Source organism: Podarcis erhardii, assembly GCF_964252035.2.
Source record: "Podarcis erhardii genome assembly, chromosome: 13".
In the NCBI taxonomy this organism is placed as follows: Eukaryota; Metazoa; Chordata; class Lepidosauria; order Squamata; family Lacertidae; genus Podarcis; species Podarcis erhardii.
The window spans coordinates 48,191,907-48,263,995 of record NC_138502.1 but is presented as its reverse complement, the minus strand read 5'-3'; the positions used below and the strand labels follow the sequence as shown (position 1 = coordinate 48,263,995).

The window sequence follows — 72,089 nt, the reverse complement described above, 5'->3', positions numbered from 1 at the left end:
ACTTGGGCTGATTGGATCTGTAGCAGAGCATCTACCAGTTTTCAGGGGTGTGGGGAGAGGGCAAAACTCTGAAGCAAAGTGGGTGAGGGCAGCCCAATTTCAGGGCATGGGAATACTAGTTAGCTTTATAAGACTGTGAGGTGATTCGAGGGCTTGTTCTTCATTATTCCTTTTCCTTTTTAAAAAACTTATTTAAAGCTAAAAGCTTTTAAGTGGGGTTTGGAATAATGTCCCTGGAAATGTATATTTCGGGAGCCACATTTCCCGACCACTCAGTGAAGCTTTTACCTTTGTAATCTTTTTTTCCAAAAGAAGCAGCAGCAGAAGAAATAATGGAGAAAAAGCCTCCAGGCCCCCTCATAAATGTAAGTTTAATAAGCAATCTCCCACACCCAGAAGTCAAATGACTCCCTCTACCCTCCGCTCTGAATGTCTCCAAATGGTCCCTCTTGCTTTGAAAACAAAGATCTGGTGAAGATGGCTGGGGGTCATCAAGACCTCTACGCAGCTCCCCTTGAAAAGTATGAACTAGCCCACAGGTATGAAATTCACGGCATGTAATGCCTTAAGAGAGAATATAATGAAAATGATAGACAGGTGGTACATGACACCAGTCAAGCTTGCAAAAATCTATCATCTGCCCGATAATAAATGTTGGAAATGTAAAGAGACCGAAGGTACATTCTTTCACCTTTGGTGGACGTGCCCAAGGATTAAGACCTTCTGGGAGATGATCTATAATGAAATGAAAAAGGTATTTAAATATACCTTTCTGAAGAAACCAGAGGCCTTTCTCCTGGGCATGGTCGGCCAATTGGTGCTAAAGAAGGACAGAACTTTTTTTATGTATGCAACAACAGCAGCAAGAATACTTATTGCAATGTATTGGAAGACACAAGATCTACCCATCCGGGAAGAATGGCAGATGAAGGTGATGGACTATATAGAACTGGCGGAAATGACTGGCAGAATCCGAGACCAGGGAGAAGAGTCGGTGGAGGAAGATTGGAGGAAATTTAAAGACAGAAACATTGTCTACAGAAACATTGTAAAATTAATATTTGTTAGAAGGATGTTGGAATAATATTATATGATTTTAGCAGGAATGATATAAAGGATTTGGGAATAACTGACTGTTAATTGGTGAAAGGTGGAAAAGTAAAATTACATTATATTAAGACAATTTACAGGACAAAAATTTAAAAGAGGGAAAGGATTTGCTGAAATAGACAATCGACCTAGAATACAAAAAAAGGGAGGTGTGAGGAGGTCAAGGAAACAAGCTAATGAAAGAATAGAAAGGAGATCTGATGCTTTTTCTTTTTTTCTTTTTTCTAATTTTCTTTTTGTTTAATGGGTTTTATTTTTCTGTTTTTTTATATTGTGGTGTGTTGCTTGGTTTTTGTTTAACGTGGTATGTTCATTTTTTCTTTTTGTAATTGTTGAAACTTTAATAAATATCATTTTTTTAAAAAAGAAAAGTATGAACTAGGCTTTGAAAATATTGTCTCTTAAACAAAATTGCATCTTCTTTGGGCCAAACTGAATATGATGCTTATTAATTTAGAAGCTTGCTCTGTTTACACATAAACTGGCTGTGGAGGCCTGCTTTTACATCTCAAAGAGTGAAGTAATGGAAATTGGAGAAGGTAGAGAGATTCTTCTCTCCTCACCCATCTACCCCTTTTGAAGGTAAAGCTACACACTCATGATGTCTTTGTAAATAGGGTGGGCACACGATCATTTTTTTTAAGTGTACCCAGCAGACCCTCCAACTTTCCCTTTTTTCCAGGAACATCCCTGATTTAGAGAAGCCATCCCTGTTTCTGATTTGATCCTGGAATGTCCCACTTTTCCTTAGGATGTTCCTACTTTCATTGCAGAAATGTTGGATGGTATGGAGTTATCCGACCCCCCCAACCTATAGGGAAGGGTTTTTAAAAATGTTTTATTATCTTTTTATATATGTTGGAAGCTGCCCAGAGCGCTGGGGCAACCCAACTAGATGTGTGGGGTATAAATAGTAAAATTATCATTATGGAATGGGACGGCCCTATTTTCATCGGAGAAATGTTGGAGGGTATAGTACCCAGTGCTAGAGAAAGAAGTGCCAGAGCTCAACGTGAATGCCTCCCTTTTTTCCCCTTATAATTGCAATGAAGCCCAGCTGAGAGGTGCTGTAACTGAGTTCCAGCAAGTTCCCAGGTAACTGGGAAATACAGAAATGCATCCAGACATAGAAGAGAAGAGGAAAAAGGGATCTGGAACAGGTAGCAGATTCAGCTGAAAAGGCAGCCCAGTGCCCCTCGCCCCAAATAAGAAGTCAAATTTAAATCCTGTCTCTGCAAAAGACTAAATTCCTAATTCAGCAGCTCTGCATTCACTGACTTCGAACATTTGGCATGGGAGAAGTTGACGCCGGCTGCTTGGTTAAGATGAAATTAGTCAGTGGGGTCACATGAGATTATGAAATCAGCTCTGGTTGTTGTTGGTTTTTTGCTGTGCCAATGTAATAATCATCTGGATGGAAATTCTTCCACAAATCACTCTGGCCTATGATTCACAAACAGAGGTCACCCTGTCTCAGGGCTGTGCCATTTTAAAATCCAGGTGTGTTGGAAAGGAAGTTAGACTACAACCCTCCTCCCCAATATAGTGGTACCTCAGGTTACAGACACTTCAGGTTACAGATGCTTCAGGTTACAGACTCCGCTAACCCAGAAATAGTACCTCAGGTTAAGAACGTTGCTTCAGGATGAGAACAGAAATCACGCAGCAGCGGCACGGTGGCAGTGGGAGGCCCCATTACCTAAAGTGGTGCTTCAGGTTAAGAACAGTTTCAGGTTAAGAACAGACCTCCAGAACGAATTAAGTTCTTAACCTGAGGTACCACTGTATGTATTTTTCTGTGTACAGAATTTTTTAAAATATGAACCTCCTTTATAATGAACCAAGCTGTTGGTCCATGCAGCCATTGTTATTTGCCCGGCCTTGCTGTGGCTCTCCCCTGCACCTGCAGCCCAAGATCATTTGCAGCCTTTCCCAACCTGGTACCTTCCAGATGCTGTTGGAGTCCAACCCCTGTCGGCCCCAGCCAGCATGCTCAATGGTCGGGGATGATGAGAATTGTGGTACAAAACATGTAGAGGGCACATTTTCGTTTTTCCAAAAGGTTAGCTTGAATAGAGAATGCTAAAGATTTCTCCTGGGACCTCCTGCAAGCAGGCATGTGCTCTTCCTCTACCTCTGACTTATTGTTGTTGTTGTTTAGTCATTTAGTTGTGTCCGACTCTTCTTGACCCCATGGACCAGAGCACACCAGGCACTCCTGTCTTCCACTGCCTCCCACAGTTTGGTTAAACTCATGTTAGTAGCTTCGAGAACATTGTCCAACCATCTCGTCCTCTGTCATCCCCTTCTCCTTGTGCCCTCAATCATTCCCAACATCAGGGTCTTTTCCAGGGAGTCTCCTCTGCTCATGATGTGACCAAAGTATTTGGAGCCTCAGCTTCAGGATCTGTCCTTCCAGTGAGCACTCAGGGCTGAGTTTCATAAGTATGAATAGGTTTGATCTTCTTGCAGTCCATGGGACTCTCAAGAGTCTCCTCCAGCACCATAATTCAAAAGCATCAATTCTTTGGTGATCAGCCTTCTTTATGGTCCAGCTCTCACGTCCATACATCACTACTGGGAAAACCATGGCTTTAACTATATGGACCTTTGTCGGTAAGGTGATGTCTCTGCTTTTTAAGATGCTGTCTAGATTTGTCATTGCTTTTCTCCCAAGAAGCAGGCGTCTTTTATTTTTGTGACTGCTGCCACCATCTTCAGTGACCAGGGAACCCAATAAATTAAAATCTCTTACTGCCTCCATTTCTTTCCCTTCTATTTGCCAGAAGGTGATAGGACCAGTGGCCATGATCTTAGTTTTTTTGATGTTGAGCTTCAGACCGTATTTTGCGCTCTCCTCTTTCACCCTCATTAAAAGGTTCTTTAATTCCTCCTCACTTTCTGCCATCAAGGTTGTGTCATCTGCATATCTGAGGTTGTTGATGTTTCTTCTGGCAATCTTGATTCCAGCTTGGGATTCATCCAGTCCAGCCTTTCGCATGATGAATTCTGACTTATAGGTCCCACTAAAAGGTAGATAGTTCAGACTTGTCTATTACCAGTAAGAGCTATTGCTAGTTTCAGGTAAATATGCAAACAAACGTACTATACCTACAATTGATGAGACTTTCCCTCAAAACTTGGTCTGTTTAGTCCAGTATTATCTGCTCTGTCTGACACCATATCTTCACCTCTGTAAGCAGGGACAGCCCTATGATGAGGCAGAGTGAGGCAGCTGCCTCAGGCGGCAGATGCTGAGATGCAGGAAGTGGACAGAACTATGAGTGCCATGTGGCCTGCCCTGTACCCACTGCACTATCCTGTTGCCCTCAAGTGCAGTGGAAGAACCTGCCCTTTCCTCAGTACTGGAGCAAGGTTCAACACCAATCCAATTGGCTTCTGCATGAGCCTTGGGGGGAGTAAGCCATCTTGCCCTTTGCCTCAGGCAGCAGAATGTCTGGAGACAGCTCTGCCTGTAAGAAAAATTCTTTCCCAGTTTTGCAATATATGTGACCAATCCTGCCTCATATGGTTGTAGTAGGCCTTTAAATGTTGCAGTGCAATGAATCCATGGAAAATTGTCTGCTAGTGGCAAGGTAGTAACGCTTAAAAGGTCTCATGAAAATGTATTTTTAAAGCTGTATTAGTTGATAGAAATAGCTTGTGTACTTTCCCCACTTATGGCCCTTTGTGCAAAAATTCTACTTCAGGGTCAGTGCTGGGTTTGAGTTGGCCGTGAACAAATGCCCTTTGATACTCCAATGGAAACTGAAATGGCAGCTAGACTCAACTGCCTAGGACTGTTACGAGCACCAGATTTTCTATAAAAGGGGCAGCAATGGCAGACATGTGTGGTGGATGGGTTGTTGAGTGCCCTGTTCAAGCTAACTGTATTTTACAGAATGATTTTTTTGTTTGTTTGTTAGTGCTGTATACCATCCAGACCTGTTAATATTGTTTATCATCCAGACTCTCTGAATATCCAGCACAACATGGATTTGGGCTCATTATAGACTAACCACCAAAATTAGTTTTGATTTTCACTTTAGCAGCACAACAAAAGTCCTGTGGTCAAATCCCAGACAGGAAGCTGGGACATCTAAGCCCGTCTAGCAATGTAAGAAATCCCGCCATGTCCCACAAACAAAGAACAAGGATTATCTGAAGAAGGAAGGCAAGTAGCTCTGGAGATTGACTGCTGATGCTGATTAGTTTTGATAAATAGATGCAGTTCTGTGTCCTTTTCTGGGAAAAGTCAGTAAACTGAAGTGCTGATGTTGGATAATTCTCTCGGTGCAATTAACTATCTGTTGCGGTGCTGACATAGGGCTGGATTATCCATCAATCACCCACAAAAACAAGTGTACTGCTGAAGAAAATCCTTGCCTTTTTTCTTTCAGACTAGAGCTGAAATGACTCCAAATCTACCAGAGGCTGATTTATTTTGTCTATATTAATCAAGTTTTCAAATTATTCAATCCAGTCCCAATTAACTGAGAAAAATTCTTACCAAGGCTGCACACTAAACAGCTTACTCTTTCGCATGCTTACTCATAAGTAAGTCCTGCTGTTCTCAACGGAGCTCGCTCATTAGTACATATTCTTTGAACTGCAGCCTCACATGGAAATCCTATATTCTAGTTAATGCAAGGGGTAAAATATGCCACGGCCGTATTGTCAAAGATAACACATTCTTTCAAGAAAGAATGCTTGAAATTCATTTTCTCTTTATTTCCCTGGCCACTTAAACAAAAGCAACAACAACAACCACACCTCATGATCTACTTTGCAAGTCTATAGTCCTTTGGAAGAAGGGGAAATACTTTGTTTTAAATAGTTACAGTGGTAGCTCGGGTTAAGAACTTAATTCGTTCTGGAGGTCCGTTCTTAACCTGAAACTGTTCTTAACCTGAGGTACCACTTTAGCTAATGGAGCCTCCCGCTGCGCGATTTCTGTTCTCATCCTGAAGCAACGTTCTTAACCGGAGATACTATTTCTGGGTTAGCAGAGTCTGTAACCTGAAGCGTCTGTAACCTGAAGCATCTGTAACCCGAGGTACCACTGTAGTGGGGTTGCTTATTTATTTATTATTTATTTTGTCTAGTGTTGCGACTGAATTTTCTCCTGCATTTTTATAAGCATTCTCCATCGATTAAAAAAAAAGGTATTGCATTAAAAAAGTTATCAAAATGGCAAGAAAATGTCTCATGGGTGGGGTGCAAGGCTTTGGCTACACTTGTCTTGCTTTTGAGGTGGTGAAGGGATGCTTGTGAATGGTCTTCCGTTCTACAAATCTCACCAGTCAGTAGTCTTCACTCTGCAGGCTTCTCAGCTGCTGGCACATCAACTGAAACCCAGGGGGAAATATCAGGAGGAAACTCCTCCCATGGGGCTCTTTCAAGATCAGGAAGTGCAAGCAGCCAATGAGCTTGTGGAGTGTTGTGGGGCAGGGAGAGGCATTCCAACTTCAAGCCACATTGCAATTATAAGGTAAGCTCAAAATCCCACCCTGCAGAAATTCTGTAGTAGCAAGACACAGTGGCGTAGCGTGGGTTGTCAGCACCCGGGGCAAGGCAAGTAATTTGCGCCCCCTAACCCGTGGATTTGCGCCCCCTACCCCTACCCCTAACCCTACCCCCAGATGTTGCGCCCGGTGCGGCCGGGCCCCCCTGCACCCCCCACGCTACACCACTGGCAAGACAATGAGGAAGAAAAACAGAAACCTTTCACTGGGAAAGAAAATTTTGGAAAAACTGAAGGACAGATGCTGGCAATTGCCCATTTTTGATACAATCCTACTGGACAGACCACAATATTACCGTATATATTGTGGCAAGGGTGGAGAAAGGCTTTGCAGAGGGTGAAATCACTTTCAGAAGTTGACTGGTGCTTCCTTCCACTGCAAGAATAAGAGAACAGATCACATATAAATGATTTACATATCAGCTGTTACAAAGCACAGAGTGAAATTAAATAGCTACGGGTGGCTAACATCAAGAGATTTCTTTCTAAACAAGTGCAGACCTTGCAAATAGAGACTTTAGCATCCTACTTCCATATTTTTTAAAAAAAGAAGACGTAATTATTTCACAGCAGATTTCTTCTTACCAATTGGAGAGTGCCCAATTCAGCATTCTCCATATGCACACTTCTGTCGACATTTTACATTATCTAATGGACATTTAACTTTATCTAAAAGTGCCACATCATTGCGTTGGTGTGGTGTTGTGAATTGTTCAATTGCTGAAGTTTGCACTTCTCTGTAGGGAGGAAAGATGTCTGCATTGAGAAACTTATTTTTAATTAGCAAACAAGGTGTGTGTGTGTGGAGGTGTGGGGGAAGAGAACATTTTCCCTTCTCCTGGTGCCCCCAAACAGACTGAATTGGTTGGATGCAGTTATGTGTTGTCTTCTGCCTACTGTTTGTCCTAACAGCCAACATTACAAGCGTAATTTACCTGAATGGGGGCAACGCCGCCGGCATCAACCATGTTTCTGTGCTGGTAGCCATTCTGACAAAGAAGCCAGGCTCCAGCCAGAGCAGTGGTTCTCAAAGGGTGTGGCGCACCGCGTTGGTGTGGCAGGAGAGGATGGCAAGTGTGGCAGGAAGATTCAAGGACAATAAAAGAAACATTTTAACATTTCCGTGTAGTACAGTGGTACCTCTGGTTGCGAACGGGATCCGTTCCGGAGGCCCGTTCGCAACATGAAAAGAGCGCAACCCGCAGTGGTGCATCTGCACATTTGCGGGTTGCGCTTCACTGCTTCTGCGCATGCATGTGATGTTATTTTGCGCTTCTGCACATGCACGAGCGGTGAAACCCGGAAGTAGCCCTTTCCGGGACGTAACCTGAAAGAACGTAACATGAAGCGGACGTAACATGAGGTATGACTGTATAGTATAACATCAAAATCCTTTTTCTTTTGATATTCAACCAGAAACAGTATCTGCACCTCTCTTCAAGAGCATTGGCTCTTATTTTACAGTTCTGCAGAACATATTGCTGTGAAGAGGGATTTTCAGCTGTGACAAATAATAATAATAATAATAATTTATTATTTGTACCCCGCCCATCTGGCTGGGTTTCCCCAGCCACTCTGGGCGGCTTCCATAAAAACCAGAAATACACTAAAATATCACAGATTAAAAACTTCCCTGAACAGGGCTGCCTTAAGATGTCTTCTGAATGTCAGGTAGTTATTTATCGCTTTGACATCTGATGGGAGGGCGTTCCACAAGGCGGGTGCCACTACCGAGAAGGCCCTCTGCCTGGTTCCCTGTAGCTTTGCTTCTCGTAATGAGGGAACCGCCAGAAGGCCCTCGGCGCTGGACCTCAGCGTCCGGGCAGAACGATGGGGGTGGAGACGCTCCTTCAGGTATACTGGGCCGAGGCCGTTTAGGGCTTTAAAGGTCAACACCAGCACTTTGAATTGTGCTCGGAAATGTACTGGGAGCCAATGTAGGTCTTTCAAGACCGGTGTTATGTGGTCTCGGCGGCTGCCCCCAGTCACCAGTCTAGCTGCCGCATTCTGGATTAGTTGTAGTTTCCGAGTCACCTTCAAAGGTAGCCCCACGTAGAGTGCATTGCAGTAGTCCAAGCGGGAGATAACTAGAGCATGCACCACTCTGGCGAGACAGTCCGCGGGCAGGTAGGGTCTCAGCCTGCGTACCAGGTGGAGTTGGTAGACAGCTGCCCTGGATACAGAATTGACCTGCGCCTCCATGGACAGCTGTGAGTCCAAAATGACTCCCAGGCTGCGCACCTGGTCCTTCAGGGGCACAGTTACCCCATTCAGGACCAGGGAGTCCTCCACACCAGCCCGCCCCCTGTCCCCCAAAAACAGTACTTCTGTCTTGTCAGGATTCAACCTCAATCCATTAGCCGCCATCCATCCTCCAACCGCCTCCAGGCACTCACACAGGACCTTCACCGCCTTCACTGGTTCTGATTTGAAAGAGAGGTAGAGCTGGGTATCATCTGCATATTGATGGACACCCAGTCCAAACCCCCTGATGATCTCTCCCAGCGGCTTCATATAGATGTTAAAAAGCATGGGGGAGAGGACGGAACCCTGAGGCACCCCACAAGTGAGGGCCCAGGGGTCTGAACACTCATCCCCCACCACCACTTTCTGAACACGGCCCAGGAGGAAGGAGCGAAACCACTGTATAACAGTGCCCCCAGCTCCCAGCCCCTCTAGACGGTCCAGAAGGATGTTATGGTCGATTGTATCAAAGGCCGCTGAGAGATCCAGCAGAACTAGGAAACAGCTCTCACCTTTGTCCCTAGCTCGCCGGAGATCATCAACCAGCGCGACCAAGGCAGTTTCAGTCCCATGATGAGGCCTGAATCCCGATTGGAAGGGATCCAAATGGTCCGCATCCTCCAGGCGTGCCTGGAGTTGTTCAGCAACCACGCGCTCAATCACCTTGCCCAAGAATGGAAGATTTGAGACTGGGCGATAGTTGGCCATACTGGCCGGGTCTAAAGATGGTTTTTTAAGAAGCGGTTTGATGACCGCCTCTTTCAGCGGATCTGGGAATGCTCCCTCACAGAGGGAAGCATTCACCACCCCGCAGAGCCCATCGCCCAGCCCTTCCCGGCTTGCTTTTATTAGCCAGGATGGGCAAGGATCCAGGAGACAGGTGGTTGGTTTCACGCGTCCAAGCAGCCTGTCCACATCCTCGGGGGTAATGGATTGAAATCGATTCCATGCAACTTGACCAGACAGAGCTCTAGCACTCTCCCGCCCCAGCCCTGCTCCCACGGTGGTGTCTAGCTCCTTCCGAATATGAGTGATTTTATCTGCAAAAAACTTTGCAAAATCGTTGCAGGAGATCTTGGGGTCTTTACAAAGCCCCGGTGGTAAAGGTGGTTCCGTTAAATTACAAACCACCTGAAAAAGTCTCCTGCTACTATTTTCTGCAGATGCAATAGAGGCGGTGAAGAAAGTCTTCTTCGCCGTCGCTATCGCCACTTGGTAGGCTCGACGTTGAGCTCTAACCTGTGTCCGGTCAGATTCGGAGTGAGTTTTTTGCCACCGACGCTCTAGCCGTCTCAGCGATTGTTTCATCGCCCTCAGCTCCGAAGAAAACCACGGAGCTGTCCGGGCTCCATGCAATCGGAGAGGGCGCTTCGGAGCCAGACAGTCGATAGCCCTGGTTAACTCCGCATTCCAGCGGGCCACCAGGGAATCAGCTGAAAGGCCATCAACATGGGATAAGGCATCCCCTACCACTCTCTGGAAACCATTTGGATCCATTAAGTGGCGAGGGCGGACCATCCGAATTGGTCCCACCTCCCTGCAGAGGGGAAGGGTCGCGGAGAAGTCCAGTTGCACCAGGAAGTGATCTGACCATGGCACTTCTTTTGTTTCACTTTTACTTAGTGTCAGATCACCCACGTCACTAGAGGTGAACACCAGGTCTAAGGCATGTCCATGACTATGAGTTGGGCCAAACTTATTCAGGGACAGCCCCATGGAGGCCATGCTTTCCACGAAGTCCCGAGCAGCCCCTTGTAAGGTCGTGTCGGCATGGATGTTAAAATCCCCTAGGACAACCAAACTAGGTGTCTCCAGGAGAAAATCCGCCACGACCTGAAGCAGCTCAGACAGGGAATCCTTGGTGCAGCGGGGAGGTCGGTACACCAAAAGGAATCCTGTACTGCCCCTATTGCCCAACTTCCAGAACATGCACTCAGAAAACTGGATCTTCCCAGTAGGACGCCTGGTGCAAGCTAGTGACTTCCTAAAAATCACTGCAACCCCCCCTCCCCGCCCACATGACCTGGGTTGCTGTGCGTAAGAGAAACCTGGTGGGCAAGCAGCGGCAAGGACAGGCCCATCTGCTTCCTCCAACCAGGTCTCTGTCACACATGCCAGGTCAAGTCCTCCATCCACAATCAGGTCGTGGATGGCAGTGGTTTTATTTCTCATTGACCTGGCATTACACAGCAACACCTTCAGGTCATGTAGGTTTCCCCTGTTGATTCCAGTATCCATCCGGTCAAGGCCAGACCCGGAGGCAGGGATAGTCTTCAAACAACGACTAAACCTGCCTCCTCGGTAATGACATGGTCTGGTCTTAGCGTAACTCCGCCTCCTGCCCATGATCACCGAGATCGGATGTCCCAGTGCTTCCCCCCCTGTGGAACTTGTCCAAGCCATCGTGATGACTGGGGCCCCACTCCCAGGCAGCCCTGATCTAGCCCCTTCAAAACAAAACATAAACTATACAGAACCAATAAAACAACAACAACAACAAAAAGGAACAGAACAATTATAATAAAATTAATCCCCAACCAAATATCCATCCCACCCACCCCCAGCAATAGAAAAAAAGAAATAAAAATTTAAATTGCCACCGACTGCTTGAGGACATTTTAAAGCACATTAACCCCCTGGAACAGGGAAGCAATGGCAGAACACTTCCCACCCTTCCCAAGAGTTTGTTCCAAAAGTTTGTTCCTGGGCCAGTTGGAAAAGGCCCTGGGAGGGAGCAGGCCCTGCAGTCCTCACCCAGCCGATGGTCCGAGGCCTCACTGCAGCAGGAGTCCCTTTATAGCCAGGAGAGAGGGCCTGGGCCACGCCCCCTGGGCCAGTTGGAAAAGGCCCTGGGAGGGAGCAGGCCCTGCAGTTCTCACCCAGGATCTGGAAAGAGAAAAGCTTTGTTGTGCTGATGAGGAGATGAGACTGCTTTTCTCAAATTAGACGTAATATACTGTAAATGAGGTTACCTGGCCAAAGCAAACTCACACCTCTCATTGAGTTTGTGTACATATTTATAAGATACGTATGCAAGAGGCTTGTTTATCATCGCATTTTGGGAATGATTCATGTTCTTATGTAGCTGGATTGTTTCATACTTTCTGGATGTCCCATGATCTAATAATAATAATAATAATAATAATAATAATAATAATAATAATAATAATATTTATTTATATCCCGCCCTCCCCAGCCGAAGCCGGGCTCAGAGCGGCTAACAACAGTAAAAGTAACACAGTTTACATAAAATCACAATCTATTAATTGAAATACATTCTAAAATCAATTCATTCTAAAATCAATTCTGAATCAAATTAATGGCAACCATTGGGCTAGAGTTCTATGAGGATTACCAAAGGAGGGGGTCAGACTGAGCCTTGGCCAAAGGCCTGTAATAATAAAATTTTATTTATTTATTATAAAGTAATTGTGTTCTATGTTATATATCAAGCACTGCAGGTTGTGGTTTCTTTTTGTTTTCCAACATATTTCTTACCAATGAAAAAAAAAATTGGTGTGGCGCCAGCAAATTTTCATTCTGAAACGTGTGGCCCAGACAGTGGCGTAGCGTGGGGGGGTGCAGGGGGGGCCGGCCGCACCGCGTGCAACAGCTGGGGGTTAGGGTTAGGGGGCACAAATCCACAGGTTGGGGGGCGCACATCCACAGGTTAGGGGGCGCAAATTACTTGCCTTGCCCCGGGTGCTGACAACCCACGCTACGCCACTGGGCCCAGAGAAAAAAAGCTTGTCAGCCACTGAGCTAAAGCCCTGCCATGTGTTTTGAAATGCATGAATGAAGGCAAATTCCTATTGCTGCTGCCCAGTTCCCTTAACATTTAGGTCCTGCCTGAGGATTGACAAGCTGCCAGAAGTCCAGTTAGGCTACTAAGGATCCTCACCCCCAACACCTTGCAGTGGAGAACAGGCAAGCAACTAAACTCACGGAAGGGGCTGAGAGAAGGTTGCAATTTTAAAATGCCCCCAACAACTTTTCTTCCCTCTCCTAACTGGCACATGTGCCCTCCATGCAGTGGCTAGGAAGGGAACAGTGAAGGCAGCGCTGATCCTGAAAAGTGCTGCCAGAAGTGGAAAGAAGAGAGCGGGGAACAACTGTAACATTCAGATTAGTAGCTGAGATTGAGCTACCAATCTCTCCTTCACTGCCCCCTCATCAGCCACCAGAAGCAACTGGCAGGGGGCGGACTTTGGTAATCTTTGGTAGTATGGTGCCCTCAGCAAAGCCAAAATCTGGCACCTCCAAATGAATCTTCTCAGTGATGGGTCTTCTTAATTTTGTGCTCCCTTGGCTCACTTTGCTTAGAGGGTGGACCCGGCCTGCTTCCATAGGGAGTGGGGATCACAAGTCCCACCACGAAACAAGAAACACCAACTTACTATCTGCCTACAGTCCCATGATCCACCTTGGGGAAGGACCCAGTTCAGTGTCTGCAGTTGTTACACTCTTGTTCAGGGACTTGCAAGCAGATCAGACTTCTATTGACCCAGAGACACTCCACCAGTTCAACAGAGGTGTAAATGCAGTTACGCAGTCTTTCAGAACTGCCACACAACTGCCCTGATGTCCATATGAACTGACCCAGCCTCTGCGATCATCATCTGAGGCCCTTTCTTCATATGCTTCTTTCATGAGAGGCCTGGAGGGTTGAAAAGCAAGAGTAGGCCTTTTCTATGGTGGCTCCTGCTTGTGGAATTTTCCCTCAGGGAGGCCTTTTAAACTTGGGGGGAGGGGTATTGCTTTTGTTGGTTATTATGGTATGTATTTTTGTGCTTTTATATTGTAAACTGCCCTGTGATCCTCGGATGAATTAGATTTTGTAGGGACATTCTGGGTTGGTCATTCAGAGCATACAGAAAGATTTGGAGATTATACAAAATGCTGAGTAAGAAACCAGCTTCTTTGACTATAACCCAAGGCCATGTAGTTTTGTCGTCAATCCTCTCCTCACTTATTTGCACTTCCTTCTGTTTCCCTGATTCAACAGAAGGAAATGCACTTGCAAATAGGTGATGTGTGCTCGATACTCCTGGCAGAAAATTTTAGTCTCAGAGCTGGAGCTGCTAGTGAGGCAGGTTTTAATGCCTCTGATCATCTGTTCATAGGGAGGATGGCAGGAAGGGCTGAATTCAGCCATCTGTTCCCTCTTCCTCCCCACAGGCAGGTGGCTGGTATTACTGAAGACAGTTTGATTAGGATTGTGTGTGCACAATCAGTCCTGGATCAGACTTTTCAGGTCAGACGCAGTTGACTCCAAGCTTTCTTTCAGTTGGATCAGGGCCATTCTCTTACCTTCCCACTGATGATTTCTTATACTCTTTGACCACTTATGGATCTCGCAAGAAGCACCATTTGTGGCATAACTGATACCATAAAGGTAAAGGGACCCCTGACCATTAGGTCCAATCGTGACCGACTCTGGGGTTGCGGCGCTCATCTTCCTTTATTGGCCGAGGGAGACGGCGTACAGCTTCCGGGTCATGTGGCCAGCATGACTAAGCTGCTTCTGGCGAACCAGAGCAGCGCACAGAAACGCCGTTTACCTTCCCGCCAGAGCGGTACCTATTTATGTACTTGCACTTTGACGTGCTTTCGAACTGCTAGGTTGGCAGGAGCAGGGACCAAGGAACGGGAGCTCACCCCGTTGTGGGGATTTGAACCGCCGACCTTCTGATCAGCAGGTCCTAGGCTCTGTGGTTTAACCCACAGCGCCACCCACGTCCCTTAACTGATACCATAGAATCATGGAATTGTAGAGTTGGAAGGGACCCTCTGGGACATCTACTTCAACCCCTGTGCAGTGCAGGAATATGCAGCTGTCCCATATGGGGCTAGAAACTGCAACCTTAGTGTTATCAGAACCATGCTCTAAACAACCTGCAACTATAGATCATGTTCACAGTTATGTGATTACCTTGTTAATAACATTAGCATGGGATACAGCCATACCTTGGATCCCGAATGCCCTGGAACTGGGACATTTTGGTTCCCAAACACCACAAACACAGAAGTGAGTGTTCCAGTTTGCGAACATTCTTTGGAACCCAAACCTCCAAAGGAGCTTCCTGCAGCCAATTGGAAGCCGTGCCTTGGTTTCTGAACATTTTGGAAGTTGAACGGATTTCCAGAATGGATTCTGTTCAGCTTCTGAGGTACCACTGTATAGGCATTGTATTATTTAAAATATATATATATATATGGTTGTTGTTTTTAGATGATGCACAGGGCTGTTTAAAAATGTCCATGGTTTATAGTACTAAAATGAGATGACACAACAAACAGTTTTGTATGTGCATTGTGGTTTTAGGAGTAATGGGTCAGCTCATAAGTTGTTTTTTTAATCAATCATGGCATTTATACAGAACTAGTGCTATGCTCCATAGTGCTATTCCATTGTCTACCACACTATCTTCTTTCTCTTGTTGCAGAAATGTTTTTGAATATTTTGCTTGTCTCTCCAAGGATCCACCTGAACTTTGGGATTCCCTTTCTCCTGTCCTAGTGACCTTTCCAATAAGGGGATTAAATCCCACCAGTGATGGGAGGGAAATACAGTGGTGCCCCGCAAGACGAATGCCTCGCAAGACGAAAAACTCGCTAGACGAAAGGGTTTTCCGTTTTTCGAGGTGCTTCGCAAGACGAATTTCCCTATGGGCTTGCTTAGCAAGACAAAAACGTCTTGTGAGTTTGCTTCCTTTTTCGTAAAACCGTTAATACCCGGGGAATCCGCGCTCCGCAAGATGAAAAAATTGCAAGGCGAAGCGACTCGCAGAATGAATTATTTTTGTCTTGCGAGGCACCACTGTATGTGTCTGAATAAAAAGAGGTGAATTCTGCATACTCAATGGAAATAAAACTCATCATGGTGCATATCTTGGCTTCCTGGCCAATCCTTGCGCCAGCTGCACATTTGGTAGCTTAGCCTGCAAAAGAGGAGACTGAGAAGAGCTGGGATAGCCATTTTGAAATGTCTAAGGGGTTGTCACATGGAAGATGGAGCAAGATGGACCTGAACTATTGGATTCAAGCTTCATGAAACTAAGCAGGAATAAGTTTCCAACAGAGCTGTTGAACTGTGGTAGACTCTCCTTCCTTGGAGGTTTTCAAGCAGAGGTTGGATGGTCATCCGTAATGGATGCTTTAGTTGAGATTCCTGCATTGCAGGGGGTTGGTCTAGATGACCCTATATAATTCTATCAATCTTCAGATATAGAAAACAAAATAAGCCAAACTGGCCATTAAAGAAATATTGGACCAGATGGCTTAAGCAATTTATAGTGATTCGTGTTAAACAATTTATTCTGTGCTTAGCATTGTTTGCCTAAACTAATCATAGCAGATTAGCCTTTGAAATGTGTAAGTCGATGTGATTCCTCGATCTTAATGTTTTTAGCTCTGTCAACACCAGCTGACATTTGCTGATAACATGGCCAAGTGCAAATAGTCATCTCTAATATGGGCTTTCCACTTGGGAAGGGGGTTAGGAAGGAATATTCTTAATGCCTAAACCAAATTCACACAATCTAATATCTGTGTAATTCATCTCTCTCTTATAGCTATATTTAGACGGATAGCCATGCTAGTTTGCTGCAGCAAAAACAGAATCTTTTGTAATATGGCACCCTGTGAGAGACCAAAATTTGGCACCCCCAAATTTCTCAATTATGGATCTTCTCGATTTTGTGCCCCTTCGTCTCAGCACCCTGCCAAGACCACCCTAAATCCGGCGTTGCTTGTGGTACTATAAATATTAATAAATGTATTGTGTCATAAGTGGACCACAGTTCACTCTGTCATGTGCATGGAGTGTTCTGATGGTGGTTCTGCTAATATTGATGGTTTTGTGGGATAATCAGCCTAATATAACCAATATGCTTAAGGCTGACAGGCCAGGCTTAGCTAGGTCACCCGCCCCCCTCACCTTGGGAAGAAGGTAATCAAGTATATTGTTGTTCCCTACCCTACCTGATGAACTCAGTATATGAAGAGGCTAAACTGACCCTTCAGATTTTGCTGGACTCCAATACCTATCAGCCTAGCCAATGTGGGAAAAAATGGTCATGGACGATGGGAGTTGTAGTGCAACAATTCTAATGTGAACAAAGGGGAGGAGAATGCTCTGCCAGAAGAGAGAAACCCAGTTGACTACAAGAATGAATTTCGGATAAAGAAAATTAAAAGGGATTGTGGCGTTTGCCCTCCTAGGTGTGTGACATCATACTGGGTTCATAAGGAAAGGGTTAACTAATTGTAAAATGACTAACCAATGGGAACCCAAGGGGAGGAGTTAGAGTTATAGTTAGGGTGGTTGAGAAGTCAGTCTGGAGTTAGAGAAGAGACAGAGAGGATAAGTCTGTGGGCTGGGCTAGTCTGATGTGAGAATCTGTTAAGAGGAGTCAGTCAAACAGTTGATATACAGTGGTATATCACAGATGCCTGATATATACAGTGGTACCTCAGGTTACAGACACTTCAGGTTACATATGCTTCAGGTTACAGACTCCGCTAACCCAGAAATAATACCTCGGGTTAAGAACTTTGCTTCAGGATGAGAACAAAAATTGTGCTCCGGCAGCGCGGCGGCAGCAGCAGGCCCCATTAGCTAAAGTGGTGCTTCAGGTTAAGAACAGTTTCAGGTTAAGAACAGACCTCCGGAATGAATTAAGTACTTAACCTGAGATACCACTGTAATCAGTCAGAAGGTATTAGGAAGGTATAGACCGCTAAAGAAACTAAAGTTAAGAAACTGACAGTAATATTATCTGAGAAACCATAAACTTGTTAATGTTTATAAAATAAACTTGTTTATTTGGTTCACTTTTAACAACTGTCTGGACTCAGTGTTTTACCTGAGAGTAATGGGTTGGTGGCAGCGGGGAAGTTGAGCACAGTGGTGGCACAGGGATCAATGGACCGTTAAATGTCTGGGGACCCTGCGTGATCACCACAGGGATAACTACTAGCAACAGTAAAATGGGCAAAGTTACCAGCTTCTCCATCAGCTATATACTATGATTTGTGTAGATTTTTCAGAGTTTGGGGCTATTTCACATTTCAGACACCTGCTGAACTGAGTTCATGGAAATCATTCCTGTTTCCAGAGGCTTTGTTTACTTGCTTATTTGGTTGTGTTGTTATTAATCGTCTATTATGTTTTCTATCTGATCCATGTATGCAATGTATCTTTTGCAATAACTGCTTACCTCTCATTCTTCACTTTTTCATTTGGTTCCTCAGGAACAGCCTCTACTTTTCTTCTTCTTCTTCTTTTTTCACTGAAGAAGGAAATTCATCTTATTGTGCAGGAGTGAGAAAAGTGGCAGGTTCTGCCCTCATGGCCATTCATGGGAAGTGAGGCAGTTGCCCCCTCCCACAAGAACCATAATCCCCCAAGTCCCAAGCTTTCAATTTATAACAAACATTAAATGTCTAGCATATGTAGAACCTGAGATATGAGGCAAACTGTGCAGGTGCTATTCCCATTTTTGTGAGGAATTCCCCTGTTCCCACCTTTGAGTGGGAATCCGAAAAATTCTTGTGAATGCCCATGGCTGGCATTTTCCTGTCTACACAACTTTTAAAGGTACTAAAACTTGTTATCACATGATATATTGTGAAGACATCCTTCCTATGCCATAAACTTATATAATACTCACTCTACCCCTCCCCAACCCTCTGGGAACATGTTGTTTTAAACCCTCCCTTTCCGCCAGTAAACTAATGGCAGCATGGATGGTTCTGTGAGGAGAGGTAGGGATCTTCACCAGAGAATTTACAGCACTCTCACCAAACCAGAATTCCCAAGATTCTTTGGGAAAATGAAACTGGAATAAAACTGATACTTCAGCATAGATTCAGATATGGAACATACATCCTTGGTACGGACCTGCACTGTGGATTTTAGCAAGTGCAGACATGCTCATTTTTAATCATTTGCTATCCCCTTGTGTCTCGCTTGTTAAGACTGTAAGCCACCGACAAAGAGTTGTGATAGTTTATTGTACTGTTCCTTCTCCCTCCTCCTCCTTGAGTCAAATAATTTGAAGACCTGGACGTATCTGCCTACCTGTTACCAAAGTCAAATGCAATTCTCATTACAAATCATGTACAGGCAATCGCAAACCTCACATTTTCACATAAGGGGTGCAATAAAAATCAAAACATTCCATTAGAATCCTCATAAAGAAAGGAAAAAGTAAGCAACCTCGGGACTTCGGAGTGAATTCAGGTAGGTAAAAGATAAAGGGGACACCTTTAGGGATCCATTAGGTCCAGTCGTGACCAACTCTGGGGTTGCTGTGCTCAACTTGCTTTATTGGCCGAGGGAGCCGGTGTACAGCTTCCGGGTCATGTGGCCAGCATGACTAAGCCGCTTCTGGCGAACCAGAGCAGCGCATGGAAACGCCGTTTACCTTCCCGCCGGAGCGGTACATATTTATCTACTTGCACTTTGACGTGCTTTTGAACTGCTAGGTGGGCAGGAGCTGGGACTGAGCAACGGGAGCTCACCCCGTTGCAGGGATTCAAACCGCCAACCTTCTGATCGGCAAGTCCTAGGCTCTGTGGTTTAACCCACAGCGCCACCCGTGTCCCTAAGGCAGGCAGGATAGCAAATTCTCTTTCCTTAGCCTCATAATTAAAAGAAGATCCACCCAGATACAGAGGCAGATTTTCCATTGTGCCTTTCCATTGCATGCCATGGGATACGGGTACACAGCTTGGGGGTACTTCTGGTGGCCTCAGTAGCACAGAGTGCCTTCCATCCAATTCAGTTGGTGGCCCAGTTGCACTGCTATCTGGAGATGGAGAGCCTAACTTCTGTTGTTTATGCCAGACACCCTGAAACTCAGCCCTCCAGCTGTTCTGGGACTACAACTCCCATCATCCCTAGCTAATAGGACCAGTGGTCAGGGATGATGGGAACTGCAGTCCCAAAACAGCTGGAGGGCTGAGTTCGGGGGTGCCTGGTCTATGCTTTGGTAACGCATTACTGCAATGTGTTATGCGTGAAGACAACTCAGAGACTTCAGCTGGTGCTGAACTCAGCAGCTAGATTGCGCACTGGGGCAGCATTTTGAGCATATAATGCCAATTCTGGCCTGACTGCACTGGCTGCTGATTAGTTTACAGGCCCAATTTAAAGTGCTGGATTTGACCTATAAAGCCTTGAACAGCTTGGGACCCCAATACCTCAAGGACTGCCTCTCCCCATATGAACTGACCTGGATCTTGCATTCACCATCTGAGGGCTCTCTTTGTGTGTCTCCTCCATGAAAGGTCCTGGCAGTGGCAACATGAGAGCAGGTCTTTTCTGTGGAATGCTCTCCCTGGAGAAGCTCATTTGGCACCTTCATGAGACACCATTAGGTGCCAGGCAAAAGCATTCCTCTATAACCAAGCCTTTGACTCAGTAAAAAAAAAGCTATGGCCTTGTGTGTGAAAGAGTTACTGTTTTTGTTTGTTACTATGTAATGCATTTGTGTGGTTTTATATTGTAAACCGCCCTGTAATCCTTGGATAAACGGTGGTATGGAAATATAGTAAATAATCAAAATATTTGTAGTTCTACATTTTTCTGGCCATATAATCAAGATCACTTCATCTCCAGTAACATACATAAATTAAAAGACGATTCAATACAATTCCGACATGACATATGTCCAAAGCAAATAATTCAATGCTTGGAGACCATAACAAATTTTAATGTGCATTTTTTACAGAGTAAACAGAGGGGCGCATTGCCATCTGCAAGGGCTCAGACCAGTGAAAAGTGATTGCATGGATTACAAAATCTCACATAGCACTGAATTACAAATTAAAATGAATGCGTTGTTGAAAAGGAAACAGAGATGTCATTTGGTGGCACCACACTGAGATAATACTCAAACTGGCTTGCAGGATGGACCACAGAATGTCTATTCTGAAGTTATATCACACATACTGTAAGCAATTTACAGAATTTAAGTTAGGTTTGCATATACAGGAGTTGCAAAATTAGAGAAAACACATCAAAATAGAGAACACACACAAATAAAAGATGTATTTATAGAAACCTTCAAGTGCTCCCCAGGGGTTGGTGAGGGCCAGCAGCTGCCACCATCAAACAGGAAAGAAAGCAAGAAACAGTAATGGGAGAGGGAAAATCAAATGAAAGAAGATAGGATGCGCAGGAGAAGTTCCAACACTTTCTTCCGCCTCGTCCAGAAACATATAGTCCTCTTGTACAGTGAGCAGCTTTGAATTCTTGTCAGATTTGCTGCCTAGAACAAAAAGCACTTTCAACACAAGGTTGTGTTGTTTTAGATCTTGCAGGCCGGGCAAGTTTTGGGTTGGGATTTGGGAAAAGGGAAGTTTGGATTCTGCTTCCTTTCTGCGTAGAGTGGTGCTTGTCCAAGTATAAGAACAAATGTTCAGTTGGATGATGCTAAAAATTTCTAGGCAACCCCTGAAGTCTCAAGGGAATTCAATGCTTCTCTTCACTGAATCAAAAAGGATGGGGGAAAGTGGAAGCAAATGTTGTCATCAAGTTGAACAATGTCCTGTTACAGCACTCCAGATCCCCTCAAAGAAAAGACCAGTGGTACATTCCAAAGAAAGTAAGACTTGAAGAAACTATATGCTAGCCTCTTCTCTCCTTTTGCAAAAAAATTCTTTTTAACATTTTGTTTTTTGTGTGTGTGTCCTGAAGAAGGTGCTCCTTTTGTGTAGAGAATTAGAGTACATTGGGTGCAGAGTGGTGGTTGGAAGTTAGGGTCAACTTTGCTGTCCGCTCCGTAGGTTTTACAGGCGATTTGCTCTTTGCTTTAAGAAGAGAAAGTGATATTGGAAAAAGTCAGCACTTTTTAGATTAAAGCAAAGCACCCTTCACAAAGCCACAAACAAGAAGCAGGACAGAAAGTCCATGGCTTGTAGCTATCCTCGCACCTGCGGAAGAAGTTATAAGATATTCGCTCATCTTGCAGATTTCCAATGCTCCTTTATAAGGCTGTTTAAACACATACATATTTTTTTTTTATACTTAATTAGCTGGCCAGCTTGGCTCTTGTGCCCATGACTGTCTTGGCATGCACTGCAAATAACAACACATACAAAGTATTTCAGTCCCATGGAAGTTCTTTGCTTAGTTTTCTTGTATGCCTCTCTCAGTCTCAACAATGCAATCCGATTGCCGCGTGGCAAAAGGAACAAACTGATATACTTTACGCCTCAAAGCATTTATTTTTCTTTCTTTAACGCAAAACATATACAAAGTCACTGACAAAGCAATCCCCCTCTTGGCTAGAAAACACTTCCTGCAGAAATTAAGCAGGCAGCGCTGTGTAGATTGTGACCCATCAAACCGATCACAGTCCAGGAGTGATGCGTTGTGGCTGTGCTTATCATAGAAGCCTTAACCAGCCCCCTGTGAAACAACACCCACAGCTGGTGGGTTGTGTCTGGCTAGATGAGAAACAAGCTGTGCAGTCCTGTGCTAAAGAGTCTGTAAAAAAAAGCATTGCATCGGACAAAAAGGATATGTTCAAAAATATATGTAGCATATATTTCTTCCTAAATGCTTATTATTTCAGGTTAGGCACTTTCCCCTCTCATTAAAAACAATAATTATAAAACTGGGAGTTGGGCAGAGCTCACTAGTGGAAAATTAGCCTTCCATGCAGAAGGTCCAGATTCAATATTGACACCCGAAAATGATCTTGGGTGGCCAGAACAGGGAAGACTTCCAGCTGCCCAAGGCTGCAGAGAGCGGCCACCAGCCAGTCCTGGTGCAAATGGCTAGACTTGGCATTAGGTTGCTACAAACGTTCATAAAAACAAAATGGTGGTATGGCACAGATAGCTGACTTCTACATATCTTGCTGTCTTGGCTGGTAGACCACTGTCACACAGCTAGTAAACTGTGTTCAGTTAGAGCCAAACCAGATGTGTACTTAAATCCGGTAAAAACCAATGGGTTTAAGTGTGCCTAACTAAGTTTTAGACTGGATTAATGCCGGTGAGATCTGAGAGCCTGCTCTTTTATATATTATAAAATTAGCATGGGCTAGCTCAAAGAAACATTAACAGGTGTGACTTGGGGACTGCAATGTACAGAACATTTCTTTGATCACAAAAATATGCATGTTAGTATGATAATATCATTATAAAGCACAATGAAATAACAGAATAACAAATATTAAAAGGTTCATACAAAGTGAAGTGAGAAAGAATCTGCTAAATCTATTTCTTTTTTCTTCTCTTTTTTGTTACTTTGATGATATGGCTGTGACCCAAAAGATTGTGAACATGTGGACTTTTGCAGAAATTAATTAATGTGTGTATACTACATATGGAAAAGGGGAAATGGGACTATATCATTGACTCCACCCTGATATCATGAACTTTGGTTATGATGCCCTCTCCACCCACAATATACACACGTTGAACACAATATTTGCCAATTGGTGCCTACTCAAGCTCAGCTGGGCTAAATGCATGGAGACGCTCCTCTAATTGGCAGGTCCAAATGCATGGCACACCTATGCAGGATAGCTCAGTTGGTAGAGCATGAGACTCTTAATCTCAGGGTTGTGGTTTCAAGACCCAGGTTGGGAATTCCTGGAAGATTCCTTCCAACTATACAATTATATGATACTGTGATTCTGTGTTCAGCTGCCATGCCTCAGAGCTACTTCGCAGTTATCACAATGAACATATAGAGCACCGAGAGAGCTTGATGCCCCAGAAGTACAGTCCCATTCTCTCTTCTCCATGTGTACTTTTCAAGTGTGAGCAATGTCTAAAATGGACACTTTCTTGTAATTAGCTATGACAGTTTTCATGGTCTCCTGACTATGGCCTATGTTCTTAGACATATTTGTCCCGAGGCTTGGGATTCCATTGGCCTTGAGAGGTTTAAAACACTTCAAGCGTATTGTTGTATGACAGCAAAACAGCCTTTTCCCACGGACATTTATAGTTTCAGAACTAAAAACTGGCAGGTTAAGGTCAAGACTGTGCATGGCAAGAATCAGGTATGTACCCAGGTTACTGCCACCACAAACACAGTTTATTTCGGTTGTAGCAGGTTTATTTATTTCATTTTATTCAGTTTCATTTTAAATCATGTTTGACAAGACATGTGCAAGTTAAAGTAGACCTGAATATGTAAATAAATTTAAAAGAAAAGGAACTTCATCCCTTTCACATTTCTCATTGAAATGTCCAAGATGTAGCATAGCAAGTTTTCATATATATATAAAAAATATACTGGTAGAATATGAACTTTTAAAGAAAAAATGTTTGCCCTATATTTTGGAAATATAGGTCTAATCTCTTAGCGTCAGCAAAAGAGTCCAGGATTCAGGAGGCAATACTGCCCTGCCTTGCATGGCTATATATTTCCATCTTCCTGTGACTTCAGCCATATTCTTACCTATCAGTTTTCCCACCTCACATATCAATATTTCTCTTCCTGCTCTAAAATTACTCATCACCAACAACCTGAATTTTTGAAAAGAATTTGGACCAAACTACACATGATTTTCAATCAGTAGCTGTTACTGCTCCACACCTCCATGCCATGTCTCCTGATAGAATGCCCACTCACACATGCTCCACCCGACAAAGAAATACATCACCAAAACAAGACCAAAGAGGATGCAAATTTGCACCTGGCGATTTATATGTCTAGCTGCAAATAAATAAACAATGGCTATAACCAAGGCTTTTTAATCCTGGATCTCGCTGGAACTCAGTTCTGGCACCTCTCAGATGGGCACCATTGCCATTATAAGAGAACAAGAAAGGTGTTCATGGTGAGTTCCAGCACCTCTTTTTCTGGAAAACTAGCACTGACTATCATAATAAGATAGAGAGGTTGTGTGTCAGGCTTGAGGAATCCTCTCTCTCCCACCCCATGGCACCATGGGGCAGGGAGGAAACAAGAAAGTTCTTACGTATGATGTATTCAGTCATCACAGTCAAAGACAAAGAATTCCAGTCATTCCTCCATAATGGAGTTGCTCACACTGAGCTCCTCCCCCTTCCCCCCTCTCACAACAACACCTGCTTCTATGGTGTCTGTCCGCGGACAATTGTCTCTGGGCTCTTTGTTCTTGCACCCTTTGGGGAGAAGGGGGGTTGGTTATGCTGTCCAGTGACATGTCAGCTAGCTGTCCTGCCTCCCCTCCTCCTTCTCCTAACACAGCATAACTCTGCCTGTCTCTGAGCTGTTATTTTCCTCAAAGCCCTGCTGTAATTCAATGCTGCCTTCCCCCTCTCCTGCAGTGTCAGCTCCTCCTCCTCTATCTCAACCTCTTGAGTCCTATCCCTGACATTGTGTGAACTGGAGCCCCATGTGCCTGCTAGCTAAGTCTGCTGCCCAAGTCCTATCTGTTGATAGGCAATTTCTTGGCTCTCCCTTCTTCCATTCTTCTATATTTAAACCGAACTTGGACCGAGCAGCCCTTTCAATAGCAGAAGGCTCCTCCAAGTTGAGGGCTGTTCTCTGGAAGCCCTTCAAATGTCCTCTGTTCACAGTCACCCTACATCACCCTCAATGCTGCCCCACACCCTACAAACAGGAGCCAATTAAGTCAAACCATGGAGGGGGGGATACACAGCATGATGACATCGCACCATGTGTCAGTTCTGAATAAACATTATTTGGGTGTGTGGGAATGTCGGCAACTTCCGTTTGTTTAAAAGTAATGTGTACTTTGCCCCTCAAAACCATAGTTGAAAATCAAGCACGTAAACTCATGCAAAACAAACATAGTTTCCTGCAGTATATTAATTTGCATACATTATGCACTGGATTTTGGGTTCCCATTGTACAGAGTTTAGATTATGTCATGAAATTATAGAGGGCTTAAGTCAGTGCCAAAGATAGATTGCATTTTAAAGATTGATTATTTGGGCCTTTTTCAAACATTACTTTTGAAACTAGGCATGGGTATTTCTAGAAATATTGTCTGGCATTTAAACTCATTCAGCTAAATGCCCTTCGTAAGGTATGTTGGATGAGAAAGGGAACTTGGGCTTGGCTTTCTTCCCTTTGTTGACACTGTGGTTGTCAGCAGGAAATGGGACTTGTTCGGTCAGATCCTATGCATGCCTTTGTGAAACCGATTTGGAACATCCCCAGCACTAGGTCCTCTTTCGGTAAGTAGCTCAATGATTAATTATTCCTAAGGCAGCTGCAGTTGTTGAAATGGTTCATTTAACATATTGGAAACACTCTTCCTTTCCATCATTTCATAGGAGTGAGAGACAACTAGGCACTTAGTCCACAAATGTACATAAAAGGAGAAACAAATGAGATTTTATTTTTAAAAGCTGTAACAAATAAGAAGCTGGTCTCCTTTTCTGAATAAGGCATTTGATTTAAGTGACTGCCGGGTGTGGGAAATGTTTTTGACACAGTGTGGGTGCAAGTTTTGCATTATAGATAGAAGGAGACTTTCTTTGGCAGGGCTACAATTTGAGCATAAAATCAGGTTTACGTTTGATGGTCTTTTGCATGAGTTTTGAGAATGATTCTGATTTTCTGCTGTTGCCCTGCAGAATTAATTAGAAACAGATTCTCGGTGTTTCATTGTGATTCCTCTCAGTGCCCCATTTCTTCTTCACCCACATTCTTCTTCTTGCCCTCGTTTTCCCATACTGCCCCTGGATCTTTTTCAATGGCATCTCAATGTCATGTCTCACACGAATGGCCATGAAAAAACAAACAAGCCAACCCACATGCATTCCTACATCAAGCAGGATTCAACAGCAGTCTCAGCAAATGAAGCTGAGGAGCGTTGCAGCAAATAAAGAAACATTTCAGCCCTTAAAAATGTATTCAGTGCCCGAAGAGAGTTGCTATTAACACACGTAGGAGTCAGTCATATTGGAGTGGCAGCGCACATTGTGTCTGTGCTGGAAACTTCTCTGCATCTGGCCAGCGTTATTGTGGAGGGATTTTAAATCTTTTTCATTCCCTGCCTGAGAAAATAATATTCACTGCATTATAATTAAAGTGTGTGGGGGGGGGGGAGGAAGAATACAATACCAACACAGAGCCTTGATGGTTATGAGACCTTTGCATTACTTGCAGAAATGTGAGTGAGGTTTCAAAACATAACTTAATTACACCCACTCCTCTCCTCCCACATTCCTGATTGCTACCTTTTCTGATACAAAACAAAGCCCTTCCCAGCTTGAGACCTCAGAGAGCTGTATCAACTGTCAATAGTACTTTACATTATTATTTTCCCACCGCTGTTTGTTCCCCTTAGCTGCTGCTGCTTCTCCTCTGAGCATTTCTTTGCCTCGTGTTCCTCAGCTTAATTTAGTGACACAGCTGTTGACTTCAATTCACCGTAGCAATCCATGTGTGTTTGTGTGCTTTTTAATGAACATCTACAGTAAAAAGCAAGTCCTCCCTTCTAAGTGGGTATCTGCTCTGTACCCACAAACTCTCCATGCCATTAACAGGGAGCGAGCAAGTCACATGGAAGCCTTCATACTCAACTCCACAGGAGATTTCTCCATCGCATCTGACAAGAAAATTCAAGAGGTGATTCATCCCCTTCACAAGCTCTAGTTCCACCTAGTTGGGAAATGGGAACAATCAGATTTCCCTCTGTATAAGTGATAAATATCTGGATTCCTCTTCCTAACTGGCCAGCCACTCCTGCAGAACATTTTCCAGCACGCTTTGTCCCTCTCTTGAAACTGGATTGCATGTTTCCTGGAAATATTTGTAGGTTATGTTGGTTGTCTTAGATAGGTGCTTTCTTTCTTCTTGGCCCTCCAGATGTTTTGGGGCTACAATTCCTATCATCCCTGACCACGGGTACTGTTAGCTAGGGATGATGGGAGTTGTAGTCCCAAAACATCTGGAGCGCTGAGTTTGGGGATGCCTGTTCTAAAGCTTTCCTCCATTTTCTTGCACAGATTTAAAAAAAAAATTAAAAAAATATATTCTGTTGTTTACCCTGAGTTGGTTACGGTACATTTATGTATAGCCACAAAATTTGGTCTACTTACATGGCCTCACCACCATTTCAGCCATGTTCTAAGCTTTCAGGGGCAGGTCCTGGGAACAAGGTCCTGGAGATAATATGTCACCACTGGCAGAGGAAGAGGAGTGCGCCCAGCAGCGCAATCTCGGTGGGGTGCCATTGTGGCTGCCCCACCCCTGGGACACACAAGAGCCCCACCCCTGCCTGCTCTCCGCCCCCCGGTGCCGGAGCATGAAGCTCCGCCACTGTATGTCACCCTGTGCCAGGCTATCTGATGCCCTCCCTGCAGCCCTAGTGGCTTAAGATGGGCTTTGGGAAGGAGGCACAAGGCTCTGGCAGGATCCTAGAGCACTCCTACCTCCTTGCCAAAACCTGGTAAGCACTTGCTTGGCTGTAGGACCCTATCAGAGCTCTCACACCTCCTTCTTGAAGCTAGGCAAACCCTTACTGCTCTTTGAGAAGGAGCCCTCCTTGGCTGCACCACTCGCACTGCCCTAAATCCTCCTCTGCAGGGAATTGCATATTAGACGGCTGTTGGCTGTAACGTAGTTTCAAAGCATATTTCTCCCCCTTTCAGCTCACTATAAATATTGCAAGTCTGAATCTCCTTCTAGACATGAATAGCTTTAGACGTGAATAGGCTTAGAAAGAAAGCGGTGGCGGAAAGACCAGGAGCAAATAACACCTTGCCGTCAATCATACTTGGCAAGATTGAGATCAGGGAGTTGCCCTTTACAGCATCCATGATGCCAGACATAGCATTGTGAGGACATTGAAAAGGATACAAGGGCAGTGTGGGAAAATGAGGCCAAGAACGGCGAGGGTGAAGAAGACGAAGAAAAAGGGCACCGAGAGGAACAACCTTGCAACAATAGATGTGAGAACTTTTCCTTTTCTGAAGCATTAAAGAAAATGAGGGGTATTTTCTTTTTCATAAGAAGGTCAGCTGTAACCTAGTTTCATGCACATATTATAGCCCTATGTAATATAAGTACCCAGGGGGTTCTTGCAGCTGCTCCCACAAAAATTCTCACTTATTGCGCACATTTTCTTTTTGTACTGCAAATGGGGTTGAACAATTTGGATGTTCTTTTCATTGCAGCATTCACAAGTGTGCTATGATGTTTTTCAAACAAAAATGGGAAGCAGAATTATGTTTCTTCTTCTTCTATTATTATTATTATTATTATTACTTAGATTTACATATCACCCTTCAACAAAAGATCTCAGGGCTGTCACAGGATAAAAATACTAGATACTAGAAAAAAACACAAATAAATGGTTAAAACAAAAATGATGAAACAATAGCCCCCCTCCCACAAACACATTTAAAAGTGTGTAGAATCAGCCAAAGGCCAGGTTGAAGAGGAACATTTTTGCCTGGTGCCTAATTCTGAAACCTTACCAACAAAGGTCCGTATAGTTAAAGCCATGGTCTTCCCAGTAGTGATGTATGGAAGTGAGAGCTGGACCATAAAGAAGGCTGATTGCCGAAGAATTGATGCTTTTGAATTATGGTGCTGAAGGTGACTCTTGAGAGTCCTATGGACTGCAAGAAGATCAAACCTATCCATTCTGAAGGAAATCAGCCCTGAGTGCTCACTGGAAGGACAGATCCTGAAGCTGAGGCTCCAGTACTTTGGCCACCTCATGAGAAGAGAAGACTCCCTGGAAAAGACCCTGATGTTGGGAAAGATGGAGGGCACAAGGAGAAGGGGATGATGGAGGACGAGATGGTTGGACACTGTTCTCGAAGCTACCAGCAGGAGTTTGACCAAACTGCGGGAGGCAGTGAAAGGCAGGAGTGCCTGGCGTGCTCTGGTCCAGGGGGTCACGCAGAGTCGGACACGACTAAACAACTAAACAACAACAACAATTCTGAAACAGACACCTTACTAAGGTTTGGCTAGAAAATCTGACTATATAAATGTTTGTATTCTGTTAAAGAGTTGAGTTTTTAATTGAAACTAGTTCAAATCCAAGCCTTCTTGTCCTCTGCCTTTTGGTCTAAAGATTGATTGCTACAATGTGATTACTTAGCAATTGTGTAGGTGTCAGGGGCAGTATTTTGCAAAGGCACTGATGCCACATTATTATTATTATTATTATTATTAGTTGTTGTTGTTGTTGTTGTTGTACCTTGGTTGTGCATTTGTTTTTGCTAACTTAGCCTTGTTATCTGAAATTTCACATGCTGGTTACCACCATTAGAAATCTCGAACAGTCTGGGCTTTGTGTCCTTTAGCATGTATTTACTTATATGAAAGTAAATTTCATTGAACTCATGCATGGAATTCCACTGTTAGAGACTACCTTCTCCTATGTCATCTTCTCTGTTTGATAAGGTAATCACATAATGCCTCACACAAGGTTTGCCATTCATGGGAGTCGTCTCAGAGGGTACCTGAATCTCAGCCTTTTTTGTGGTGGCACCCAAATTATGGAACAGCATCCTCCTAGGAGCATTCAGAAAAGGTCCAAAAGAGGTTCAGAGAAGGGCAACTCCAATAATCAAAAGGATGGAGCATCTTCCTTATCAGTAAAGGTTACAATATTTGGGTTTGGGTTTTGGTTTTAATTTAGAGAAAAGCTGAGTATGTCCAAAAGTCCAGAGGCAGTATTATTATAAATTTAGGGTGGGGTGGAAGGTTCGCAGGCTATGAAGGACTTGCTCACAAATTTATTGACAGCTGACGAATTATGATAGCTAGGAAGTGGAAGGGGCAAGCAGAATATCAAATGGAAGAATGGTATAAAGAGGCATGGGATATAGCTATTAATGATAAATTATCATGTGCCATTAAGGTAAGACGGGGAATATGCAGGAGAAATGGTTTTGAGGAGATATGGAGGATGTTTGTAGAATTTGTACAGTGGTACCTCAGGTTACAGACGCTTCAGGTTACAGACTCCGCTAACCCAGAAATAGCACCTCAGGTTAAGAACTTTGCTTCAGGATGAGAACAGAAATCGTGCGGTGGCGGCACGGCAGCAGCAGAAGGCCCAATTAGCTAAAGTGGTTAAGAACAGTTTCAGGTTAAGAACGGACCTACAGAACAAATTAAGTTCTTAACCTGAGGTACCAGTGTACAGTGGTACCTCAGATTAAGTACTTAATTCATTCCAGAGGTCCATACTTAACCTGAAACTGCTCTTAACCTGAAGCACCACTTTAGCTGTAACCGGAGTCTGTAAACTGAAGCATCTGTAACCCAAGGTACCACTGTACTGTTAAAATGGAAAGGGGTAAAACCATCACAAGAGGTGTTGAAATTTTGAGAGGTTGGATGGTTACAATGGAACGGTCTTGGTGGTAGGGTGCATATTTTTATTCTTATTTATGCATGATTATTACTTTGTCATAATAATAATAATAATAATAATAATAATAATAATAATAATAATTTTTAAAAAACTGAGTAAGAGGAGACATGATAGAGGTGTATACAATTATGCATAGCATTGTGAAACTGGATAGAGGACACTTTTCCTTCTTCTCTTGTAACACTAGAACTCAAGGATATCCAGCAAAGCATAATGTCACAAGTGTCAGGACAAACAAAATAAAGGACTTATTCACATAGCATATATGGATGACTTTAAGAGGAGATGCATCAATTAATGAAAGATAAGGCTATCTGTGGGTGCAATGACCATCTTCTACCTCCACTCTCAGAGACAGTGTGCTTCAGAATACAGTGGTGCCCCGCAAGACGAACGCCTCGCAAGACGGAAAACCCGCTAAACGAAAGGCTTTTCCGTTTTGGAGGCGCTTCGCAAAACGAATTTCCCTATGGGCTTGCTTCGCAAGACGAAAATGTCTTGTGAGTTCCTGCGGGGTCCCCCCCCCTTTTCCTAAGCCCTAAGCCGCTTATCAGCTGATCCGCTAAAAGCCGCTAAGCCGCTAATAGCGCTAATCCGCTAAGCTGTCAATGGGCTTGCTTTGCAAGACGAAAAAACCGCTAGACGAAGAGCCTCATGGAACGGATTAATTTCGTCTTGCGAGGCACCGCTGTACTAGGTGATGGAAAACACAAGACGAGAGAAACCTGTTGTGCCCAGGTCCTGTTTTCTTGCTTCTCTCACACATCTGGTTGGCCACTGTGAGAACAGGAAGGTGGACTATTTAAGCCACTAGCCTGATCCAGCAGATTCTTCTTATATTCTTCTGGCAAACTATGGTCTTAATATAATTCCCAAGACCGCTAAGTGAGCTTCACAGCTGAGCAGAGATGCAAACCAGGGATGGACAGATCCATCTATTTCTGGTCCATGTTAGTTTTGCATGGGTTCATTCATAAGTCGGTTCTGTCCCATTCCCACATTAAGAGAACATGAAAATTCCTATTAATCCACTTAATGCATATTTTATAACAAAAATAATATTTAAATGTATATTTTATGGGCAAGTATGTTCTTGTTGTTTATATTTTGCAATGTTATTGGGGGGCTATTGGGTTGTTGCTTTTATTTTTATTATGTATTTTGTGGGTTTTATATCTTGATTTTATTCTGTGAACCGCCCTGAGAGGCCCAGGTATAGGGCGGTGTGTGTGTGTGTGTGTGTGTGTGTGTGTGTGTGTATGTAGATGTGTGTGTGTATGTGTGTGTGTATAAAACACAGGTGCCAAACTACACTGTTATTTAAGCCAAATCGGATCCTCCTAATTGTGGGTTCACGTTGTGCGTGGGCTAAGGCACCCCCTGCCCCACTATCCTGGCCCGGGTGGGAGATTGAGCCCAGCCCACGCAATGGCCCCACAATCACACCTTGGCCTATTGGCCAATCAGAGATGGGTGGTGTGATTGTGGGGGCATATAAATGGCGGCAACACATTTCTGGGGATTCACCTGGCTTCGCGATGCCAAACCCCACCTACCCGCCCTGTATTTTAGATGTCTGCTTTGGCCTTGCTCTGGACTTCAGTTGGTCGCCTGTTTTGGAACAGGGGCTGGGTAGGAACTTTTTCCCATTTGGCAAATTGGCACTGGCCATTTGGTTTTCGCCTACCTCTTAGCAATCGTCACAACTTTTGTAAGGTTTGGCGGTTAGGCATTGGCTTATTGTGATGTGGGGGATGTAAGGTGCGGCCATCACCTGCCCCTCCAGGTACAAGGGTATTCCAGTAAAGGAATCCGTGGGTCTGGATCTCGTCCGAAGTCTGCTTGAGTGGCTAGGGCCATACCAGGACCCAGCGGGAAACCCGGGGTGAGCTTCAGTTGATAGCCATCGACAGAGCTCCCTCATTCAGTTGTTTACCTTTCCAGACTTCCTGCAAGGCAGGCAGGAGTTCAGATATAGTTATTGCCAATGCCTAAGCCAATACCACTTACATTGCTATAATCAATAAAGTTGTGGCCTAAATTTTTGCCCACTAACCTTAAACAAAAATTTGGTGTCAGTGTGTATTTATTTATCCTTGGGGGTGCGCTGGAGTCTTGACGCGCAAATACATGTGTTACTCACTTATAGGGCGTAAATGTGCCACAGCCCATCACCGGCTCCTCCTCCATGTGGTTGTTTGTACAGAAAGCCCAGAAAGTGAGCTCATACTCACTTGTGGGGGCTCTGCATCATCCAAATACCCACACAACCCCATGTCCCAATTGTGTGCAGCTCCTACATATAATAAGCAAGAGCTCATGCATCAGGCTTTCTGTACTGACGTCTGTGGGCAGCACACAGTTTAAAGAAGAAGACCTGATGTGAGGGGCAAAGCTAAAAGCATAGACCCATCTCACTGTGCACACAGTTATACATAAAGCTTTAGTTGCCATGAGAACTGGTTCTACCACCTACAATTGAGTGTTCTAAATGCAGCCAGCACAATTGCCAGCATGGCAATGAAGTGCTGTCACCAATGTGGCTGCATGTCACAAGCCCTCAACTGCTCAGGTGGCCCTAAGGATGATAACCTTGTGTGCCAAGCAGCCCTCTGATTGCATTTGACCTAGGCTAAGAATCAGTGTCTCAGCATTCCTGGCAATTGTCAACCCAGTGCGTCTCTATCTATGTGACAACAACCTCTTTCTTTCAAAATAAAAATAAAAAAGTGACTTGGAATAATGTGAGGCCACTTAAAGCTGCTTCCCAGTCCTGTTGATTTGATGGTCTTACAAACGAGAGCAAAAGTGATAAGTGATGACACAAAACCAAATGCTTTCTGATTTAACATGTAGGAGACTTGTGTTAAGCCGCCTTAAACTGTGTGATTCCTCTGGAGTGGGGATGGATATTTTCATGAGAAAGTGGGTGGAGACCATATGAGAAAGAGTTCATGAGCAAGCTTACGGCTTATCAAAAATTTGACCAAATATATATAGCTAGCATCATTGCCTGGACTGCTTACAAGCATTATACCTACCGTATTTTTCGCTCTATAAGATGCACCAGACCACAAGACGCACCTAGTTTTTGGAGGAGGAAAACAAGAAAAAAATATTCTGAATCTCAGAAGCCAGAACAGCAAGAGGGATCGCTGCGCAGCGAAAGCAGCAATCCCTCTTGCTGTTCTGGCTTCTGGGATAGCTGTGCTCCACAAGATGCACACACTTTCCCCCTTACTTTTTAGGAGAGAAAAAGTGAGTCTTATAGAGCAAAAAATACGGTAATCTTCCATTGAGTAACTAGGGCCATGGTTTTATTACCTTGAATATAGCAAGGTTTCCAATTTTAACATGTTAAACTCAGGAGCTACCTAGTGACTCAACTTTTTGAGCAGCTCACTGTTCAAGTATTGCGAGAGGCTCCCCTGCAACACTTACCCTCACTCAGGACTCATAGTTCCACGTAGCTGAAATAGGGCAGGCGGGTGAGTGTCTACAGCCTTATTTGTGGGTACCACATCCTGAATTAACAAGTTTTGGGAATTCTGATTCCCCCAACCACCTTAAAAGTGTTTCCAGATGCACACCAGATTTTTCCTTGACCAATTAACTTCTAAATAGAAATGCTCCCCACCAGTTTTTACCCGAAGATGGCATTCCCACCCCCCGCAAGCACACACAATGTGGAGTAGGCAGGAAAAACCCCAAACTGATTGTGCACTAAGCAAATCTGGTTGATTTTCTTGTTTGACAAGCAAAACAAAAGCCCTAATTGGCCCCTGGGGTGACCACCTAGTCCAGAGGTAGGGGATCGTTTTCACCCTGAGAGATGAATGTACACACGGGAAAAATTCTGGGGCCCACCTGCCAGTGGTAGCAAAACGTTGGTGGCGTTGGTGGCCAAAGTCAGTGGGACAAAGGATGTACCTCATTGTACACAAAAGTCTGGAGGTTTCTACAGCCCCCAGCCCTACCCAGGCTCGGCCCACTGATGAGGCAGACTGAGGTGCCCACTTTGGGTAGAGTGGGCAGCGGAAGCCCACCTCCGCTGTCTGCTCCACCAACTCCACTGCCAGGAGAGAAGTGATGCAGAAGTCATTTGTGTTCCACACCACTAATCTAAGTCTCATACTGCAGCCAAAAGATGGGTGGGTGCTATAAAGCTGTATAGAAGCCTGGCTTGGAGGGCAGAGGCTTATTTAGACACAAAAGCTTTGCCCCCCTCCAGCACTGGCACAATGTGCACATCCAGCCATGCATCTAACATTGAAACATGCCTCTCTTCCATCCAGGGCACCAGTAAGTCACCCACCACAATCTGCATTGGGCAGCTGTGCAGGCTGATAAATGTTGCTTACCATCCAAACTGGAAATTCTAAAAGTTGCTTAAGATTGTTATTATATTTTGCTTTTCTTAATTGCTTTGATTTTGGCATGCTTCATCTATTAAACTTCCTAAGCTGCCAACTGTGAAACACTGTCAGATGCTAATTACCAATGAACTTTGTCAGATAAAAGATGCCATCATATGTCAACTATTATATATAGTCAAATATATTAAACCAGTGGCCTGGGTTCTTGAAAACACATAAGAAGTTTTTCAGTGAGAAGTTCCATAACAATGGTGCAAAAACTTTCCTAAGAGAGGAAGTTTCCTCATCACTCATTTTCTTCTGCAATGCACAGCCACTGGTGACTCTTCGGCAACATTCTTGAAGTGGACACACTCGGTGTTCATTACCTAAGCAGGTGCCTTAAGACATCCCCCAGAAATCTCTGCAACGTATTGGGGTTCTGTGATATATCCTTGTGTATGAGCTATCAGTATTGCAAAATATTATTTTAGAATCTTCAGAGGAAATGAGTGCAGGAAGGGGAAAGTCAATCCAACCAGCTCCTAAATCCCATCCCCTTGCAGACCATCTCTTACAGGTAGGTGAGTGTGTTAAGGAATGCAGCTAACAGGTTAATTCCATTAAAGAGGAGAGAGCTCATTCCTGAAATGTACCTGGCTGAATCTGGTGACTTCCTTATCAGTGCTACTGGGCAGACCAGGCATGCAACTTTGTGTTAAATGGGATCAGATTGCAATGTTGGTGGTGGGTCATTGGTCACGATCAGGAAGGAGTGGATCATTGCAGAACTGTGAAGTTACCTGAACTCTTTGAGAAGAGCTCATTTGGGAGGAAGACTTGGACAATTGCTAGAGTTCAGGACTCAGGGAGTTCTAAGCAGTAGCAGGACTCTGTGCAAATTGACTTAGAACTTGCACACGGACTTTGTTCAGCAAGGACATTGAAGTATAGAAGCCCCTCTGGCACCAGAGAGACAAAAGCTTTTGTGTAACCTTTTATAGAGTGGGAAAATACAGGGTGTGTGTTTTGTGTCAATTTAAACAACTCTGCTTAAGACAACAACTGTTTCACATTGGTGAGCTTAACAGCTTTACTGAAGCTTCCAAGCTGCACAGAGAGAGAGCAAAATTCATAGGTGTCGAAGATAAACTCACACGCCAAGAGAGCCTGCTCACCTATCAACCACCTGATGTCAGAGAGATGTCAGGTGATGGACACTTGCCAATATTTGAAGGAGTGTCACTGTAACTGTAATCAGTTTCCTTTGAAGATGGAATTTCGGTGCTACTTGACACTGGGAGTGCACCTTTGAAGAAGCTTCAAAGCCTCTGCAAAGGGGAAAGTGCTCTGTTTAAAAACATGGAGTGAAGCGGGGGCCCGCTAGGGGTGCATTGGAAGATGGCCAACAATAACATCTCTCCGTCTCACACGAGGTAATTAAGAGGCTGATATGGGAGTATGCAGCCTCCCTTTGTTGCCCAAGGGAATGGGGAACACTGCCTTGCCTGCTGTGGCCATAAATCACCCCCGGATTCAAAAGAAGGGGGTGAGGGCACTAGGCACAAAGCCCTTGTGTGGGTCTGGCTCTCCCAGACACTGTCTTTGATTGCGCACTGGCTGCATCAGCTCGAAATAAACAATAAGAAAAGAAGCAAATCACATACTTTGAGTGAAGATCGGGGGTAAAGACTGCTAATTAAAGGGATCTCTGGGATGTGGAGTGACGGGCTGGATTCAACAATAAATCAAGAGAAAAAGAATCATCAAAGGATTGGTATGTCGGAGCGAGACTGAAAAGGGGGGGGCATGGATGGGTGGCCACTGGATGATGCCTGTGCAGGAGACGCCCAGACAGGTGAGCATGGCAGCAGCAGGAAAGGGGGTTTCTGCTAACACTTACTCCCAAGTAAGCCTGTAGGGGAATGCAGTGCAAGGAGGGAGGGGGGGGAAGCACGGCTAGTGCTCCAAGAAAGACCTGGAGGAAGGCCCCGCAACAGAGGAGACCACAGAAGAGAAGATATTACTTTTTTTAAAAAAATAACTTTTTTCCTCTCTTTTAAAAAATTGATTGATTGATTGATTGTGTCCCTAGGTTCATTGAAATAAATCTGGTAACCAGGTAATTTATGGACCTAATAGGTATCTAAAGCCATTTGCACATAACAAAATATGTATTTTATCAAAGTAATTGTTGAACTGAAATACAATTAAGAAGAAGTACATTAATAATGAAATACTTTTAAATTGGGGGGGGGGGCTCCCAAGAGAGTGGGGCCTTATGCTATAGCTTGTTTAGCTTATATGTAAATCTGGCACGGCACATGGCAAAACAGGAAAGGCCTCTCTTGAAGACCCTGATAGTTCCTTTGTAGCTGTCCCTATAGTTACCAAACACATGTGTGACTACTTTTAATTAGGCCCGTAGTCCAGATGTTCTTCACCCCTGTTTAATGCCTAACATCTATTGAATTTGGTGGTGAAAGTTGTCAAGGAAATCTGGGTAATAACTGATATCAAAATGTGAAGTGGAAAATTTTGTGTCCTTCACTTGCTGAAAAGACAGCACAGTGATAGAAGCCTCAGCACTCTAGATACAAGCACACTCATTTCCCTTTGTCACAGTAGCCTGGAGGTAAAAATGAAATAGGCTCACTATCTTTTGTCAGTTCTCTGACAAAAAGCACCCAGAGTAAGTTCAAACAAAGCAAAGAAAGCCAGGTTTTGTCTTAATCTCTCCAAGAGAACTGGAACGGGACAAGAGAATGAGATAGGAGCCTTTGAATGCACTGTAATTACATACAGAGGTGGGATTGTCTAGAGTTCTGTTGAAATCTGTGTGGCTATTTCAGTTCGGTTATCAATCTTTTCCTCAGTGCTTTCTAGACATGAGGTGAAAATAAACAAATAAACAGTGTATCCCCTTTCCTCAGTTGTCTGAATGATAGGGTGGTGTGGGCACAACTCTCAGCTCGCTCTTGAGGGTGAGGCAGGACATGGAGTGATGTGCAGCATGCCACACGGCCCTGACTTCTGCTGAGACCACGACAACAGAGGCTCTTACTCGAGAGCAAGGAAGAGACCTTTATTGAGGTGCAGTCTCAATACACTATACACAGCCTCAGTAGCAGCTAAGGAGTCACAGCAGCCTTTATGCTCAGGCTGGATGAAAGGAGAGTGTGGTCTGGCTAGAAGCAGTGCTTCTGCCCTGTGAAGACCAAGCTCAGTGAAAGGAATGTGCAACTATGTAGAAACAACAGAGGTGTCCCAATAGGTTGGCATGCCCAACTGCCAAGCTTCTAAAGATGGGACAAGGTGGGCTTACATGTGAAAGTCTCATGCCTTGTAATAATAATAATTAATAATAATAATAATTTATTATTTGGGAGGTGTCCAAGAGCTTACAGGGTTAATACCTCAAGGGAAAAAGACGCCCTGTCCTCGGGGTGCGCTTCACCTACGAATGTGAACTTACTTTCAGTTTCTGTTTTGGCTGCAAAGGAGAGGCAACATGCCGTCGCTCTCTCCTGGCTGTTATTTTATTTTTGCTGCTGTACATTAAAGCTTCATAGAACAGAAGAAGCTGTGTACGAGAGTTTTACTGCCATGCTGACAAATCCTTACACACCAACACGCTGCTACTGGGAAACTCCGTTGTAGCCGGGAGAAGCAGAATGACTCAGCACCGTGCAGCGAAAGTGTGCTGGACGCCATTGCATTTCCAGAAGAAGATGGGTCTGACAGTCAAAACAGACAAGTCAGTTCCCAGTTTCACTCAACATTATTTATAACCCACCCATCTGGCTGGGTTTCCCTAGCCACTCTGGGCGGCTCCCAGTAGAATGTTAAAAACACAATACAGGATTAAACCTTAAAAACTACCCTAAATAGGGCTGCCTTCAGATGTCTTTTAAAAGTAGGATAGTTGCTTATTTCCTTGACATCTGATGGGAGGGTGTTCCACAGGGCAGGAGCCACTACCGAGAAGGCCTTCCGCCTGGTTCCCTGTAGCCTCACTTCTCTCGGTGAGGGAACCACCAGAAGGCCCTTGGCACTGGATCTCAGAACGATGGGGGTGGAGACGCTCCTTGTAAGACTGTGAAGCTTGCAGATACTCATTGCATTGGGGGAGGAAGCTTCCTTCCTAGTGACAGGAGTACTGCTGCATCCTGGGCAACTAGGCTGTGCCCTCCCCTTCTGACTCTGGTTCCTCTACCCTGAATGGTTGATTGATGCTCTTCCTGGATTCTAGGGAGTCTTGTTTCCCACATCCATAACAGCTATATGCTGTGGGAGTACCAGTCTTCTCCAGTCTCTATCCCACCCCCCATGTTATCCTCCTGTTCCTCCTCCTCCTCCTCCATCTCAGCCTGCCACTTGACGCCTGAGCCCAGTGACACCTATAGAATCACAGAATTGGAAAGGACCCTGAAGGTCATTGAGTCGAACCCCCTGGAATGCCGGAATCTCAAGTAAAGCATCGCTGACAGATGTGCTTAGAATCCTCTGCTTAGAAACCTCCAAGGAAGGAGAGTGGCGCATGGCTCCTTATAGCCAGCATCACTGCACCCATCCTCATGTCGTAGAAGTGGTAGTGTAAGTATCACTTCTCACTTCGGAACCAAGTAGGGATGTTTTGCTTGCCCTCTCGGTTGGCATATGATGCGTTCCCCTCTCCCCGCCCATTCCTCTTTACTGTACCTGAGAGAAATGACTGCAGTAAAGGACCCCTGGATGGTTAAGTCCAGTCAAAGGTGACTATGGGATGTGGCGCTCATCTTGCTTCAGGCCGAGGGAACCCTTCATTTGCAAATGCCTGCAGCAGACAACTTATTCCTATTGCTACTTCAGGTCTTCTCTAAACCTAGACTACTGCAATCTTCTCTGCTGTGCCCTTTTGTTGTCTCTTGTTGGATCTCCTTACATCTATCCAGCATTCTGCTGTCACCTCTCCCATTCCTCTGATCATGTGACGCCTTAAATCCCCACATTGGTATCCTCTCCACTCCCAGATCTGGCAAAACTGCCTGTCCTTACCTTCAAAGTCCACCATGGTCTTCATCTCTCTACTCTTATACCCTAATATATCCCTTTGCTTTTCCCAACTCCACTGCTGACCATCATGGCAGTCTGCAGTTCCCCCAGAAGACCTCATCCTTCCACCTTTGCTACCTCATCTTTTCGGAACCACCTTTGAAAACACCTGCACGATGCAACTTCTCTCACTCATTCAAATCCTTCTTGGAAACTACCTTTTCCCATCGAGCCTTTGACACAAACTGTGCAACTATGCCAAAGCACATGCTGCTGAAACAGCCATGTACTTTCCCTACCCTCTCTTCCTCTCTTGCCTCTTGTTGAAATTTAGAGATTGCAAGCTCCCAAGGGCAAGGATTGGCTCTTCTACTCTATAAAGTCTCACACGCACTACAGAAATAAATATGAACAACATAAAATCACTGTTTAATAGACATAAGAATTCAGGAACTGAGTTTTAGCAAGAATATATATTCCTTCCTTTTCCTCTGCCAGGGCTGGTATCAAGGCTTGGCATGTTTATGCCCACTACCAGGAACCAACATAGGAACTGCTGCAGTGAGGATATAGATTCATTGAGGGGGCAGGACCTTCTAAAAGCTGAAATCAACATTATCCGGGGGAGGGGGTGTATAGCAGTAGGAAAAGAAGAGGCAAGAACTGTCAACTTTTCCCTTTCCTTGCAAGGAATCCTATTCAGAATAAGGGAATTTCCCTTTAAAAAAGGGAAAAGTTGACAGCTATGGTAGTAGTCATTGTAGTCGTATGGACCCTCCATTTATGGTAGCATCATACCTGACTACCAGATACTGGGGACAAACTGTGCAGAATGACTGTTGTATGTTTAGTAAGGCCCTATGGTGTGTTGGCCAACTCCATTTGCTGTAATCTAGCTAAATAAAATAGAAGAGGTGGTAACTCTGAACAGCCTGCCCATTTCGATTAGGTTTTCCTTTAGAATGAAAAATACTTTGTGATGTTTTAACTTCATTCAAGAGCAGATGCTACATTTTATTAAAGCTGGGTGAAAACTACTCGGCTTTTCATAAATATTTTCCACCAAATCTTTTCTTTAAAAAACTTCTTAAGCTAAAAGATATTCAGTGGAGCCCTGTCTTTTACCCCCCTCTGCCCAACACCCAAACAAAGCATTTTGTAGTTCACAGTCGGATAACTATTTGTAGAAATGAATTATTATGTATATTCTGCCTCTTTCTGCAACAGGGATACAAGGCCCACAACTCAAAATACTACACAGCTGAATAGTTCTCCTTTACAATTCCCACAGAAACATAAGGTAGCTACACAAAATCTTAAATAAAAGCTAAGGGAGAGGGGGGATCTAAAAATTAGTGTCAGGTAAAGAATAAAAATTCCTGATGAAACAAGCTTTAATGTGGAAAAGTACAAAGAATTATGATTGAATATTTATGAAACGGGAGGGAGAAATCACCCCTACTACTAATTGTTAATCTCTCCTTCAGGGATTGGAAACCTCCAGCCTTAGGCAAATCTTGGTGCACCATCTCCCAAAACCATGCCCACCTGTCAATCATCTGATCTCACTAAGTGACATCAGCTGATGGGTGGGGTTCAATCCTGCTGGGTCCTGCTTTGCCAGTAGACCCCTGCAGAGAACAAGACTGAACCTTCTGTTCATTGACTGATGAACGGAAAGTTTAATCTTGCTAGGTGCCTCTTCAACAGCACATTTCCAGTAAAGAACAGGCTGGCAAAGCAAACCTCTCTGCCTGCCCTGTAGGTCAACTCTGGTAGGTGGGTGATACCACCCCCATACCAATCATCTGACATCATTGTCACATCAAATGACTGACAGGTGGGTGGTCCTGCCCATGTGTCAAAATTGGCCCTCAGAAGACCAAGATCTGGTCCACCCTACGCTGATCATAGTTCTCAGTTCCCTTCAAGTTCAGAGCAAGATCTTCCACAGTTGCCTCATTTTTTGTTCACTCAAAATTCAAGACAATTCTTTCCGATATTATGAATAAAACGAGAAAGTTCATTTACATGAATTTTGTGTTCCATTTCTGTATTTTTAGAGCTGCATTTGTTAGATGTGTTGGCAGGAAATGCCAGATGGAACTCTGAAATTTGCTCTAGAGTGATAATGCTTGAGACCTGCCTGGACGATGCTGAGTTTCACAAATACTCCCCTTCAGCGAGGAGCGTCACAACTTCATGTGCTTGAGGAGGAACCAAAAGATCAGTGAGTTAAATGGTCTACTGCAATGCATCACCATCCACATGTCAGATCCTCACGGACCAAACCCCTCTGTCTAGACTACAATGCTGCTGAGAAAGCTTACACGCAACAGTGAATCACCTTGAAACCTGCCAGTTTAAGCTGAGCCAGTAAAAAAACAACACCAAGCCACATGCTTCAAGAGGAAATAACCCTTAATCATTTGTCGATACAACATGCAAAGCTTCTACATGACCCACTCTATGAATGGCAACAAAGACCTTGACTATGATCATAACCCACCTGCTTCTAAGGGGGTTCAGGATGCTGCCATTTACTATTTCCTTGTCTCTACTCTTGCTTTCCACTTCCTTCTGCTTTATTATTATTGCTGCAACTATTTACATTTAGAGGCCCACAGTTTCTATCTATGTGGCTCTGTTTGGTGTCACAATAAAACTATTGCCCAGCTGTGAATATTGGAGGATGTTTGCTCAATAACCACCATCTAACTCTCTTTCCTGAGCTGCAGGAAAATGTTGGCAAATCAAAGTATTTAATTTCGCTTGTTCAAAAGAATTCTTATAGATGAGTCACCTTGCTATGTATCCACACCAATAGTTGCAAACAGTGAGATATAGATCTGTCTATATTTGATTACACCATAAGCCCTCGGTGCTCTCTTGTCAAGTGGAAACCAAAGTCTCTAGCAGTGTCCTTGCAACCTGTCACCGCCAGTGGGAGCACAGAATATGAGTATATAAAAGTGGTGTTTCTGCCATGTAGCCTTGTATCAACGAGACATTTAAGGCATTCGTAGGCATTCATAAAATCATACATGTCCTTAAAGCAAGACATAGTCCTCAGCACCATATTGAATTTGATCTGCTTGGAGAAAATAACCAAAATAATATTTAACTTGCACATTTGTCTTATCAGAACATGTATTGCCGCTGGGGTGTTTTACAGTGTTGGAGAGAGAGGAAAAAATGCTTGTTTTCATCAATCCACAGCAGAGTCTTTTTATATTTCCCCCTTCTGTTGCTAGGTTTCCTCTTAAATTCCATCTGACCGCAGGGCAGCACACCAGCAAATGTACTGCTGTGTACATTCACATCTCGTCTGTTCATTCAACACTATGGAAATCCACATTTCAGTTCCCATATGCCTACAAATGAGGCATTGCTGTGATCAGAGCTACTGTTGTCATTGTTAGTTATCTCTATCATCTTACTGTACTTATAACAATTGTGTAAGATGGGTCAATATTATTATTCCCAGTGAGATAGTGTAGCCTACTTAAAAAGGCCTCCTAGCCTACTCATGCCAAAGGCATCATGATTCATCACTCAGTCTCTTAGTCGTAAAGCTACCCCAACTCTCCACACTTCCACACCCAGTCAGAAATCTGGGGGAACTTTGGAGTGGTCAAATTCTCCTCACCATTTGGCAGAATGACACAAGACTGGCTTACCTAGTGGTTTCATGCAGGTAAGCAGACAGGATGTCCACATTAATCCAATTTCCAAAACTGAGGAATTACATCCAAAGGTGATGAGGGAATTGATATTTATATTTGGAAGAGTGCTACATTCCAAAATATAAATGCCTTTACTGTTTCCCTCTCTCTCTCTTTCTCCATTTGATGTTCATTTGATATCTAGATGCATTTTATCTCTAAATGCTTGTTTACTATCAATAAGCAAGTATTTAGAGAAAACCACCCCTACTTATAGACCACTATGACAAATGCAGCCCCCTAGCCATGTGTGATGGTCCACCAGGACTAAACCTCCTTGGCTTTGTTGTCTGCACGAGACTTCAAAAACAAGGAGAGTGGCCAAGCAGTAGGCAGGACACAGCACATAGCTGGCAGATTGCAATTTAGTGAGTCACACAATGTGCAGCTTAGTACTATAGAGACACCAAGGAAACTAAGACAAAGAAAGGTGGTGGGAGGAATAATAGTAACGTTTTATAGCACCTTTGAATAAAACTCCTCTTGCTTTGGGCCTTGATATTTATTTATATTCTCTATTAAAACCTTTGCTTAGGTCATTGAGATGTGCTATCTTGCAATTTCTTTGAATTAAACCTACATAATTTGTGAGTGATCAAGCAATGCATTGAGGCCTTCTAGGCACTTGACAAGCCCTCCCTTCTGTCCTATTTTTTGCAATCCCCCAAAGGCATCCATCCATACATGGCTCATGGGCTACGTGCATCTAACTTGGTGGATAACAAGCTGTGTAGTCCTGGTGAAAACATAAGGGCACTTTTTGTCTTGTATAGTCAGGAGTACAAAAGTATGGATTTTTGTACAATGTGTTTTCCTAACTGTGTTTCAGGTGTAAGAAAGTGCATATCATGTTTTTGTCCAGTAAACAGCCTTTCCCTCCTCCTTTTTATTTTTTAAAAAATCACACGTTGCAAAGTCATTAGCAACAAAATCCTTCAAGTGCTCAAAATAGTTACGCATACCTGATTGTGGGCTTTGTTTGGGGATTTTGGCATCTGCTGGAGGGCTGGAGGTGGGGCGCATACGTTGGCTGGCAGAGTTATGGATGCTACTGGGGATGGCTGCTGAGATGTTTTTACGAGGTTTATCCTGTAGCCACATTGGGGAAGCTTCAAAGGCCTGCATTCGTCGGGTGTGGCTGTTTGCATTGACCTTGAGATAGGCCTGGACTTTGTATTCCTGGAGGTCTCCATAATTGGCGTCAATCACTCTGCACTCATACAACCCTTCATCCTTTTTCCTGACTTTGGAGATCTGCAGTTTGTGGGAGATGTCGTTCCCTTGTACTTTCACTGTCTGCAAAATTTCCAGAAACAACATATCACATCAGACATTGCCACCAGCAGGTGTTCCAACCATCATCTAGAGAAGGAGCAGCTGCAGGAATGGTGATTCCCTTCTCTCTATCAGAAACAATTCTACTCTGGCTTCCAATTGCCCCAAGACTGTAGAACTGAAGAGAAAGCAAACTCTGCCCCCCCACCCATTGCCCAGAGGACTAAGGGTTTTTGGGTTCTGCATGTGTTGGAGGTGAGTAACTACCGGTATTCTGCAGGGGAGGAAATTCTATTTTCCGGGTGATTTTTTTTAAAAGTACCTCTAGATACCTCACGTACCTCTCCTCCCCAGGAGAATATTTGGAAAAATGGTCCCTCCCGTTTCACCATCCATGCATGCTGGGTGCAACACTAGATCTATCAGTATTTAATGTTATTTTAACATCATTGAGGGAAGCCATAGGTGTGCCCCCTACACTTCCCAGTCCTCTCTTATCGCATTGCTTCCTTCATCCATTAAAATAGATTGTTTAATTCAACATTAAGTGAAACAGCATTTCTAAAAAAAAAAAAGATAGTTCTAAGAATTCACCCACAAAAATATTTGGCAGCCTCCCTCCCCCACTGTCTACAAATAGGTGTGAGTTTGTTGGTTGTCTTTATAGGGTAGTGTTGATATTTTCTGAATGTGTTGTAAACTGCCTTGAGGTGGGGGGTATATAAAATAAATGCAGAATAAATATATAAACCTTTCTGACAATATAAAAAGATTTAGTATTGATATAACATTTTCTTCAGTGTACAAAGCCCTTCACATTTTTTTGTCTTTCCAAATTCTTTTATCAGTTCTGTGCAAAGTAGGCTGGCATCCTTATTATTCCCCCATTTCAGATGGTGGGATTAGGTTTTGTGATGTGAGATGATGGCTTTGGCCAAGACCACCTAGTGGGTTCATAATTAAAGCAAGATGCTAAGCAATATAGTATCTAAAAAAAGAACACTAAAGAGCATCTGCCCCAGACACAAACTGGACAGGGAGGGGACAGGCACTAAAGGTCATGTAGTGATTGGGTAAGTTGTTAAAATAGTGACTGACGGGTCAAAAATCAACTGCAGACTGAATGTGGGCAGCAGGCAGGATAGAGTGGTGCCACTGCAATTTCTCATTTGCCCTATACTTGCTGGCTAGGACTCTACATCACATTCGGCCATTGAAAATGGCCAGGTGCAGGGAGAGAAATTATACATATCATTCTGTTAACTATCACTGATTGGATAGTGACATTTGAGAGGCATTTTGCACAACAGCTTCCCAGCAGGAGGAGCTATTATGAGCTATGACAACTCTGCATTTGAGCAAAAGGACCCTTAAATGTCCAAAACCAGTCTTAATCTCACTAAGATTATTTTGTTCATTATGTCATATATCCATTTCCAGGCATGTCTAGTTATAGCATTGATTTGAACTTCACAATCCAGAACTCTTAACTTCTGAGCCAGGGGTGAGGAAGACCTATTGGGAACTGCATGCGAATGGTGGACTGGGCTAGAACGCCCCACTCATCCATACAAATGCATGCCCATTCACACTCTTCCATCAATGTGCTCTCTCTCACTCTTTTTCTCCCTCCCACCTCATCTCCCTCTCCCTCTCTCTGCTTTTCTCTTTCTCCCTTCCATCTTAGCATTTTTTAAAGTCCAGAAAGGGGCCCCCATGCAACAATCAGGCTTTTCTAAAGCTTCCCTTCACACACACTGCAGCTTTTTTGAAGCCTAATTGCAGTGCAAAAACAGTGCAGAAACTGTGTGCTCCAGGCCAGGTAGGATGGTGCCATGGGATGAAAGTTCCCCACCTACTCTGGGAGGAATGTCAATGCTCAATGATATCTAGCTATGTGGAATTTGGGAAGACAAAGAACTTAACTCTCCATAAAGGCGTTGGACCAGCAAAATCCATATAGATAATAGGGCTTTATTTATAGTTTTATTTTGATAGCATAGCATTCATTCACCTCTTGCTCTTATCTTCTTTCCCTCTATCCTTCTTACCTTCTAAACGCTATGCTTCTAATTAATGGCTTTTAAAATAAATCAACGTTTTTCCAGAGAGCTCTTTTCAAACATGCATCCGTCTCCTCCTTCTACTAAGCCTGCTTTTAATTAGAGGGCTAAATTGGCTCACTTAGCCTTGAAACCAGATGTTCAAGGGCCACATTCTCTTCTGGGCAGGCAAATGTGTGCAAATTTTACCTTTGCACTGTAGGCTGGCTTCTAGAAATGCTCTCACAAACCTTTCTGCCCTCCATCCAGGTAAAGAAAAAAGAGAGGCATTGCCAGAGCTTGCACCCTTGCAGGGTGAAGCGGGACCAGCGATGGCATGTTGCCTGGGGAAAATAGGTGGAGTGTGGGGAGAATTTTGAATGTCAGATAAAGAGGCCAAGAGGAGCAAGATTGGCCCTCAAGCCTGGGGTCCAACACACCTGCTTTATTCCACCAATATCCTTTCTTTAAAGACAGCAACTGGTGCAGCTGTTTTTATAGTTGTTCTGATTTTGTGTGGAGTGCCCTACCTGGGTGGATTGAGCAGCCAAGTAATTTTCGTTGTCCCCGAGAGGGGGCAATGACAATAAAGATTATCATTATTATTATTAGCAAGGGACAGGGATCTGATTGGAACTACGCTGCTGGGAGGGGGGTTAGTATTCCTTCTGACCATCTTCCTGACCAAAACTGTTCTCCTGAAGCTACCAAGTGTGCCACAGGCAAATGATAATTTGGGAGGTAATTTTTATTAAGAAAATGACACTGGGGGGTGGGGAGTGAGCATCACCTACCACCAGTGCCCAAGTCTTGATCTGATCCCCACAGGCTGATCTTAGGGGGTTTATTTGGGGTGTGAGGGATGGCTCCACCTCAAAGCTCCCTCCTCTCACATCTGGTCCTAGTTCCCATTGATAGCAGTGATAGTTAAGTTATACACAACTGCCTTCTTCCATTGATCTCTGTGGGAGAAGTAGGCCTAACCCATGGGTAGGCAAACTAAGGCCCAGGGGCCGAATCCGGCCCAATCGCCTTCTAAATCCAGCCTGAGGACAGTCCAGGAATCAGTGTGTTTTTACATGAGTAGAATGAGTGCTTTTATTTAAAATGTTGCCACTGGTGGAAAGGCCTAATTTTTGATCTCCTCATCTTAATCACTATTTTCCCGTTTTCTCACCCAAGAAGACTGCAGCAAATTTTGGGGGGAGAGGCATTTCAACTCAGTGCTACAGAAACTTGCAGGCATGAGATTGTCCAAAGCGTGGGGGATAGGGATGTCAGGGTTAATAAAAAGCTTGGCAATCTGGAGTCTACTGGGTTTTAAAGGTTTTGGTGGGTCTCGAGTTCTGTATGCTTCAATTAATACAAGAACATCTGGAATCTACTCTCTCCCTCCATTATTAAGGTTTTTTGTGTGTGTTTCCCGCATAGTTCCATGGCATTGTAGCACTTTGAAAATCACTTTCCTATATTTATTTAATTGCATTTCAGCTAAGTAATAAAATAATATCGAGGGAAAGAAAGAAAATCTAGGTCCTACATGTTCCTCAGTTCTTGGTAATAATGATTAAAGAAATACAGAGTATTCTGAAGGGCTTGTTTTTTTGTCATGCTGGGCAAAAATTCCATTAAGGTTATTGAAAGTATGATGTGTGGTTCCAAAAACAAAAAAGGCTGTTTTCTGTAGCAATTTTCTTTTTAAGTACCCATATTCATTTTTTAAAAAAACACACACACAGGAAAAAAAGGATTTTTTGTGTTGTGTGTGTGTGTTGTGTGTCTATGCATGGAGGGGGCTGGAGTTGGGGAGAATAGAATCTATCACATGACCAGATTTAAAGGCACACTACTTTTATCTTTTCTTACTAGTTCATATGCTGTAAAGGTTCTAGATCTGCACATTGTCAAACTGAACTTTTGACCCCATTTTGGAACCTGTGTGAAAGCAAAGAATTCCTTATGGGACAGAAGAGGTAAATAAAATAAAAATAGGCACCTATGTGCTCACTGCATTCTCCCTGATATGCCCTTGTAAACTTGGAGATTTTCTGAGAAGTGGAGAAGTCTCAACCTGAAGCAGTAAGCATGGAAGCCCATGCAGAAGCCTCTATATCCCAACACACTCCAAGTGATGTCCCCAGGTATATGGCCAGGAGGGTCTACTGAATCCTGGGGGCATCCACAGCTGCCCTAGGTATTACTTGCAGGTCTCCAGCATGTAATAGGACCAATAATATCCCCTGTGCATGTCTGGTAGGACCCTGAATGGAGAGTGTCTTCATTTTCCTGGACTCTCCACAAAACCTCCAGCTCTGGTAGAGGCAAGGGCCACCCACAATTTGACTAACAACACCCATTAATGTTTTCTGTATACAGGAGCATACATTCTCTATCCTAGTCTCCGTTCCCAAAGGGAGCCTTGGATGGCTAACAACATAAAATATAATGAAAACCCAATGTCCAACAATTAAAATGGCAGTTTTTACAAAGTTACAGGGCCTCAAAGGAACCTAGCCCCTTCTAAAGACCTGAACAAATTAAAAGGTTCTTTAAATTCGGCCTCAGCAGGGCCCAGGGAAGTGAACCAGCTCATCTGCGCAAAAGAGTGCCAAAGGCTTTGATAATGCCCATGCCCCAAAAGGCACAGGGAAAGCTGCAGAAAATAAATCCCATTCACTAGTCCAGGGCTCATGCATTTTTGGATGGTGGCTAATGAAAGACAGCACAGTAAATGGAAAGTAATTGAATATCTAGCAACAATCTACATTTTGTAATCCACTTACGCTTATCTTTGTTCCATCGTTGTCCAAATCTCTCTCCACCTGTGGGGGAATGGATAACTGTTTTTGCATACTACAGGTGAGGAACCTCCAGCATTAAAGGTTAAATCACTTCTTCCCTTCCTTTCCTTGCATGGGGTTTCCCACAGTCTCTGCCTGGACCCACTCTAATTTCTGTCCAGCTTGGTAATAAGCTATGACAATCAGAGCTCAAGCATAGTTTGGTTCGGGAGGGTTTACTGTTGGGAGACAAATGTTCACTCAAAGGCAGTTGAATTGGCTACACAGCTGTGAGATATCAACAAAAAAAGGCAACTACTTAGTAGTTTCCTAATGAACTCATTGAAGGAGGGTCCCTAACTTAAAATGTGTCTATCGTACCTCCTTCAGTTTCTTTTGGCCTATGTGCCACAAAAAGTGGTGGTAGCCATTGACTTAAGGGGAGTTAAGCCAAAGGAATGGACTAACAGGTGTTAATGCTAATCATAGAATCATAGAAGAGTTGGAAGAGACCACAAGGGCCATCGTCAAGTGGAATAGTCAAGTGGAACCTCCATGTTCAGAGGCCATGTACTGCTAAATATCAGGTCGTGATGACAAAGAATAAGGAAGGTTTTGCCTTTATGCTTTTGAACTTCCCTCATGCCTGTGGTTTGTTATTGTTGGAATCAGTATGCTAGCTAAATTTGATGGCCTGATTCCATGATGCCTGCTGCAGTTCATAATTAATTGATTCAGGATGTAAATTTGCTGAACTCGTACTACACTAATGCATTAGAAACTGGATGCCATGTCCCTAAATTATTCTGCAACCCAGAATGCCAAAGCAATTCTGCATCTGAATAGAAAATGCTTTGTTATAAACATCCAAGGCCTCATCACTAATGGCAGTTTAGTTAGAAGTAAGCAACTGTCTGTAAAAGGTGGTTCCGTAAGGTTCCAGAATATGTAGGCAAGCTTTCAGAAGGTCTGAAGGCTCAGGAGCAAGGGAGCTAAACCATCCCAGAGTTTTTCAGACCAAGCATATGGAAACTCCACATCTTGAAGGACCTATACTTTCTGTCAATCCCATACTGAGTACATTCAGTTAGCCTTCCTTAGCCAGCCTTTGATATATTTTTAGATCATAGCAAGGCCAAAAAGGTTACTTCCAAAAGCCTCAGTATTTAATGCAAATTAGATGCTTTGATTGCTGGAACTCTCACAAAAACAAAGAATGTGGCACAATATTTCATATGAAACGGACAATTTCCCTCTCCTCTGAACATTTCTGCCCAAAGGCTCTGTTTTCAATGCAAATAAGATGCCTAGTTGCATTTTCATCAGATTTTAAATTATTATATAATTTGACCAGTTGAGAAACATGATGGGCAGATAGTAAAATGAATAAATAAAAAGAGAGGAGGGCTCTGCCACTGCTCAAGTCTTCCTTGACTACCCACCAGACTGTCTAGCCCAGACTTCCTCAACCTCGACCCTCCAGATGTTTTTGGCCAAAACTCCCATGATCCCTAGCTCACAGGACCAGTGGTCAGGGATGGATGGGAATTGTAGTCTCCAAACATCTGGAGGGCCGAGGTTGAGGAAGCCTGATCTAGCCTCTGAAGAAGGCTCTCCCAATAGAATGTAGAGCCTTGAGAGATCAGAGCAGCAGCTATAGCAGAAATGAAAATCCTACTTCTGTTCCTTGTATAGGTAAAAGCTCCACACCGGAGGGTGTTGGGGTGAGAGAGAGGGAGGGAGGGAGGGAGGGGGGACATTGCATGAGGAAGCAGATGTCTGTGTTTGAGGGATGTAAATTTGGGCAGGAGGAACAGTGATCAGAACAGTGACTAAAATATCCCTGAATATATGAGTTCATGTCATAGATCAGCTGCCACAGAGAATTATCTGTCATCCTGTAAGGCAATTAAGATAATTATCTAATTCCCGGCACACTGGAAGGGGCTAAGTTAAGCTGATCACATGTTTGAAATCATCGAAATTGTGGGAACAGCTCACTGGGAAGGAGAAAATAGGCTCATGTTTATGGATTAACCAGGGAACTTGTGAGATGCAGAGTTCATTTGGGGTACACAGCAATCACCAATCTAAAATGGGCATGATACCTGAACAGGCTATGTGTGGATTTTTGATGTTTGGGTTTCCCCATTTCTTGATCTGTTTCAGTCTGAGGACCATGGGGTAAGACTGAACTTGCCCATAGCTTGTGAGTTTTCTGATGACTAATTGCTGTTGAAATACTACTTAAATAAATGGATTCTTCCTTGGAGAACACTCACATGCTCAGCCTGCCACCTATAGGCAAAATGGTGTTCCTTCCTGTCACATTTAGCCACTGTGCTACATAGTTTGGATGGAGGCTGATTTCTTCACATTTGGCTGTATTTAATGCCTATCATTGCAGGCAGCCTCGGAAGAGTGAGGTGCCATATTAACAGGTTTATATGTTTGCTTGCCTTCCACGGAAAATTAGTATGAATTCTAAAGCAGTCTGGATACTTCAAATGAATTCTTCAAATAAAAACTTTTGGGGGAGGAGACAGGCTGGAAGGAAATGGAATGATAGAGATGAGGCAGATTTTTCCCACTGCCTCAGGAATGAAAACAAGCATCATCTGAAGCCAGTGAGATTGTTTCTTGCCAAATAGGAAATAAGGAAGAATTGCTACAACTGAGTCAAAGGAGGCCTGTTTGATTTCTAGAAATCCTGTCTACAATAGGTTCCCGCAGTGTGTTAGTAAGTATCTCCGCTCCATGTGTTTATCAGTCTGAAACAATGGAGGAGGCAATGAAAATCCCCGAAGGGATAGAATGATAGCAAGCAGAATTCTTGGGGGGGGGGGGAGAGGAAGTCTTTGCAACAGCCTGGGTTGCAAATTCAATCCATTGCTATGATATCTATACTGTGCCTTGTCATTGATGAGAAAAAAAAGAGAAAAGGAAAAGAAAGAATGCATTATCCATGCATATGAATGTATCAACTACCAAAAACCAACTGGAAGGGTTCAAGGTTTTATCCCCTAGTGGTGGCTATTTCTCAATGGATTTCCACTGTTGTAAGATATATTAAGCCTTGGGGGCAAGACTTTCCTTGTCCCCCTGGTCCCCATTTTTTCTCTGCTTTTGGGGAGTGGCTGACTTGCATAGGATTTCAGGGGCAGCAAATTGATACCTGAGTGCCCTCACCTCTGTTCCAGGGTCTTGGTCCTCAGCTGCCCGTAGAAACCACCACTGGATTTCCAGGTACACTGAGGCAGAGCCACTCTGGAATGCACAAGACATCTCCACATTCTGCCCCTCAGTGGTTGTGACATTTTGAGGGAATTCAGTAAATTTGGCTGCAAAAGAAAAGCATATCTTATTGGGATTCCTCTCCCTCAATTTTCCACCACCTCTCTTTCCTTTTTCCTCCCCCACCCCCTCTTAAATTTATCTGCCTTCACTTGCAATCTGATGCCTGCTTACGTGGGAGTAAATTCCATTTAATGCACCAGGGCTTATTTACAAGTAAATATGCATAGGCTTAGGCAGGTGCTTTCTAAGCCAAGTCTGAGTTCAGTGGAGCTTACTCACAAGTAAGTATGCACAGGACTGCAGCCCTGTCTCCCTCTCCCTGCCCCTCCTTTTTTTCTGAGTCTAATTCTCATTCCTCTTTGCATCCCCATGTTTTTTCTTTTTTTCTCAGACCCTTTCCTCCCCCTCCACCCCTTTATCCCTTACAAGCATGTATAAATTGTTTAGTAAGCCTATTTTGCTAATGGACAAATTGAACACCCTTACCAGCATCTCACTGGAGTTTGCAAAGTTACAAATAATTACATGCAAATATTCTTAGGAAGGCAGTATTTCAGCATTCTAGCTTAGGGATCTAGGGCAGAACCATTTGGAAAATCATCTCAGATGATTTATTGTATTTTAAGGATGACATTATATATATACCATATTAATTATTAAACATATTGTAGACTACTCGAATGGGGTCCTGTTTGTTTGTTGCATTATGTCTTAATATTTTGAAGAAGTAGCTTGTCATGTGATTATTTATTCTCAATTTCATTTTCTTGTTTTGCTTGCAGTGTCAAGCCAAGAAGAGACTTGATCATGTTTAAGTTTAGGAGATTCACAAACAAGAAATACTTTGCCTCTGGCACTTCAGTATGGCTACCCTTTCCAGTTCCATATAGTAGAAGACATGCATGTTGACAGTCCATTTCAGGATGCCAGCATATATCTTAGTAGAAGTCATAATCATCACAACCTTCTTGATCCACTTTCTACTCATATTCAGGGCTTTAAGAATGTGATCCATTCAATCAGCTGTGTGAAACCCTCACTGACAGGATAGACAAAATAATAATAATAGAAATAATAATAATAACTAACAAGAAACACTTTCAGTTTTCAGAAAGAGTCGAATTTATCAGTTTTCCCACTTCTTTCAATTCTATGACGTTACAGGTTGATAGGGGGTAGACTGAAAAGACTGCAAAAATAATCCATGCATATGTGCTAGGTTACGCCCCGGGACTCATAGCAGTGCTATATGAGAAAAAAAGCTGCCTTTACTTTTTAAGTACTTAAATTCCAAGTAGGCATATGTGAAAATAAGCCCAGCACCACCAGTCTCCATGTGTGTTTTCTACAGCGTCTCCTTCCGCTCCCCAGCCAGCACTGTATCGCTGCTAGTGATATCTATTCACCTCATCAGCAGGGAAAGAGATCATATTTCTGCATTCTCAGTCTGTTTCCCCACCACCACTTCAGCCAGCCCTTTCTCCAGAGTTAAAACAAACAAAGCCGCGAAGAACTGCACGGTTGTGAGTGCAGCATTCGGCATGGATTCGATCTATCCATGGTGCTGAAATGATCACTGCAGCGCTCAAAGTCTTCAGCAACTGGAAGGCTTCTGCAGAGCAGGGACTACTTGGAATGCAAGAGGCGCCTTTGACAGAGTGATGGGGAGGGGGGTGTGCTTTGTAGAAACACATACTTGCAGACGAAAAGCAAGGTTTAAGAATACGGACCTCAGGGCTCCTGAAAAAATTGGGGAGGGGGGGACAACCCTATGAAAACACTGCACTATTCAAAGCAGACAAGCACATCCCTTTTTCGCAGGCGCTGTGTCTGTATGAATCTTGAAAACAAGAGTTGGAAGATACACAGTGGCATGCTATTTCCCCCACCCCACCCCACCCCCGCTCACGCACAAACATTGCATCTACTCAGCCGGGCTATGTTATGCTCATGTTGGTAGGAGATCGGTTTCATATTCACTTCGGGTGAACTTTTTTCCCCTCCAGTGGGGCGAGAATAAGGCTAAGGCAAAAAGATAGCACAACGTTTCCATTCCACATGGTTTGCCCCCTCCACAAAGATCGCCCTGTCCTGCCCACCACAGACCCTCCGGCTGCAATTTTGGCCAAACACACACACACACACACACACACACACACACACACACGGCAGCTCTTACCTTCGGAAGAAAGTCCTTGCTGAATGTATAATACCGACAAGGAAAGGAATCCAACATAAGCCCAAAAGATCCCCATTATTCCAGAGCGAGAGGGAGGGGGGGGGTCACATCGGGGTAATGCCAAGAAGACGCCCGTTCCCGCAAGGCAAGGCAGGGCAAAAGGTTTTTACAAGGCTATCGGGCGCTGGAGCCCCAGCTGCACCGCTGCCAGCATTCTCCTGGCAAGGCGGGGGGGGGGCCAAGATCGGCTTCCGACGGAGAAGGAGAGGCTGGGGGGTTCTCTGGTGTCTGGAGTCCGGATCCAGCCCTCCCCGTGGTTGGAGAGCGGGTGCTTCCCGGGCGTCTTCCTTCCTTGCTACCTGGCAGCTCCGTCAGCCCCTGCTGCTCAGGACTGCGTGTTGAGCGCCCTCCCTAAACATTCAGCCTGCTTGAAAAGTAGGGAGGGAGAAAGGAGCTTAACTGCGCTTCCAGCACTTCAACTCGCCCCCCCCCTCCCGTTCTCCTCTTCCTGGGAAAGGCTGCGTTTAACGGTGGCTCCTCGGTGGCTTCCCTCGCCCGCTGTCCATGGTGCTGAAAGACGCACGAGAGGGAAGCGACTAATGGAGATGATCACGGAGGGCAGCAGCTTTCATTGAGCTGATGGGGGGAATCTTCCGCCTCCCACCTCAGACTGAGAGGTCAATGCGGTGGTTTCGTAGACGATGGTCTCTCTCTCTCTCTCTCTCTCTCTCTCTCTCTCTCTCACCCCCACCCCGACATCTCTCTCAGGCACACATACACACAGAAGGGGAAATATTTAAGAATGAGCGAAGCTTATTCCCTCTCCCCGTTTGGTGTTGTGAATCTGTAAGCCTCAGATTTTTGAAAGCTTTGCTGTATATGCAGTCAATGTTGTTTGTTACATGGGTTCCTCATAGTCGCTTCCCACTGTAGACCAGACACCTGGATTCCAGAATACATGCTTTAGAGTAGACACAGAGAGAGAGAGAGAGAGAGTTTTATGTGCACAACAGCTAAGGTTAGAATCCAGTAATCTCTACATAGATGCCAAAGTTTAATTGGTAGGTAGAACTCAGCAGATCTCATCCCTGGACACTGTTTCTAGACCAATGCTGTATCCTAAAATTTAAGGTAAGGATAAAGAGAACATCTGAGAATGTTCCCAGTATCTCCCTTCACCTTTAAACAACTTCAAGCAACCTTTGAATCCAAGGTATTTCCAGGCAGACTTGAATACTAGCATCTCTTCTCAAATTTAAATCCCCACAAATAGATGCACTTTGAATCAGAGGAGAGGGAAAGGGGAGACACGTTTGGACTACCCTGTGACTATGCTAATTGTGGCTCAAAAAGCTGGTTAAAGTGTGTGTTGAAGGGTAATTAGCTTCTTTCATCTGATGTTACATATTTGTATTTTTCCCAACATGGTTAAGAAAAAAATAATTTATAGCGTCTATGTGATTTACTGATTTGTAAGCGCAGAGGAAGCCTTAGGGACAAGTTCATGGGTGAAATTCATTATGCTGTTAAATTAAACTTCTTTCTAATTTATAAGTGTATTTTTTATCACTTAGCAATAGAAATACTGTAAAACAATAACACATACACAAGCTCTCCTTATTCCTGACCCCAGCTTAAGAAAGTTGCCATAACTAGGAACTAGCTGAGGCTCGCCCTTCAATTTAGAGGTGGTAAAATGGCCGTCTGCATGCATTTGAAGGGCTGCACATAGATGAAGGTTAACAGTTATTTCCTGTTGCTCCAGTCAGGGATGATGGGGATTGCAGTCCATCAACATTGGTTGACCCATGATTGGCAAAGGGAAGGATAGAAACAGACACGTTCAAATGACAAGTGTAGCCAAAGTGGCCTATGAAATAGGAGCCCATGCCACCTGGACAGGAGGACAATGGTTTGGCTATGGAATCAATTCTGGCTCACAGTACTGACTTTGCCTTCACTGCTTCTTCTCCGGTGCTGTGCTGCAGCATATTTCTCAGCTCAGTAGATGAGAGTCAAAACCACCTTATGGCATGAAGCCAGTTTGGTGTAGTGGTTCAAGTACTGGACGAAGACCTGGCAGGCAAGGGTTCAAATCCCTATTAAGCCACAAAGCTCTCTGAGTTACCGCGGGCCAGTCACCCACTTTCGGCTTAACATATCCTCACAGGGTTGTTGTGAGGATAAATGTGAGGATAAGCCTTGAGCTCCTACTGCTACAGAGGGCAGGTCTAGGATATAATGGACTAAAAATATTGGAGGGCAGATTTTTGTTGAATTTGAAGAGAAATGTCTTGATGGGTAAAAGCAGTTCTGCAATAGGAGCTATAGCTTAGGGAAGTGGTGGGTTTGCTTGCTTGCTGGAGGTGTTGCACAACCATGTGTATTGAAGATGCTTCTTTATGGATTTTCTGCACTGAGCAACCCGTTGAACAAATAATAATTCCAATAACTGTAGAATTATTATTTTCAGAGTAATTGTGTTAAAGCTACTGCTCTCTGTTCTTCCCACAGAGGGTAAATCTTACCCATCACATAATCAGCATAATCACACAATCAGCATTGTGACCTATGTTTCCTTAACCATTCAGCAGCATCAGTAATAACCCGTCACACATAACAACAGTGTTTGAATTATGATTGGGGGGCTGGGTGGAGGGCTTAATGAACCCACAATATCTAATATGCACACCCAATTTAGCCCTGCTCCTCATAAGCTACTCTCCTATCCTGCTTAACCTACTGGTTAAGAGTAAAAGGCTGGTGTGGAGGGAGGGAGAAGGTTGCAATTTGAGCACTATTATAATGAGGTCAATGAGATATTGAGAACAATTTGTAGTTTTTCTACTAAGCATGCTGCGTCTTCTGATACAATGGCTTTTTTGCCTACACAGTGATAAAGCCAACTGCTGACTACAGTTTCCTATTCAGTTACCTGGTTGCAAAGCAAAGCACATTTCCAAAGCAGATGGTAGCTTGTACATGACATGTGGGGGCTGGGAGAGGACCCTGTGCTTTACTTGAGGCTTACACAACTTGTAACCTACTAGCCTGAACTCAGCTCACCAGCTGTTTGGTCATCCAGGGACTTGACAAACCTGCTTGTGCTATCTATAGACTATAAAACAGAACAAGAGGGCTGTTCAGCACTTAACAGGCCACAATGCATGGCCTTTGTTTGACTTAGTAAGTCACTCGTCAAATAGACCTGGTGTTTTAGAATAGGAGCAAAGAACCCTTATGGCCCACTGGGCCAGATTTTTATATCTTCCCACTCCACAGGCCAATTGGTCAGGTCAATTTGGCCACCTGCATGTTAAAAATCTGATGTCATAATGACATTAGGTGATTGGCAGGAAGGTGGTCCTACCCACTGGTCAAAGATAGCAACCTAGCAGGACTGAACTCCCTGCAGGTCAACTGTTGCATGGGGAGTTCAGTCCTGCTTTATGCAGTTATTGGCTTCATGCACTGATTCACCACCGGGAACTAGAACATGGAGCTCAATTGAACTGGATGGAACCTGCCCATGAGCTGCTCAATTCTGCAAGGATTAGCTGTGTGTGCTAGTTTTCGGTGGGGAATTAGGATGTGCAGCCAAACCAATCAGGATTGAACACCCCTTTTCACGTCTTGCACCCACCCTTGAGTTGATAGCACCTGATTGACAAGTAGGCATGATTTTTTTTGATTTTTTGATTTTTATTTTTTTCAGAGCTGGGAATGGAATATTTATATTAAATATTTATTAAAGTTTTACAAAGACATAAATACAAAAATACATGAAAAAAATATAAATAAAAATACAACATACAAAAGACCAAAAAAAGGCAAAAATTAAAAACAAATCCGTTTTTTTATAATTTTAAACTCATTTGCTTCTTTCCTTGACCTCCTCTCACCTCCCCTTTTTGTAATCCCATTTACATAATCAAATCAGCAAATCCTTGCCCTCTTTCATTTATCTTAACTCTATATCTTAACATATTATAACTCTATATTTCCATCCATTATCAATTCATTTTTGCATATTCTTAATAACTTTGTTGCTAATGCCACTTATTTTCAATCCAACATCATTTTAACATTCTTTATTTTACAGTGTTTCTGCAAATAGTCTTTAAATTTCTTCCAGTCTTCTTCCACCAGCTCTTCTCCTAGGTCTCGGATTCTGCCAGTCATTTCCGCCAATTCCATATAGTCCATCACCTTCATCTGCCACTCTTCCAGAGTGGGTAGATCTTGTGTCTTCCAATACTTTGCAATAAGTATTCTTGCTGCTGTTGTTGCATACATGAAAAAAGCTCTATCCTTCTTTGGCACCAATTGGCCGACTATGCCCAGGAGGAAGGTTTCTTCAGGAAGGTATATTTAAATACCTTTTTCATTTCATTATAGATCATCTCCCAGAAAGCCTTAATCTTTGGGCATGTCCACCAAAGGTGAAAGAATGTACCTTCATTTTCTTTACATTTCCAACATTTGTTGTCGGGCAAATGATATATTTTTGCAAGCTTGACTGGTGTCATGTACCACCTGTATATCATTTTCATAATATTATCTCTCAAGGTATTACATGCCGTAAATTTCATACCGGTGGTCCACAACTGTTCCCAGTCAGCAAACATAATGTTATGACCAATGTCTTGTGCCCATTTAATCATAGCAGATTTAACCGTTTCATCCTGCGTATTCCATTTTAACAGCAAGTTATACATTCTTGAAAGTATCTTAGTTTTGGGATCTAACAGTTCTGTTTCCAATTTTGATTTTTACACCTGGAAGCCAATTTTTTTGTCCAAATTATAGGCCTCTCTTATTTGATAATAACGAAGCCAATCTCACACTTTATCTTTTAATTTCTCAAAACTTTTTTTTTTAATGGCCTTAAGGGCCTAGCTGGAATTTCTGGTAAGCCAGGACTGGCCCACTGACTGGAGGTTCTCCACCCCTGTGTTAGAACAGTATGCAGTGGTACTGTGGCAAATTTTGACATCCTCTATATTCAGTCCCTCAAGAAGGCTGCCGTGTTGCTCCACATGCTCCCAAGCAGCAACAGTCCATAGCACAATACCTCATTTATTGTGGCCAGCTGACAGTCATAGTATGCCAGAATTTGAGTGGGGAGATCTGGGTTCACATCCCTGATCAGCCATGGGGCAAGATGGCAGTCCTTATGCTTAGTTACCAGGAGAGTTGTTGACACCTGTTTGTCCTGAGATACAATGGAAGACTGTGTTATCGGTGGTAGAGTCAAACCGTTGGAGAGTAACAGTGCCTACCAATATAGGAGAGACATCTTTTGTAGCAGCTGGGGCAGATGTACTGCTGCAGATGCAACACGGTGTTTCTTCCCTCCACACTCCTCCCAGCAGTCATTCCTCCTCTTGTCACTGCTGTGGATGCACAACCTGATTGTCTGTCTCCAGGCCTGGGATTCCTACACGGCACAGTTAATATTGGCAGCCTTTTTTTTATAAGATATTTATTAAAGTTTTAAATATTAATACAATATTAAATATTAATACAATAAAAAAGAAATCAAAAATAAAAAAGAAAAATATAACAAAAATACAAAAACAGAAAATACTTAAAAACACACCAAGTTTCAATAATTTATTTTTCATTAACTTATTTCCCAGACCTCCTCGTACCTCCCTTCTTTGTATTCCAATTCAATTGTTAGTTCAGCAAATCCTTATCAATAAGTTTTAACCTGCTTCTAAACCTTTTTTCCATATTCTCTTAAAACATTACAGCTGGAAACTGCTTAATTTCTATCTGACATCATTCTAACATTCATTAATTTTGTAATATTTCTGTAGATAATCCTTGAATTTCTTCCAATCTTCTTCCGCTGACTCTTCTCCCTGGGCTCGGATTCTGCCGGTCATTTCTGCCAGTCCCATATAGTCTATCACCTTCATCTGCGATTCTTCCAGAGTGGGTAGATCCTGTGTCTTCCAGTACTTCGCAATAAGTATTCTGTTAATATTGGCAGCCTTACCACCATCTGCATTCTTTGTAATGCAGAGCTGGTGTCTGAAGCCAGCTCTTTGGGGATCCTGCCATCTTCCATTCCATGTACATGACCAAGCCAGTAAGCTCCACTGAACTCAGGTTCATACCCTCTTAAAATGTGTGGAATGTGATTAGTAGTTAAGCACTCACCACTCAACCTGTAGGGCTGTGCATAGAAACCTACAACACTAGCAGGAAAATGCTGACTCAGAGCCACAGAACTATACACCAGTATCAGTTTGTTTGTTTCCTTAAACGTTTTTCCTAGAATCACAGAATTGTAGAGTTAGAAGGTGCTATGAGTATCACCTAGTCCAACCCCTTACAATGCAGCAACCCTACCCACCACGAGTGCCAACTTCAATAAAATATATATATATGGGGAGGCAGGTAAGCCCCACCCAACATAACTGATCACATGATGCAGTGCACACATTATTTGAATGGCAATGTGACTTTGGGGGCCCTGACCCCCTCAAATATTTTAGGGAGCAGGCCAAAGACCCTTTGGCCCCTAGGAGTTGGTTTCTATGCTGCCCACAGCCTTACTTGGATGGACTCAAACCACCTACTTTCTGGTTAACAGCCAGATGATGATAACAACAACAACAACAACAACAACAACAACAACAATTTATTATTTATACCCTGCCCATCTGGCTGGGTTTCCCCGGCCACTATGGGCGGCTTCCAAGAAAATATTAAAATACAATAGTCGTTCAAACTTTAAAAGCTTCCCTAAACAGGACTGCCTTCAGATGTCTTCTAAAAGTCTGGTAGTTGTTTTTCTCTTTGACATCTGGTGGGAGTGCGTTCCACAGGGTGGGTGCCACTACCGAGAAGACCCTCTGCCTGGTTCCCTGTAACTTGGCTTCTTGCAGTGAGGGAACTGCCAGAAGGCCCTCGGCGCTGGACCTCAGTGTCTGGGCAGAATGATGGGGGTGGAGACGCTCCTTCATGTATACTGGCTGAGGCCTTTTGGGGCTTTAAAGGTCAGCACCAACACTTTGCATTGTGCTCGAAAACATAGTGGGAGACTGGTGTTATGTGGTCTTGGTGGCCGCTCCCAGTCACCAGTCTAGCTGCCGCATTCTGGATTAGTTGTAGTTTCCGGGTCACCTTCAAAGGTAGCCCCACGTAGAGCACATTGCAGTAGTCCAAGCAAGAGATAACCAGAGCATGCACCACTCTGGCGAGACAGTCCATGGGCAGATAGGGTCTCGGCCTGCATACCAGATGGAGCTGGTAAACAGCTGCCCTGGACACAGAATTGACCTGCGCCTCCATGGACATTAACAGAGCATACTGTATGCTGAAACCACAGCAAACACCAATGCACAAAACATGGGAGAGGCAGTTAATTTTCTTTTGCCAGAGTCTATACAAGACTTTCCCTAATCGTGTCACACTTCAGCTGCTTACTGAACTCCAGTGTCTGATACTGGAAAAAGTCACACTGCCCAGTTTTAGTACAACCTCCCTCAAGTGGCACGTTTAGGGAATCTGATGAATGCAGCTTCCTTGTGATGCCTCAGCATGCTGGCATAATTATTCCACCGGCTTTGCTTCGTTATATTCCCTGCCATGTGTTGCTTTTCATCATCTTAAATGTTATCACCATACAGTTAGGAATATTAAACAATGATAGATAAGTATCTTTTATTTGGTTACACAGCTTGAACTGACACACTCTAGTCTCATTTCACAGGTCTCAGATTCTAATCTATCTTTGAAAAGAGGGCTGGGGAAAGAATTCTGCAAGTGCTATTAAAGAAATAATTTCTTGGTCTAGATTGGTAAGGGTTGAAGGCCGTGTTTGAAATAACCAGAAGCTTGAAGTCATTTGGCTGGATGGTCCAAATCAAATGTGAAATCAGTTCCCACCTATACTGTTCATTGCCATTCTGTTTTTTTCTTCTTGCCTCGGGGCTCATTATCCCTTAGTTTATCTAAGAACAACTTCCAATTCTTATTCCACAATGTTTCTCTGTGAAAGAATTTAGTCTAGCCAGACTTACAACTTATTCCCCCCTCAAAGAGTGATTTCAATATTCATACATCTCTGCTCTCTCAGTAGTTGGAATGTCTATGAACATTCTCTGCCGTCATAGCAGCTCAGCCAATCAGAGGCTTCACATTCAAAAGTGGAGAGAAAGTTGGATTCTTACAAACTCACAAGTCCTACCTTCCAATGCCAATTATCAGTGTTCAGCTACAAGAACAATCATTGCTGAATGCCAGATGAACTAAGAGCCTAGCCAGCAGTGATAGGAGTCCCAGGGTAGAGAAGATGGCAGAGGAATGCCTACAACAGGGCATCACAAGAGACAAAGAAGGTAGCAGGCAGCAACAGCAGCAGCAAATCAAGTCAGTCATCCCAGCTTAACATACAAGATTAGAGAGGGCATTGGGTGACAAGGCCGTTTGTGTGTACTACAAGTTAATACTGTCTCCATGGAGCAGTAGTTAGAAACCCCAAAGGGTTTTGGAGCAAGGAATTGCAGTTTCCTCCAGCCCACACCTTTTCCCCAATGCCAAAAGCTGGGGAGTTCAAAGGATTTAGTAAGTAGTCTTCAATTGCCACTAGGGAACTGATGCAACAAAATCCATTCCCTGTTGATGATGATGATGATGATGATGATGATGATGATGATGTGTGTGTGTGTGTGTGTGTGTGTGTGTGTGTGTGTTTCTCAGGAGTCATTATGACTTGAGAGAGAGGCAGTGGCGGATGTTGAGAAAGGGCTGTAAATGGATAGGGAGAGGGGAAGAGGGAGAGACCTTATTTATAGCAGAAAGTCAGCCTCTTTAATGGGTCCAAGGAAGATCACTCACAAGAAAGGGAGGCAGGGCAAATGGTATACGTCTGAGTACCCACTCCAAGAACTGTCATTGTCAGAGGAGGATGAAGAGGTGACAGAAATTCTGGCAAAGGGCAAGAATAGGCCTTCTTCTCTCCCTGATGCCTTCATCAGACCTATCCAACACTGCTCTGGTGAGGAACCAAAACATAGCAACCTGCTGCTGTAGTGCTACCCAGGGGAACTGAAACTGAAAAGAGAAAAAAAGAGTCACAAATGGGTGATCGAAGGGCCCAGCTGATCCAGTATCCTTCTCCTTCTCTGAATCACAGAATCATAGAATTGTAGAGTTGGAAGGACACCAAATATCATCTAGTCCAACTCCTGCAATGCAGGAATCTCAGCTAAAGCATCCATACCAGATGGCTTTCCAACCTTTGCTTAAAAGCCCCAAAGGAAGGCGAGTCCACAAGTTCCTGAGGGAATCTGTTCCACTGTTGAACAGTTCTTGCTGTCAGAAAGTTCTTTCTTATGTTTAGTTGGAAACTCTTTCCTTTTCTTTCAAATATTTTAATTAGTTTTTTTAACATATCATTTTCAAGACTAATTAAACATACTTTTTATATCGTATACAATTTTTTTATGACTTCCATCAATCGCATCTGAAAATTTTCCAATCTTTTCACTTAATTTACATTTCTTACTTTCACTATTACATTTAAGTCTCATAACTAATATCTCTCTTCTTTCTCTTCATTGCAATATTTCATATATTTCTCCTTACAAAACTTCTTGTGGTCCTAGTAGCGTAATTTGTTGATTACAGTTGCTCTTCAAATAATTTGTATATTTCTTCCAATCTTCTGTAAATCTCTGGTCCCACAGGTTTCGAATCCTTCCTGTCATTTTATCCAATTCTGCGTAGTCCATTAATTTTATCTGCCATTCTTATTTCGTCTGTATTTCTTCTTGTTTCCATTTCTGGGCTAACAACACTCTTGCCGTGGAAACTCATTTCTTACAAGTTGAAGCCATTGGTTTGAGTCCTACGCTCCAGAGCAGGAGAGAGCAAGCTTGCTCCATCTGTCATGTGACAGTCCTTTAGACATTTGAAGATGACTATCATATCTCCTCTCAGTCTCCTCTCTTCCAGGCTAAACATACCCAACTCCCTCAACTGTTCCTGATAAGGCATGGTTTCCAGACCCTTAATCATCTTGGTTGCCCTCTTCTGCGTAGTTTCCAGCTTGTCAATATTCTCCTTAAATTGTGGTGCTTGAATCGAAAGTGGGGCTTAGGACAACGTATGCTTAAGGGACCCCATAAAACTAACACTCACTGAACATCCCTATAAAATGTTTTTTATTCCTATCACCACCCCTTTCAACAGTTTTGTGTTCCTTTTTTCCCTTTTAATACCTTGTAAACTCTGATATCTGTAAAGACAATTTTATTTTTAATTGCTTTTTGTGCCTAGGGTCTTTGTACGCGTGACCTACTCGTGACACTGCCTAACTGGGATGATATCAGCAAACATGCAGTCTTGCACTCAGAGTGAAAAATTGTGCCTTTTGCAGCATTAGTATAAATTCCACCTGGAAAATCAAGGTACAGGATGCCAATACAAAGACCTTTACAGAAATTCAGTTCTGGAGTTGCTCAGCCTTCATATGGAATTCTTGCTATAGGATACAAAGAAGGAAAAGGCTGTTGCTGAAGAGGTCCATTTCAGAAGCTAATAACTATCTTCCTAAACTGGGGGCCTTTACTGCATATGTCTGTGAACCTGAAACGATAAAGAACTGTAATGCCTTTTCTCCACCCTTAAGTGAACAGGGGATGTCAATTTGCTTTGTTCCAAACCCACTCTCTTAATTCACACATCATTTCCCCCAGCTACAGAAATACAACTGGGCAGCACAAAGTGAGCTGCTTCTTTTTTTGTTGTTGACAGATATCCATCCCACTAATGTCAGGTCAGAGTGTCATACAAGAGCTGCAGGAGGTCAGGTGCTTTTCTGCAGCAATACTGACATACATTTTTGCCTTGCAGAGATGGAAAAGGATTTGTTTTTGCTCTTATCCCATCTTTCTGCTTTTCTATCAAATTGCACACAGTTGGCCCATAGACATAAGGATAACTGCTGGCTTTCAGTGTTGTGCTGGAATGGTGTGTGTGTGAGAGAGAGAGACCATTCTCCACCAACTAATGAGGAAAAATGCTTTCAAAAATTGTCAAAGGGGTTGGGGAAATTTCAGTAGAATTCATATAGGTGGGTTGCAGTGCTGTTGTGCTTAATTTTGAAATAACAGGGATATGATTTGGGTGGGGTTTTTTTAGTATCTTTTATTTCATTCAGTAAATCATTTCTCCAATGGCCTGCCTTCTGCAGCCTTCCCAGGTATTCAAACTTTCTGAAAATCTCCTGGTGAACTTTCCTATAAGCACAGGAAACTGAGGAGGTTGTCTACCATTCACCTAGAAGCTTTCATTGTCAGGGTTTTGTTTTTGTTTTGTTTTTTTAAAGTGAAGGCTTTTTACTTTTAGAGAAATCAATGTGGATTAAAAATAAAACATGATAAAAGGAAGGGCTTCCCAGTCAACAAAATCTGTGAACTTGTCAATCTCTGGTGCTTCGTAGACAGCCTCTCTGACTTTCCACACTTTGGTTCAAGTCCAAAGGAAGGCACCATGATGTAACTCATCCCATGGAACTTTATTTCTTATCTTTCTTTTTTGAAATATTTTAATTAGCTTTTACAATTGTTTTATAATAATAAAAACATAACATATAACATTAAAAATAAAGAGCAATTCCCCAAAATTCCCCCCGCCCCAGACTTCCCTCAACTTCCTCTTCTGGTTATTAACATGATGACTTTCCCTGCTTGTTATATTATAGCTTCATATTACATTCTTAATATCCAATATTGTTATTCCTTTATCATTCTCATATTTTCTTGATTATACCTTAATTTACTTTATATATTGTAAGTGTTTAATCAAACGCTGCTAGTGAATCCATTTCTTTACATTGCTTCTGTAAATACCTCATCAATGGTTCCCAGTCCTATTGTCTTTGTCTCTTAGTCTTTAAGTTAGTTTTGCCATATTGGAATATTCCATCAGTTTTCTTGCCAATGTTCTTTTGTTGGTAATTCCTCATTTTTCCATCTTTGTGCCAGCAATATTCTAGCCACAGTTGTCGCATACATGAACATTCTCTTCTCCCATTGAACTTTCTCAGACCTGGGGAGGCTTCAGAGCACTGGGGAAATCTTAAATGCAAAGGGGGGAAATATGCATAAAATTATTGACCACCTTGGAAGCGATGAGATAAGCTCAGTCACTCCTGATGAGAAATTGGTGGACAGGCAATAAGACAGAGGGGGAGAGGGAGAGGATGGCTGCTCAGTGACTAGGATGCACTAACTTCCTCTGTGGGGTTCATTCTAGACCAGGAGTCAGCAACCTTTTTCAGCCGTGGGCCGGTCCACCATCCCTCAGACCTTGTGGGAGGCCGGACTATATTTTGGGGGGGGGAAGAACGAATTCCTATAACCCACAAATAACCCAGAGATGCATTTTAAATAAAAGCACACATTCTACTCATGTAAAAACACCAAACAGGCCCCACAAATAACCCAGAGATGCATTTTAAATAAAAGCACACATTCTACTAATGTAAAAACACACTGATTCCCAGACCGTCCGAGGGGCGGATTGGGCCGCATCCGGCCCCCAGGCCTTAGGTTTCCTACCCCTGTTCTAGACCAACACAGAAAAGCCAGCCGCTATTCCAGGCCCAAGCCAATCCCTAAGCTCTGGTTTGTCTCTGAGATAGCTCCTCACTGTGTTCTTCCCAGGTTATCTTCTGTGATGGCCTTAAAATGACTGTCACAAACTTTGCATGCTCCATGAGGAAATCCCACAAGTCATCTTTGGGGCTTTGGCTTGGCCTTATAATTGAGCCAGGTTGGCTTGCTTCAGCTTCTGTTGATTTGGAAACTGTCATATTGGCATCCTTTTTGAGGCTGCACTTGTTCTTCAGCGCTGGGTGTCCCTCCCTGACTAGGGTCTACTGCAAGGCAATTCAGGATACTGCTGGCTGAGTATTCCCCATATGCCCTCCTCTCCATAGGCCGGGAGCTGGGTTGAAAGAGCATATGGGAAATTATAAACGGCAGCACTTAAACTGGGTAACCTGTGACTAAGGTGGTACCTCGGGTTACAGACGCTTCAGGTTACAGACGCTTCAGGTTACAGACTCCACTAACCCAGAAATAATACCTCGGGTTAAGAACTTTGCTTCAGGATGAGAACAGACCTCCAGAACGAATTAAGTACCACGAGGTACCACTGTACATATCAGGTAACAATGGCAAGAAGAGCAATGTGGCCATTTTTTCTTTTTTCTTTTGCAGTCTTGCTGATTCTGTCCAAAATCAATGTAATTTGTATTTTAAGGGCCACCATTGATAACAACTGGTTGTTAAAACAACAGATGATGGAGCGATTGCCTGAGGCTGCAGACCCCTGGAGCTGCGTAGTGTTGCCAGCCATCTGTCAGCTACTTTTGAAGACAGCATCACATTAATTTACTATCTACCTTTTCAAATTAGCAACTGTTCTCCTGGCACTTTCCTTAGCTCTCTGTTTTTATGTAATAGTTTCTGGATACTTGGCAAGAAGCATTTCTTTAAAGAGTCAGGAAAACACCTTGGAAAAGCAGCTTCAGGAATTATGCTCATAGGAGATGTAAAAATGGCAAAGGCATCAACTGAGCATTATCCATAAATGCATGTGGCAAAAACTTAGCATTCCTCCACCCAGCCTATCAAAAAAGCAGCTTTAGTGATGGGAATGCAATAAGCATTAGGGTGAGGGGCTGAATTCTTTCTATACTCTCTGTTGCTGTTTTCTTTCCCAAGGGATTCCAAGAGCAGGTTTCCCCTTGGATGGGATTACCTCTTTATCTGAACCAAGACCAGGGCTCTGTAATTTTAAACATTTTTTTTCAACTCATTGTAAATCATTTCCCAGAATGCTTTTGTTATCTTGCACGTCCACCACATGTGGTAGAACGTGATTTCTTTCGCCTTGCATTTCCATCAAACATTTGAAGCAATTCTATACATCTTTGCTAATTTTACAGGTGTTAAATACCACCGATGCATCATTTTCATAAAGTTTTCCTTCAGCACACAGCACGAGCTCTCCTTATCTTCTTATGGTATGAAGTATAAAAGTATGAGCAAACGTATATGCTCTCTTTTTGGGGAGGAACATACAAAAGTTGTGGGATGGAGAGATCTTAAGAGTTTACATAAGATGTGGGTGACAGAACTGAAATTACACATGATCAAGATCTTGATAGTTGTACAATCCCTAGAACTTGTTTTACAATATTTTTTTGGATTCATTTAATTTCAATAGTCAACTAAAAGGTGCCACACTTTCAAACAAGAGTTTATACTAACTTTCACCCCCTCCCTGGAAATTTTATGTTAATGTATTCATAAGCATTGTGCGCCAAATGTTATTTCTGTACTCTTCAGTTGTGGAAGCTTTTGACAGTTTCCCTCGGTTTTTGTTGTTTTTGTCTCCAATTGTTGATTAGTGGCTATCAGAATCTAATTATTTTTTAGAGGGAGAGCAGAGAGGTACCAACACTAAGACACAAACAATTGGGCTACAAATAGAGTCTAATTAGGAAGGGAAGGCAGCAGTGGAACCAACAAAGACATATTTTTTATAACGAGGCCTGTTTGAAATTTTAGTTGAAAGGGAGTTTCACACAGCTCTCCACGTTGTTAGGGAGAGGCAGTGCCTGAAGAATATTCATCATCAAATGCAGAGCCTGGGGAGTTGGAGAGTATAGAGGACAGGGACTGTGGTCTCTTTCCCTTTGAAAGACTTGGGCAAAGTTTTATTAAGTGGCTAATGGAAATGAATTGGGTGGCTTCACCTCAGGCTGCAAATGAGGCAAAAGGACATTGCACACTTCCAGTTCATTTCTTCTGCTGTTTCTGCCAATGTTAAGCCAGAGGCTTTTGTTTCCATCCTGTGAATTTAGTGTGGCATATATCCTTCCGTAAGGTAATGTTAAGGCATGCAACCCCCATTTCTCCTTGCCATTATCTGTTGTGCAGAAAATCATGGGGTCTGTGTCAATAGGTGAAGCCGAGTGGGAGAGGAGGATAATGCCAGCCCCACTTCAAACAAGCTTTTTGTGCCTCCAGATCGCTCGGCTCAACAGGAACATGAGAATTGTGTTGCCAGATAAAATGAAGAATCCATCAGCCTCCTATTTTTGGTTCCAACATCCACCAGTCAGATGACCCTGGGAGTTCACAAGCACGCCTCGAAGGGATTGGACTCTCCCTTCCTCTCTTCCCCATGATCACAACAATATACACTTCATGTTTTATATACCGTTTTGCAAGCAGTGTTCCCTGATATAATGCATTTATATGTTATTTTCACTAGCATATATGTGCAGACTATACCCTAATACAGTCTTCCTCAACCTAGGCCCTCCAGATGTTTTGAGACTACAGTTCCCATCAATCCTGACCACTGGTCCTGCTAGCTAGGGATCATGGGAGTTGTAGGCCAAAAACAACTGGAGGGCCGAGGATAAGGAAGCCTGCCCTAATTTTTTGTACATGGCACTTGTCTGGAGAACTGTATTGCAAAAGTTGAAGAAATGTGAATTTCTAAGGACGGCTGTTTCTGTTCACTTGTTTCAGAAAGTGTGAAATAGCGATGCACACCTTTAAATGCAAAGTGAATCATATTTCTCCACCATCCCTACTCCTGTCTGTGTTGGGCTTTGGGAGAACCTTTGACAAGGGCTTTGTGACCCCCAGTATGGGCAAAAACTACAGCGTAAGAAACATAGGATGCATTGCTCTTGGCAACTCACGGCTTCTGTTGCACCATCGTAATTTGTCTGCAATAAGCAATATTGTACTTGCCCCTGTATTATTTAGTTTTATTTTGTTGTGAAACAACACATGGCCCAGTCTCTGATCCTCTTCTCCCCTAATTTAAACATATTTTGACCACATTTTCTATATATGGTTGTGAAATCTGATGCTAAGTATGGGCAAAAAGAGGGGCGACAACAAAGCTTTAGATGCTGTAACTAAGTATACTCAATATATTTAGTAGCATTAAAGTGGAAACATCTGTCAGTCTTTTAGTTGCTGAACTGGCTTTGCCAGCACTCCCACAAATTGGGATGGGTAAGTAGATGCCAAATGATAGAAGAGGGACATCTGGCCTTGTATACCCAGCCAGGTCTTGCCATCTATTGGCTGGGCTGCACAACCGCATAGTGCCCTATCCCTTTTCTCCCTCCCAGT

At 43.5% G+C, this 72,089-nt stretch overlaps 1 protein-coding gene across 3 annotated transcripts; it reads right to left on the bottom strand.

Annotated features, from left to right (window-relative positions):
• Positions 1-20,582: 20,582 nt before the first annotated feature.
• On the bottom strand, positions 20,583-56,651 carry VSTM2A (V-set and transmembrane domain containing 2A). Of its 3 annotated transcripts, none has more exons than XM_081836378.1 (5): positions 55,897-56,650; positions 53,610-53,761; positions 50,424-50,462; positions 45,286-45,619; positions 20,583-21,820 (listed from the first exon to the last, which is right to left on the bottom strand). In XM_081836378.1, exons 1-5 carry the CDS (start codon positions 55,970-55,972, stop codon positions 21,744-21,746), a joined length of 678 nt encoding a protein of 225 aa, XP_081692504.1. In that variant the 5' UTR covers positions 55,973-56,650; the 3' UTR covers positions 20,583-21,743. The 3 variants fall into 3 exon arrangements, with proteins under 3 accessions (XP_081692504.1, XP_081692503.1, XP_081692505.1); XM_081836377.1 differs by having other exon boundaries at positions 20,583-21,697; positions 55,897-56,647; XM_081836379.1 differs by lacking the exon at positions 20,583-21,820 and adding an exon at positions 21,834-21,965 and having other exon boundaries at positions 55,897-56,651.
• Positions 56,652-72,089: the final 15,438 nt, after the last annotated feature.

Excerpts from the sequence above, each read along its gene's own strand:
- VSTM2A (XM_081836377.1), bottom strand. The coding sequence starts at position 55,972 with ATGGGGATCTTTTGGGCTTATGTTGGATTCCTTTCCTTGTCGGTATTA. Across the intron at positions 53,762-55,896 it reads GCAAGGACTTTCTTCCGAAG|CCAAATTTACTGAATTCCCT; the intron begins GTAAGAGCTGCC and ends TTTCTTTTGCAG. Across the intron at positions 50,463-53,609 it reads ACCAAGACCCTGGAACAGAG|GTGGAGAGAGATTTGGACAA; the intron begins GTGAGGGCACTC and ends ATTCCCCCACAG.